The sequence below is a fragment of the Ursus americanus genome, chromosome 9 (assembly GCF_024610735.1).
Source record: "Ursus americanus isolate L20-20 chromosome 9, mUrsAme1.1.p, whole genome shotgun sequence".
Taxonomy (NCBI): domain Eukaryota; kingdom Metazoa; phylum Chordata; class Mammalia; order Carnivora; family Ursidae; genus Ursus; species Ursus americanus.
The window spans coordinates 80,114,901-80,186,989 of NC_142135.1; the positions used below are offsets into that span (position 1 = coordinate 80,114,901).

The following is a 72,089-nucleotide window of genomic DNA, read 5'->3' on the forward strand; positions in this document are numbered from 1 at the left end:
GTGCATTATCTGGAATGTAGTATCAGTTAATCAAACTATTTCTGAGAGTTGGCATAGTTATGCAAGGAGTCTGACAGTGGTCTTTTGGAGTATTCAAAAACAGTAAGATTTCCCTGAATAAAATGACAGAAGTGTCAGGGGAAAAGTCCTTGATGATAGTGCATTCTTGTGTTGATTTGAGAGGAAGATTTATGATCGGGGACCAGCAAACTGAGTAATAGTTTGGAACTTCTAAACTGTGTACAAAACTTCCCTCTCTGAGACAGATCTTTTCTGGATTTTGTATGATTTTCACGACATGGGGAACTCATGTGGCCAATATAATTTCCCAAGATCCTGCTAGTTTATGTCTTATACTACAGTGGGTCTTTGAGAGCCTCAGCTGTGGGAGGAAGAGGCTCTGGTTCTTGGACCATAGACTTACACTTTCTAGATGCCCTTGCCTCTCTGATTTTAAGAACGTGTGACTTGGGACTGTGGCTAAGTTTCAGATACCAAGTATTCATCAGTTGAAGGCAAACTTAAAGCAGACATAAAATATCTAATACACCTTTGCGTTACTTTACTCTATTCTCATTCAGGATGACTATTTTCAGAATGTGGTCTTTCCTGAAGCAACCGCATTTCCAAATGCCCTGTTCTTTGAATGGGGCAGTGAACAAACGTCGAAGCCATGACAATACATAACTGGTAATGAATGGAAAGAGGGACTCAGAATAAATTTGTTTTAATATGTGAAAGCCACATATGGACTCTAAGTTCCATAAAGTTAGAAAAGGTCCTTTTTAGGCCTAACAGTTTTACTACTGACTCTGAAATGTCATTCAGTTTTCAATAGGTCAAAATAATGTATTACTAATTGTGGTCGGGGCATTTTTCTTTTCTTTTCCTTTCCTTTCCTTTCCTTTCCTTTCCTTTCCTTTCCTTTCCTTTCCTTTCCTTTCCTTTCCTTTCCTTTCCTTTCCTTTCCCTTCCTTCCTTCCTAGGCTCCACGCCCAGCATGGGGCTTGACCTTAAGACCCTGAGGTCAAGACCTGAGCTGAGATCAAGAGTCAGATGCTTAACTAACTGAGCCAGTTAGGCACCCTGTGGTTGGCGCATTTTTAATCAAAGTGCTTTGCAGGATGCGTCTAAAGGTTATTTTTTGCAATAATCACTTCGTCCATCACCTCAAAATATTTTCAGCACTTTGAACGGCTTAATGTTCAAGAAGTTACTTTTCCTGGTTTAGTCTAAATTGCGTCTCTTCCTTTCTTTTACCCCTCACGTCCAGTTCACCAGCAAGATGTTGCTGCTTCTAAACTATGACTCGTGTCATACACTTCTCTTTGTCTTCGCTGTTGTCTCCCAAGTTCAAATGACCATCTTTTCTTCCTGGGACTTTGGCAGCAGCAACCTAAAAGAACTCCATGCTTCTACTTTTGTTCCTTTACCCTCTATTTTCCAAGCAGCAGCATATAACTTCTTAAAAACCGAAACACCAATCATGTTAGACTTTTGAGTGAAACCATTCCCTCTCAGAGCAGTTCTGTGTCAGGGGGTCTCACAGCGCTCTTCTAGAAAACAGGAACGGCCATCACCGTTTTACGCTCCAACTAATATATTTAACAGGACTGTATTGCTACTTACCTTTTACCACTTAGCTCCTCTGTACAGAAGAAACTATGATGTTTACTGGCCACAAGTCTGAGCAGGAGCTGTCAAAAAAACAAAACAAAACAAAACAACAACAACAACAAAAAAAAGGAAAAGGAAAAGAAACAAAATACTGGTGGATTCCTGCTGTATCGACTGCAGAGGGCGCTGTGAACATCAATGTGTTTATGACCCCAGGCTGAGTTAAGGGACTGAGTTAAGACAGCAGTCATCTTTTTTGGGTTTACTTGTTAAATTTGGGAAAGGTTGAGATGGACTGAGTGAGTGAGTGAGCCAGGTCCTGGGATACATAGCTGGAGGAAGACATTTCCTGATCATGGTGTGTGGACAGGTTTTGCCCTGTCTCCATAGCCAGTCTGGAGATGGCTCATGACCACTCAATTCCCTCCGTTAGCTAGCTTGTATAGTTTCCGCGAGGGTGCTGTCACATTTTTAATGTTGGGTAATCTGTAGAAAATACTGAAGAGTAAGGATCATTTTCCTGATTGGGGTGAGTGGTAGGCAGGTGCGCATGGAAAAAACATTGGATTTAGAGTCAACAGCTTTTTCTTATTAGTCATAGGAAATTGATACTCCATTTCTTTAGTGATAAAGTGGGCCTAATAATGCCCTTTCTAAAGGGCTGTTGTAAAGATTATCGAATGAGATAAATGCCTGCAGCAGTACTTGGACCACTGCCTGACCAGTAAAAGCTTGAGAAATAATTGGCTGAATGTGTACGGCTGTGGCAATTTCGAAGAGAGCTATGGACACAAGCTAGTCGATTATGACTTTTGCTCTTCCAAACCCTTCATAACCTTTTTATCTGGGTCAGCAAGGGAATTCCAAGCTGAAGCTTCTCAAAAGCTCTTTATTTTCTTAGATGGAGAGGAGAAAAGAAGTGGAAGTGGTTGTGATAAGGATCCTTGATTGTGTTTGTGGAAGTTGTTGAGGGGTTATAAACAGAGCCTGTCAGGAAGTCAGCCCTGTTGTTTTGATCCTTGAGGATCCATTTACTGCTTCTAAAAAGAAAACAGTGTCAAGAGACATCTCTATGCTTGTTATTCACTTCCCTTGGGGGCCTACCTTAATTTCTGTGTGTGTGTGTCTGTTTTTCCTATACAAGTTGAAATACTTTCCTTGCTTTATATCTCATACCGGTAGAATGATATATTGACAAATCAATTGATTGTTATATTAGTCAACCCACAATTCTATCTCTAACTTCCCTAAGTATACCCCTTTGCAATTCCTCCCTCCTTCCTCTCCCTGACATCACTCTCTACATAACCACTGCTATTTCTCTTACTGTAGATGTTTGCATTTTTCATAGCTATATATATGTGAGATATATATATATCTTATATATATGACATATATGTTATATGTGTATACTTCGGATCATACTTAATGTATTTTTTCTAGTTTCTTTCATTCAGCACAAGTGTTAGATACAACAACATGAATGAATATCAATCGATGCATTACTCCTTTTTATTTCTGAATCATATTCTTTTATATAGGTAGACATGAATTTTCTCATTTGTTCGCCTTTGATAGATGTTTGGGTTGTTTCCAGTGTTGTGTTATTATAAATAAAACTGCTAGGAACATTTGTGTATAAGACTTTGCACGTCCCATGCTTTTCTCTCTTAGGTAAATAGCTAGGGAGAAAATGGCTTTACGATATGGTGGATACATGTTTAACTTTTTAAGAAACTGCCAAACTGTTTGCTCACGTGCTTGTGCCATGGTACATTCACACTAGCAGTGTACGGGAGCTCTGGTGCCTTTGTGTCATCACCAACACTGGGACAGTTGGCCTTCTCCGTTTTAGTGATTCTGGAATGTATACAGTGGTAGCACATTGTGATTTTAATTTGCAATGCCCTAACGACTAGTGATGTTGAATATGTTTTCATTTGCTTATTTTCCATTTGTATATGTTCTGTTCAGTGTCTGCTCAAATATTTTTCCATATTTTTATTGGGTCATTTGTTTTCTTATCGATATTTTGAGTGTTTTTTAAAATATATTCTGGATGCAAGTCCTTCAGCAGAACCAAGCTTTGCCAATATTTTCTCCTAGGCTGTGGCTTGTCTTTTCACTCTTAATAGTGTCTTTCCAAGAGCAGATTTTTTGATTTTGGTGGAGTCTAGGTTATGAATTTGTTGTTTTAGGAATCATACCTTTGGTGTTGTATTTAAGAAATCTTTGCCTAAGCCAGGGTCACAAGGATTTTCCCGTCTTGTCTTTTAGATATTTTATAGTTGTAGGTTTTATAATCGATGGCCTATTTTGAGTTAATTTGTATTTTATGAGGTATTGAGATACTAAGTTTATTTTTTTTGATATGGGTATTCAATTATCCCAGCACCATGTATTAAAATTACTATCCTTTCTCCACTCGTTGTTTTTGTTTAAAATCGGGACTATTTCTGGATGCTGTTTCCTTCTATTGATCCGTTTGTTTAACTTAATGTCAATGCTGCGTTGTTTTGATCATTTGTAGTTTTATAATAAGTCTTAAACAGTGTTACTCCAACTTTATATTGTCTAGTGTAAGTCCTTTGCATTTCTAAATTTGAAAATTAGCTTTCTAATTTCTATCAAAAAACCCCCTGGGATTTTGATTGAGATTGCATTGAATCCATAGATCATTTTGGGAAGAAATGATATCTTAACACTACTGAATTTTCTAACCCATCGACAAGTTATATCTTTACAGGTATTTATCTCTTTAATTTCTCTCAACTATGTTTGTCGTTTGCATTCTGTAAATCTTTCATATCTTTTAACAGTTCTATCTGTATTCAGTATATTTTGATGCCATTGCAAATGGCATCATTTTTTTTTAAATCTCAATTTCTGATTGTTGCTAATGCTTACTTATAGAAATACAATTGGTTTTAATTATTTTATTTAGTTTTTTAAAGATGTGTTTATTTGACAGAGACAGAGTTGCAGAGAAGCAGGCAGAGCAGTAGGCAAGGGGGAGGGAGAAGCAGGCTCCCTGCTGAGCAGGGAGCCCAATTTGGGGCTCAATCCCAGGACCCTGGGATCATGATCTGAGCAAAAGGCAGATGCTTCACTGACTGAGCCACGCAGGGGCCCCATACAATTGATTTTTATATATAGTTCTTGTACCTTGAAATCTTGAAAGACTTGCTTATTAGTTATAGTAACCTCTTTTGTTGATTCCATCGGATTTTCTACATAGATGATCATGTCATGTCTAATTAACGACAGTACCCCTTCTTTCTTCAATCAGGATGCCTGTTGCTTTGCCTGATTGTACTACCATTTGCAATACAATGTTGAATAGAAGTGGTAAGAGCAGAATTCTTGTCTTGTTTCTGATTTTAGGAGAAAGCATTCACTTTCACATTTAAGTATGATGTTAGATGTAGGTGTTTGAAAACATTCTTTACAGATCAAAGATGTTTTGAGCTTTGCACAGTGGCAGTATCATAGCCAATGAGGTTCATCTGAGGTGCGATTATTGCTAATTGAAAGCTCTTCACAGATCGAAGAGGCTTCTGGCTACCCCCGTTTGCTAAGAACTTTTATCAGGCATGGGTGTTGGCTAGAATATAGTTCAGTAGGTGCAGGTGTATGATGTGCTACCTAGATTCTTATGGGCCACTTGGGCATTTACATCACCTAACAGGGTTAAATGGGAACACTAATGTCAAATTTCAAGCAACCCAGTTCTGAGAAACGTTTCGCCTGTCCATTCCAATTGTTAGTTGATAGTTCCCTGTATTAAAGTTTCATTTTTAAAGGAAATATCACATAAACATCAGCAATAACTAAGTCTTAAGAAGGGCCCGATAAAATAAAAACACATTCTCCACGTCTGGTGTTTTCATGGCAGCATACACTACTCATGCCAATGACATAGGAATATTTTCTTAGACAGAGGCTGCATCCATAAGCTATCACCAGTGCAGGTGTTAGCAGCCTATGGCCTGTGATCTCAAGTTGGTTCAGTTTGCCAAGGTGACTCTCACTATCACAGACATCTATTCATGTGTAGAGGTTACTCTCTGCTCTGGAAGGTGACTTGTTCCCATCAAACTGTGTGAGATGAAACCACAGTTGGGGAGTAGTTGGTCCTCGTGGCTGCTGAATATACTTTTTACTTTGTTTTAATTTCTCTCTCCCTGCTTCCAGGATCCTGAGGGCACCATGCTCTCACTGCCACTCACCTCAGTATCTGCCCTCTAGAGTCCTACAAATTCCAGTCACTATCCTATTTGGATCAAGTTATAGAAATGAAAAACCCTCTCTCCTTATTTCAGCCAGCATTTTATCTTGTACATTTCAGAGGAAAACTCTAAGGAAATAAAAAGAACAAAACCAAAGAAAATGCATTTCTTCAGAACATAATTCAGGTAATCAAGATAGTTACCTGAAAGTTTGTTTGAATAATAGAGTTTACTGGATTTATGTACTGCTTCTCATGACCAGCCCCTGCCCCTCATTTCAATCATGTCAGGAGGAACTCTTCCCCAAATATCCACTTCTTTTTCCATTCTCCGTCACCCTTTCCTTCAACCTCTCACTTTTCTTTGGATAGCAGGTATGACAGCGCTATGGTCAAAAATAAATCGCTCAGCTCATCTCTGGGATCAGTATATTTCATTTATTCATTCCATAAACATTTACTTATCTCTGTGATGCACCCTGAATTACAGCAATGTAGAAGATAAAGTCCCTGCCTTTGTGAAATTTACATTTTAGTGAGGGAGACCAATAATAATCAGGTAAACACATAAATCTACAATTCCAGTTAGTCGTAGTAGTATAAAAAAGAATAAGGGAGAAAAGAAAATTTGTAATTATGTGTGGTGATAGATTGTTAATTGGACTTACTGTGATGATGATTTTGCAATATATACATATACCAAATCTTTACATTTTATAGCTGAAACTGACATATCTTTGTATGTCAGCTATCTCTCAATAAAACAGAATATATGATATCGAAAATGTTAGGGTACGATAGGGAGTAATTTAGATGAGATGGTTAGAGAATGCCTTTGTTAGGAGGTGACCTTTCAAAGTCAGAAAATATGCCATGCAAAGTTTTAGGCGAACCAAGTCCCATGTAAGGACAGGTAAAAGTTTGGGATTTTCGAAGAATACAGAATAGTTTATTTGGCTGTCCAGAAGGTAAATGGTATATGAGGCTGATGAGGTAGGCAGGATCAGATCAACTAGAACCTTCTAGGACACAATAAATAATATTTGATCTGAACTCCTGGGAAAGCCTGCTCAGTAATATAGAGGAAGGCTTAATAAAAATATCTCATCTTAATAAAACCCTTACCACTTCATAAGCTCTTCTTGGAACTGTTTATTTATTTACAGCTTTATTTATATGTGCCTTTATTATATTATATTCCATCTTGTTCCATTAAGGATCTGACATACCAAAAGAAAAGTGCAATAAAAGAAAGAATAAGAGAAATATGAACTTGGAAAGAAAAAAATAGAATGATTATTTTTGGATGAGATCATATGCTGGTATTAAAGTGAAGCCTCTAAATGTGTTATGAGGAACGGGGAAACAAAGTGAAAATTGGGGAAACATTATCTGTTACATGATTCTCATTAAATGTATAAAGAAAACAAGTGGGTTCACAGGGAAAGCTGAATTAATGGCTCTTAGTCCTATAATAATTTCTTTAATGGGGATTCATACTAGCGAAACTTAAGAAATACAGTGAACATTGGTCCCCAAAGCATGTGATGCAGATAGATAGATGATAGATAGAGATATACAGAGATATATTCTGGTTCAATATAGCTGCTTTTTATAACAGTTCTCAACAAAGTATAAAGGCATTATATAGAAGTACAACTCAAGAGAAGCAATTCTTCGCAGATCTAATAATTTTGATCCACATATTAGCTTTCTGATGTCCTGCCTTAACCCAAAATTTGACCCAGAGTATCCTAAGAATAAAATTTAGAGCTAATTGCATGTTCACCCAAATCAAAGATTAATAACCCCTTATTTGGATACCAAAATTCTCTTCTGTGATATAGAAGTTGAGTTTCAAGGACTAGTCACAAGAATGGAAGGAACTGTTGATATCACAGCATTTCTTTTAAGAAGTTTATTAGATTCTTTCTGAACTGGAAGTAATTTCCCAGCTAATGCAGTATTTCATTTCTCTCTGCCACATATTTATTTAAAATAGTGGTTCTGGGGCGCCTGGGTGGCACAGCGGTTAGGTGTCTGCCTACGGCTCAGGGCGTGATCCCGGTGTTCTGGGATCGAGCCCCACATCAGGCTCCTCCGCTATGAGCCTGCTTCTTCCTCTCCCACTCCCCCTGCTTGTGTTCCCTCTCTCGCTGGCTGTCTCTATGTCTGTCAAATAAATAAATAAAATCTTTAAAAAAAATAAAAAATAAAAGAAAATAGTGGTTCTATAAGATCACTTGTGGATTTGTCCTGGTCAGGTGCACCAGAACCACCTAACATTAAAATAAGGATTTCCAGGGGCCTACTTCAAAGATTCTGATTTAGATTTGGAGAAAACTGAGAATCTGTTCTTTAAAAAAGCTCCCTAATTATGAAACAAGTTTGGGAGACAGTGCTTTAGGTCATTGTCAATCTTTTGGATGTCAATTAAATAAAAATTTTGGCTCAGTAATGATTTGATTGGCACTTGTTACTTTTTATCTGAGCTACAAAGGTATGAATAGTCTTCTAAGGAAGAAAAGCCAACTGTTAAATGGATGCACTTAATAGAGGTCAGAAAGGCATGAAGCCAGGGACTGTGTGTTTAATCACAGATAAATGGATATGCAGGTATTGGTAGTCAGACATCCAGGTCATTTAATTCAAATTACAATCTACAAAATCCTGATTTGAGGGCAATGTATGATTTAACTTGGCATACTGTTGTCTATTGTGTAACAAAGCAGGAATAGATGAATTTGAGTCTATGTTTCAAGGGTCAAATGAATAAACACCTACTTTGTAGGTGGGAATGGAAATGGGGAAAACAATTTGATTTTTGACCAACTCATGAGCTCTCATTTGCTTTGACTACTTTCTGTGCACATATGAAATTTTCCCAAGGCAGATTTCATGTCTTTGTTTCGGAGACTGTAGATCAGTGGGTTTATAAGTGGGGTCACCGATGAGTAGAACAAGGTTACAATCTTCTGTATCCCACCTGGATTTCCAGAGGTTGGGCTGATGTACATCACCATGATGGATCCATAGAAAAGAGACACCATAGCCAGATGGGAACCACAGGTGGAGAAGGCCTTACGTCGGCCAGCTGCTGAAGGGACACGCAGCACTGCTCTGAGAACCAGGGTGCAGGACCCAAGGATGAAGAAGAAGGTGCTGAAGATAATAAGAGAGCTCAATATAGAGCAGGAAAGCTCAAATCCAGGGGCAGGGATGCAGGACAGGGCCAGAAGAGGACCAGGGTCACAGACAAAGTGCTCAGTGGTGTTGGGGCCACAAAAGGGGAGTTGTGTGACAAAGTAGATAGGGATCGGATAGCAGAGGAAAGCTGTGATCCAGCACAGGGCCACCAGCTTCATGCAGAGATGGCTGTTCATGATGATAGGATAATGGAGAGGCTGGCAGATGGCCAAGTACCGATCAAAAGCCATGAGGGGCAGTAAGAGGGTCTCCGTGGTGCCCATGGAGAAGAAGAAGTAGAACTGGAAGAAGCAAGCTGTGAAAGAGGTGGTTTTGGTCTCAGATAGGAAGTTCTTTAACATACTGGGAACAGTCGTGTTGATGTAACAGATCTCCAGGAGTGAGAAGTTGGCCAGCAGAATGTACATGGGGGTGTGAAGCCTGCGATCCAGCTTCACTGCACAGACAATGGCCCCGTTCCCCATCAGTGTCAGGATGTAGGACAGAAAGAACAGCATGAAGAGGAGGACCTGAACCTCCCTGGAGCATGGAAAACTCAGGAGTAGGAATTCAGTCACTGTGCTGACTCCTGACTTATTCGTGGCTTCCTAAGGGATGGAGAAGAAAACTGACAATGACAAAGATGGCCTTAATCTATCATCCTCAGGATTATTTTCTTTTTGGAGATCCCTAACTCCCTCAGATTCTTTTATTCCATTAAGTAAATAATATAACTACAGTGCTGAAGACTATGACCTTTGGAGAGTGCTTGGTATGATCAGACTGTGAATCTTTGTATTCTCTCATTGCTCTTTCAGAATTTTCTCACAGTAAAAGACAATGTTATGCGATAAGCAGCGTGGAGTAGATTAATGACGGTACTCACAAACGTAAGTAGGTATGAAAATCATGTATTTATATCTGTAGATTAAGAGATATAGACCCTTGATATTGGACACATAATTTTAATTACTTACATCTTTGGAATTAGAGACACAAATAGTAGGCATCAGAAGAGGGAGAAAGGTAACAACACATTGAAACCTTTATGCATTTCACTGTTAACTATGAATCAGGGTTGAATTCTAAGTGTTGGTGTCTGATAACTGAGACAAAAAGCATCAAACGTGCCATCCATTCTTCAGTGTTCATCATGTTTTGTTAAGTCAATAAAAATTTGAACTCCCAGACACCTACATAATAGGTTTCATATCAGTTCCGTCTTCTACCTGTTAAATTAAAATACTTCTGTAAAACGTGGGTCTAGGTTACATCTCTACTAATAGGTAGAAAAACTGAGCAATATATCCAGTGTATTATTTAAGGATTTTTGAGGGTTTTGCCTGAAGTGTCACAAAGTGTCCTAGAAAGGCCTCTAATCTTCTGGCTTATGGATAGAGGCAGAGACTCCCAAATGTCAGATAGTGCCAAGCAGAGGCCTCTGGGAACCAAGAACGATGGTGACAGCCATAAACTTTCCCACTGGACAAGGATTCCCCGTCTACTTCCTCACCCCTCTGTCACCCTCATCCTACTCTAGGTGTGGAAGGTTGGCGGTGTTTTGGGCAGTTGAAGGAGAATCTTTGTGGAAACTTCCTTCTCTGAGTTAGACTTAGATGTGTGTGATTTCCAGGGTGAGAAAAGCAAAACAAAGCCTATGAAATTGCCCACAATTCTGTTGTTAGTCGTCTGGTCTTAACTTATTAATTTATTTTAGGATCCCTTCCATTACTGAGGGACAGTCATCATTTGGCCCAAGTGCCCCAAGCGACTTGATTGAGTGGTGATGGTTTTTCATAAAATATAAGTACAGAATAGAGATCCAGATGCTTTTAATAAAAGTATTCCAGCAAAGAATATTTATTGTATTAGTTATAAAATGCATTACTTTCCAGAGGATGATCTTGATGATTGGAATTAGTGACACAAGAGATCAGAGTAATTCAGGATTTTCTACTTCGCACTTCTCCGTAAGGCTCCTCTTGGGTCTGTGACTGGATCATGTTTGGGTAAAACAAGCTGTGAGCAATTCCTCTATGTCAGGAATTCAGAGAAACCCAGAAGCCAAAGAAACCCCGGGAAAGAGGTCTAAAGGGAGTATTTGGTGCTTAATGTATATGAGGTTGGCAAGGGCTTTGTAAGCCATGAGGGAGTGAACCCACCACCCAGCAGTGCTCGGTCAGGTTGTTCTCCCTCCTCACGATGCCTGCGCATCTGCTCTGTGGCAGAGCCACACTCTGCTAAAATCGGAGAGAGCTAAAGTTTTATCTGGCCTGCTCCTCAGAGCCGCTTTGTCAGTCATTTCCAGATGTCACTTCACTAACATGCTGTTGCCCCCAAAGACCTGGTTCTGACTGGATGCACCTCCTGGTTAATAAGGTCGGACTTTCCAAACTTCATCATCCTCATCTCTCTCATTTCCTGACTGCCAGCCCTTCAGTTGTAAAGACGAACCTCCTCACATTCTTCATGTAACGTGAGGTGCTATTGTTTCACAAACACATAAAAGAAGGCAGAGCTACAGGGCCCACCTAAGAGCTGTCCTATGCTTGCATGTCTTCTCAACCTACCTCCTTACAGACCTTCTGCTTTCACTGCTGCAGAAGGCAAGCACGATGGAGGGCACGACGTCCTTGGCAGAGAGCAGCCCAGAGAGGGTGCTTACGTTGCTGGAGGCACGATACTGCTTTGGAGAGAAATTGGCATATTTGTTGCACAACAGGAGACTTATCTATGTTTCTCTGGAATCTGTGTTCGATTCCTCCTTGGGGATATAGTCCCTTGTGAATTCCAGAAGTGAGAGTTCATGAGAGAAGATTGTCAGTTATGTGCCAATGTTCCCTTCCCTCAGGAGCCCCTTGATGGGCCTTTGGGGCTGAGGCTCCCTAGTGGTGATCAGATAGATACTCTCATGCTATTCTTAGAACAAATGTGTTTTGTTGTTTGGACAGATTACTCTTTTGATGGTGCAGTCACTATAGCAACACCAGCTGACCTGGGACATGAGCTTCTTATTTATTTTCTTGTTCTTTTACCTTCAGTTTTATTCATTATTTGAGTCTGTGGCAAGTTTTAGATTCTCCTATAGGTCAGTATCAGAGTCATGGCATCAGATTTCTCATGCTCATTCCTGTTGACTCGCTCCATGGGTTGAAAGGGGTTATTCGTTCTTTATAGTAACAAGTTTTCTCCCCGGTTCACTCTGTGCTTCTAATATGACACTGATAAGTAAATTCCATTTCACGGTGAACAACTCCAGGAGTAGAGAACATGGGGAATGTGATGGAATGCCACAGTTCTAGAAGACACCTCCCCATGTAGCCCTTTAGGTTATTTCAGACTGTATTAGCAAATGACCCTAAAGGTTGGCATGATTGTTGAAATTTTCTTTCTTCTTTGTCGTGAGTTATTACTGAGAGAGGCTACTCGAACTTTCGGACCCTTTCGTTTTTATTCCTTTTATGTCGATGTGTGCATGTGTACATGGGTATGAGTGTGCTTAGATATTTGCTAATGTTTTTCTTCTGTTATTGGTTTGGAGCCATCTGTAATGAGACTGCACTCTTGTTAACAATTTATTATTGGCTACACAGCATCCATGAGCAAAAAGTTTCACGAGGGTTTATGACTTGAAGTTTGCTCACTTTCCCAGCATCATTTCTGTAAGGTGGAGATGTGTTTTTGTCTTTTACGTGGTAACAGCACTTTTTGAGTCATGAAAATTGATATCCTAGTCGGCATAACAGCCAGTTTTTTGAGTGATTTATTCATTGAAAGCCTTTGATGTTTGAATGCACAAAGAATTTTCTTGACACTGAGGTCTGCCAGAATTATAATTTGGGAGCAAGAATTTATTCTACTTTCATTGGGTGGACGTTACCACCCCAGATAGTTGAACTGATGTGTTAAACTATAGAATTCAACTGGAGGGAGTTGAGGGGCACTTTTGATCTTTTAAAAAAATAGATCTAAAAATACACAGAGAGACAAACACAAGCATAGTATATATATTCCCATACATAGTAAAGTTCTCCCTTCTGATAAGAAAAGATATTTGTGAAATATTCCCTTATTCTATTTTATTTTTTCCAGTTTCATTGAGATATAATTAACTTATAACATTATACAAATTTATGTTGTAAAACATAATGATTTGATATATGTATATGTGGAAAATGATTACTACTAAATTTAATTTATAGCCATGACTACACATAGTTACAAAATTTTCTTTTTCTTGTGTTGGAAACTTTTAAGATCTATTTTCTTAGCAACTTTTGAATATGCAATTATAATATACGGTTGAGTATAGTCACCATGCTGTATTTTAGATCCCTAGAACTTCTTCATCTTATAACTTGGAAGTTTGCATATTTTGACCACCTTCACCCATTTTCTCCACTCTTTATCTCTGATAACCACCAATCTGTTTTGTGTTTTTATGGGTTGGGGTTTTTTGGATTCTACATGTAAGTGAGAACATACAATATTTATTGTTCTCTGTCTGACTTATTTCACTCAGCATAATGCTTTCAATATTCAAGGATGTCACAAATTTCCTTTTCAGTATTTCCTTTTTTATGGCTGAATAATATTCTATCATAAAATACATAAAACACGTAAAGTAGAATATAACTTGTATTTTAAATATATTTAAATATATATAATAAATATTAATGTATAATATATATTTTATATATTCTATTACTGTGTGTAACATAAATCCTACCTAACCTATTATATATATTATATACATTTATATAATATATATATATATATATTTCATATACATATATTGATTTGTATATGTTGAATCTTCCCAGCATCCTGGGGAAAATTCCCGTGATCATGGTGTATGATTCTTTTAATGTGCTGTTGAATTACATCTGTTAGTATTTTGTTGAGAAAATTTGCTTTTATAGTCATCAAAGATATTGGCCTATAGTTTCATAGCAGTTTAAATATTATTTTTCTGGGTTCACATGTATGGGTATTTATTATGCATTTTATTCCTCGAGATTCTTGGATCTGTCATTTGGTGACTGCTCCTAATTTTCAAAAATTTTTGAAATATTTTGAAAAGTCTTCAAATATTTTTTCTTCCTTGAGCAAACAGAATGAGATGTCATACATGGAATGATAACAGAATCAGCAGAAATAAATGGTTGGATGGGTGGTAGTGTACTAGTTCATATTTCTTTTCAGGTTTGAATAGTGACTATTGCACTTTCCTGTCTGCAACAGGGAGAAGAATAAAATAATTTTGAGTCTAAGTCTACTCTTACTATCTTCTGTATCATATTATTGTAAAAAATAATGTTCACCCACACAGGGAGAGGAGAGTGGCAGTGAGCTCTGCAATGTGAAGATGCAGGGCAGCTCACTTTGTCATTGCTAGCTCAAAGAGCAATTATAAGCAGAATGTGAATTCTGTCTTTTTTTTTTCCTTCTTGGGGAATCATTTTGTAGCTGAGAAGGAGACAGCTCTAGAGTAGTTGTTCGTCCCATTCGGCACCTGCCTCTTCAGGAGACTTGGTCTTAAGAATGATTACTGTGAACTGCCCTAGGAAGTCTGTAATTTTTAATGGATTTACTTTGCTCTCAGTTTCGTCATTTTTAAAGTTGGAATAGTAATATTATTTACTTAATATGGTTGAGATGAAGATTGAATGAGTTTATTTGTAAGGCAGATACATTTATATATAAAGCCTGACACATTTTTAATACAAAGTAAGCATTTCCTATTATTACTGAGAAAGAGAAAAATATAGTGCAGAGAACCAGTGCCTGAGTGCTATGCTGTAGTGTTCCCCACTAAGCCTGAGTATCTGCATAAAGTATCAGATAAGGTTACTCCGTGACTATGGTGGATTAAGACAAACCAACATCATTTTGTAATCAGATGTGAAGAGAGACAAAGACAAGGGCCCTCTAAAAACCACAAAAATAACTGAACGTCACCTTCTCCCCACTTGTGTGAGTGACTCCTGCTTCTTTACTGTTGACAACTCCAGTCTTGCTTAATTCCCCCCACCTTCTAGGTAAAAATACCTAAGATGCCAATCACTAAATTGCTCACTTTCTGACAGCAGCTTATCTAAAACAGATTCCCATTTTGGTGAACTTTCCCTCAAATCACATAAAGCTCAAATCTTATAAAACCTCTCCAGGTTCTTACTGAGATGTCCTGTGGTTCATTTGGGATATTCTCCCTTGCTGCAGCAAACTATAAAAATGATTACTACGGCTATCATTATTATCAGTAATATCTTCTTAAGATACACTCATCATCTTTACTGTAGCCTACAAGATCTACATATTCCAGGCTCTGGCTACCTTAATGATCTTATTCTCATTCACTCCAAGCCAGTCGCACGGGAAATGTACCTTGAACATGCTAGTTTTGCTCCACCTTGAGGGTCTATGTGCTAGAAAGCTTTTTCTGCCTGGAATATTCTTCTTCCAGGTATTCATATATCTTGGTTCCTTGCTTCATTCAATTCTAATCTCCGTCTCTTTCAAAAACACTTTATTGACCACCTTGTTTGAAATACACATCAACCGCTTCCCTTTCCTTATTCTATTTTGTTTGTATCACTTAACAGTAAATGGAATTCTGTACCTCTTTATTGTCATTCTCTTGTCCTCTCCAGAGCATAAGCTCTATGAGAACAAAGGTTTTGTCTTGTGCCTTTATTCACTTCTCTATTGCCCACACCTAGAATAATTCCTGGCAAAAAGGAAGAATGTAATAGAAAATTGTCGAAATGGTGAAAGAATTCATTCTTCATGTCTTAGGAGGCAAGAATAAGAATAAAGCATAGAATCTGTTCTCAGCAACAACATGATGAAAACTGTAGGTGACATTGGTGTAGGGTGACAGCAAAATTAAAGGGATCACCAAAGTAAAGGGATCACGAGAATGGGTATCTTCATAATTCTCTGGTCACTCTTCCTTAGTCGACACTCTGTTCTCTTATATTGTAGAACTCAAGTGCTTTACGTTTGCTTTCTGCCTATATTACTATGGGACTGATTCTATTTTTTTATGTCTTCCTTTGAGTTGTTTTCCTAGAATATATGTGCAAGTATCTTCTACTTTTTTTTCAATATCTAACTCAAATGCCATGACCTTTCTATTACATTTTATATTCACCCTTACAGGCAGAATTGGCTATGGCTTTGCTTCTATGATATTATTAAAACAGTTTCACTACGTAACATTCAAGTCATTATATAACTCATATTATTGTATTGTAAGAGGTTAGAAATTTAGAAAGGGACTTGCAGAATGGAAGAGTAAGGGCCTTCAAAAACCCACTCCTTCAAAAAAGCATCAAGCAAGAATTATCAAAACAAGTTTTGTCATAAATCTGGAAAGTAACCAAAGGCTTGCAACAATTCAAGAATATTTTTTCAATAAAAGAGACGAATTTTGGTAAGAAGAGTTAAATTTGTGGCATTTTAACTGGTGTTATTCTCACTCTGCCCGCTTTCCCAATAGCCTTAAAAGCCAGTAGCCTTAAACCATGGAATCTGTGAAAACCAACAGAGTAGCAGGCACTAGAGAAGGAAGACTAGGTTTGGAACTCCTCAAAAAGCCCCATCACCAAAGAACTCTCACTATTTGGCCCATCTTACAGCTCCCTGGAAAAACCCTATGTGTAGTACTCGTTATTTGGCTTGAAGCAGAGTTTGATCAGTGGGAAAAGCCCTATCTCAGGATATTTTTGAATATAGTGAAGGTAGTTATTCAACATTACAGCTGTTTGGAGCAGTGCTATTAGCTGGGACAAATGGGAAGCTGGAAAGGAAAAAAAAAACCTTATAAATTAGGTCTAGGGACTGAGATGTCTATAGTGATCTTTGAAATATCTCAGTGTATTCCTGGGGATCTAGAAGGTCACCCATATGTGAAGGGCTATGCACTTTTCCAAAGAAGACTTAAGAAGGCCACAATGTTTTACTTGAGGCTGCATATGAGGCCCCACACAAATAGGAAATGGGAGTTAAAGCAGTTATAAACTCCTGGAACACTGAAGTGTTGTCCTAACACGGAGTCCCTCTGCAAAGAGAGGATAACCTTTTGGTTAAAGGCATTAAAGGAAATCTCTGTGCAATTATGATCTGACCACTAAGCTAACCAAACAGAGACTTCAGGAGCTACATATAAGAGGTGATACAGACTTTATAGAATTATAAAAAAAAAGTCATTGAAGAAACAAACATCATCATCAGCTGCAAGAACAACCACATGAAACAAAAGCAACACCTGGAAGAGTGGGGGAAATTTGATTTTCAGAGTTGCCACATTATGTTATTTAAAATATCCAGTTTTAGATGGAAAAAAAAAAAAGACATGCAAAGAAACAGAAAAGTATGGCCCATAGATGTGATGAGCACTGGGTGTTATATGCAAATAATGAATCATTGAACATTATACCAAAAGCTAATGATGTACTATACTTTCAATAATTGAATTTAAATAATAATAATAGTAAGAGCAGTCAATAGAAACTATCCCACATGTGGGACTTACTAGGCAAAGAGTTTAAATAAGCTTTTATAAACAACTTCAAAGATTTGAAGAAAATTATATCTAAAGAATTAAAGGGGAGGCACCTGGGTGGCTCAGTCATTAAGCATCTGACTTGGGCTCAAGTCATGATCCTGGGTCCTGGGATCGAGCCCCGCATCGTCAGGAGGCCTGCTTCTCCCTCTCCCACTCCCTCTGCTGGTATTCCCTTTCTCGCTGTGTCTCTCTCTGTCAAATAAATAAAATCTTTAAAAAAAATTAAAAAAAATAAACAATTAAAGGAAATTATGAGAATGATATCTCACCAAGTAGAGAATATTAAAAAAGAGATGCAAATTATCAAAAAGAACCAGATGGAAACTCTTTGTTGAAAAGTACAGTGACAAAAATATTTAATAGATGGGTTCAATGGGATATTTGAGTATGCAGAAGAAGGAATCAGCAAATTTGAAAATAGATTGAGACAATCCAAACTAGGAATTAAAAGAAAGACAAATGAAGAAAAATGAACAGTTTCAGAGAACTGTAGGGTACTATTGGGCAACCAATATCTAATGGGAGTCCAAGAACAAGAAAAGAGATAAAAAGGGGGAGGAAAATACTTGAAGAAATAATATACGCCACATTTGATGAAAAATATGAATTAACACATAGAAGAAGCTTAATAAATTTCAGCTGGATAAATTCAAAAAGATCCATGTCTAAACACATCAGGGTCAATATCTTGAAAGAAGAAGACAGAAAATTTTGAAAACAGCAAAAGAAAAACAACTCATCACATAGAAGTGATCCTAAATAAGATTAACAGCTGACCTCTCATTCAAAACCATGGAAAGCAAAATGGAGTGAATTGACATTTTCAAATGGACTGAAAGAGAAAGATTGTCAACCAGTTATCTTATATCTAGTAAACCTATCTTTTACAGAATAAGGAAAAAATGAAGACATCCACAAACAAAAATGGAGATAATTTGTTGCTAGCAAACTTGCATTACAGCAATATTAGAAGAAGTCCTTCAGGTAGACAAGAAAAGACTAGACTTGAATCTGTTAAAAAGTAAAGATAAAGAAGATGTGGTCCATATATACAATGGAATATTACTCAGTCATCAGAAAAGATGAATACCCACCATTTGCATCAACATGGATGGAACTGGAGGGGATTATGCTAAGTGAAATAGGTCAAGCAGAGAGACAATGATCATATGGTTTCACTCCTATGTGAAACATAAGGAAAGATGGGGAGGACCTCAGGGAAGGGAGGGAAAACTGAAGGGGAAGAAATCAGAGAGGAAGACAAACCATGAGAGACTCTGGACTCCGGGAAACAAACTGAGGGTTACAGAAGGGAGAAGGGTGGGGGATGGGGGTTACCGTGATGGGTATTAAGGAGGAGATGTGTTGGGATGAGAGCTGAGTATTATACACAACTAATGAATCGTTGAACACTACAACAAGAACTTATGATGTACTATATGCTGGTTAACTGAACATAATAAAAAAAAAAGTAAAGAACACCAATAAAGATAACAATGAAGGTAAATATAAAATTCAGTATAAATGTATTTTTACTTGTAACTCTTTTTCTCTTCTGATTAAAAAAACAACTGCATAAAGCAATAATTATAAAACCGTGTCAGTGAGTTTATAATGTATAAACATGTCATCTGTATGACAACAAAAGCAGAAAGGAGGGAAAGGAGGTACACTGAAGCCAAGTTTTTTTATCCTATTGAAATTAAGTTGAAACTAATCCACATAGATTGTTTTAAGATGGAACCACTGAGAAAATATCTCTAAAAATACACCAAAAGAAACAAAAGGGGAATGAAAGTGGTATACTAAGAAATATATATTTAACACAAAAGGAGGTAATAATGGAGGAAGAGAATTTCAAAAATAAAGGAGAGGAAGTCATCTTTCTCACTCATTTTATGAGGCCAGTATTAGTCTGAGACTGAAACTAGACAAAGTTGTCAAGTAAAGAAGTAAATAGAACTACAGACCAATATCCCTTATGAGCTAGACAAAAAATATCTCAAAACAATACTAGCAAAACAAATCCAGTAATATATAAGAAGGTTAATACGCCATGACCCGTGGGATCTATCACAGGAATGCAAGGTTATTTCACTTTGAAAAGCATTTAGTGTTATTTACCGTATGAATAGAATAAGGACAAAAATATATGATCATTTCAATAGATACCAAAAAAGCATTTCACAAATTCCAACATTCTTTCATTATAAAAATCTGAAAGAAAGAAAGAAAGAAAGAAAGAAAGAAAGAAAGAAAGAAAGAAAGAAAGAAAAGAAAGAAAGAAAAAGAAAGACTGACCGACCTAGGAATAGGAGGGAACTTCCTGAACCTGATAAAGGGCATTTATAAAATACCCATGACTAACCTTACATTTAATGGTGAAATACTCAAGACTTACCCACTATCATGAGGAACAAGACAAGGATAAATGTTCTTGCTGCTTATATTTAACATTGTACTAAAAATTCTAAGCCTCAGCAAGAAAAAGAAATATAAGGCATCCTGATTCTATTTACAATAATATCAAAAAGAATAAAAATCTGACAGATTATTTTAGAAAAAAAAAGGCAAGACTTGAATACTGACTAGAACTACAAAACATTGTTGCAAGAAGTTACTATAGATAAATAAAGATCCTATAATTGGATTGGAAGATTTAATACTATTCAGTGGCAATACTCCCTGAGTTATCTTCAACAGAAATTAATGACTTGACCTCCATCTTTTTTCATGTTCTGATGGCTCATTTCTTTTTACTGAAAAATATTCCAGTGTATAGGTGTATCAGAGTTCGTTGTCCATGCCCCTGCAGAAGGCCTTCTTTGTTGCTTCCAGGTTTTGGTAATTACGAATAAAGCTACCGTAGGTATTTGTGTGCAGGTCTTCTTTGTGGGCGTATGTTTTTGAATCAGCCTGTGGTGAATGGCTGGGAGTGCAATTGCTGGATAGTATGGTATAATTAAGTTTAGTTTGGAGGAGACTGCCAGATTGTCTTCCAGGGTGGCTGGATCATTTTGCATTCCCAGCGAATGGCCAGTGAATGGCAGTTCTTGTTGCTGACATCTTTGTCAGCAGTTGTTATCCTCAGTTTTTGGCTTTTGGCCGTTCTTGTTAATGGCTTGTCATGGTATCTCATTATGTTGATTTATAATTCCTTAATGATGGGTGATGTGGAGCATCTTTTCATGTGCTTATTTTCCACCTGTACCTCTCCCTTTGTTGTAATGCCTTTATCTGGATTTGGGAATAGGATGATGGTATAATGGTGAGCCCATAGAATGAATTAGGAAATGTTCCCTCTGTTTGTATTTTCTGAAATATATTGAGGAAAGTTGGTATCATTTATTTGTTAATTCACGAGTAAAATCATTTGATCTTGTTGATAATGTTTTTTAAAGTTTATTGTACTTTTTAAATATATAGTAATAGGTACTAGATGTATACATATAGATATATTCAGATTATTTCTCCTTGTGTGAATTATAGTTTGTGTCTTTTGAGGAATTTGTTCATTTCATCTAAATTATTAAATTTGCGGACATAAACTTATAGTTTCTTTACTATTCTTTTAATGTCCATCTACATCTTCTTGCTCCATTTTTTTTAAACTTGCTTAGCCTGGCTAGAGGTTTACTAATTTTTAATAATATTTTCAAAGAACTAGTTTTTGTTTCATTGATTTTATCTATTTTTTTGTTTCCAATTCAATTGATTTCTGCTTTGAATTTTATTAATTTTTTCTGCTTGTCTTAGGCTTAAATTGTTCTTTCTCTAGATTTCCTAAGGTAGAATAGTATATAATTAATTTTATATATTTGTTCTTTTCTAATAGATGCATTTAATGCTATAAACCTCCCTCTAAATACTGATTTTGCTGCATCTCTCAAGTTTTGATGGGATATATTTTCATTTTCATTCAGTTTAAAATGGTTTCAAATCTCTTGAGACGGCTTTGTTGCCACATGTGTAGAACAGAAGTATGTTAAGTTCCAAATATTTGGGAATTTTCCAGTTATCTTTCTGTTATTGATTTCTACTTGAATTTCAATGTGGTCTGATAACATACTTTGTAATATTTCTATTCTTTTAAACTTTGTTAAGGTGTGTTTTGTGGCCCTGAATATGGTCTATCTTGGCGAATAATGTTCTATGCACATTCGGGAAGAATGTGTATTCTGTTGTTGGTTGGGATATTTTATAAATGTCATATAGATTTGGTTTATTGATAGTGCTATTCAGGTAAACGGTGTCTTTACCGATTTTCTGCCTGCCTAATCTATCAGTTACTGAAAAAGAGATGTTTAACTTAACCATAATAGTGGATTTCTTTCTTTCTCCCTCCTTGCAATTCTCTAAGTTTTTACTTCATGTGTTCTTAGGCCCAATCACATTAATATTGTTATTTTTAAGTTTGGGAAGGATAACTTTAGAAAATTATATAAAGTTATAAAATATTATGTGTGAAAAACTTAGTGAAAATACATAAAGTGTATCATTTGTTTTACCTAAAAAAAATAAATTAATGACTTGACTTTAAAATTCATATGGAAATGGTAAGTTGAAGGACTCTCACTTCCTGATTTCAAAGCTTACTACAAAGATACAATAATCTTGTACTAGCTGGTGGTACTAGCATGATAATAGACATATATATTTAGAATTGAGAATCCAGAAATAAATCCTTATATTTATTGTTTATTGTTCAACAAGAGTGCTGAGATAAGTCCCTAGGTGGTGGTGGTGGGGGATAGTCTCAACAGTGGTGCTGGGACAACTGGGTATGCATATGCAAAAGAATGAAGTTGGACTCCTATCTCTCACCACATACAAAAATTATTTCAAGATGGTCCATAGGCTTAAATGTAAGAGATAAAGCTGTAAAACTCTCTGAGAAAAAAGGCATAAATACTTGTGATGTTGGGTTAGGCATAGTTACATGAAAAGAGGTTTAATATAAGTGATTAGGAAAATGCAAATCAAAACCATAGTGAGATACTACTTCATAATGTCTAGGTCAGAAAAAAAAAGAAAAGAAAAAAAAGGACATGAGGAAGGGAGGGAATAACAAGTGTGGCTGAGATGTGGAGAATTTGAGACTCTTAATAATTGCTGGTGGCAATGGAAATTGGTAGCTCTGTGGATGTTTAAGGATAAGCTCATTCTGTATATGGTGGACAAGATCTTTAAACTGCCGTTTGGACAACAGGAATGGGAGACTCTTTCTAACAAAGCTTGAAAGTAATGTGCATATCATTTCAAAAAATTTTGTTAGCTAAAAAGTAATTTATTAAGTTTAGGAGAGGGAACTCTGGAGGGAATAATACTGTGATAGTTTAGAATGTGTGTATGCGTGTGTGCGTGTGTGTGTGTGTGTGTGCGTGTGTGTGTGTGTGTGATTGCACAGATGAGTGTGTGCACATTCATGTAGTTTTCATCTCCAATATGATAATCACTGAAGATGAAACATGCCCCGGGTTTGTATGATGCACAATAATTGCTTCCATTGCTCCTGGGGTTGAGGTCTCTGGAGATAGGCTTCACAGTCTGGAAGGGATAAGTAATGGGGGAGGGAGAGATTTGTGCCTTGCTCTATTCTCTGAGTAAAACCTGAAAGGGGTCTTTGTAAAAAAGGTACCAAAAAGTGTTCTACCAAGGAGCTGACACCCTGACTTCTGGGCTGCATTGGGATAAGTACGTCTGGGCACATGGAACAGTGACTTCTTTCCTGTCTCAGTGTCCATTTTGTTGTATATATTGCTATGAAAAAGGGCAAAAAAATTCATGATTATTTTCCTTTATAAATACCATTTCTATTATATAAACCACATTAGACATGGGATTAGGGAAATGTTTTTGTCAAGTTATCATCTTGTCTTTGCAGCTCATCTTCAAAAGAACTGTATTCTCAGCTGATAGGTAAATGGGATCATTTTTCTTTGACACTGTGGCAATAATTTAGACAACTCTCTTGTTTTCTATGCTCTTTCACACAGGTGACAACAGCAAATCAACACCCATTGTGTGTGGCTTGTAGGAGGAGAAAACTCTGTAAGTGGAAGCTAATTTAGTTAATGAAATACAATAGTCAAGGATAATCAGAAGAGAGCTGAAGAGTATGACGGGCAAATGGAATAGGCAGTCTCACTTTTCTGTGTCTTCTTGGCTCCTTGAGCAGCATTTAATTGCCTCTGCGGATTTTAAAGTCCACGAGCTTAGGTTTCTACCATTGCACGTCTCTTGAATCCATTCTTGCTATCTCTTTGCTTCTATAGTACCCTAGTTCAGACTCTTCACGCTTTTTCCCTGGTCTACTGAAATAGCTTTCTAATAGTTTCCTGCTAAATTCTTTACCTTCTAATTGAGAACTTATCTTACAAGTGTAGCTTCCATAAACCTTTGATCCTTTTACTCTTCTACTAGACTAGCTCCAGTTGTTTTCCACTGACTAGGAAATTAAGCCTGAACTAGACCTTGGCCGCATGGCCCCATCTTTGAAATTTTTATCTCACTATTCTTACAAGTATTCTAATTTCCACTGTCTTGGACTTTTCTTTAAACATAACGTCTTGTATCCAAATCTTTTCACATTATTATTATATGCTATTAAGCTTCTGCCTCCACTGCTGCTCTTTTGCTAAAGTCCATGTCTCTTTTCAAAAGCCTTTCCTTATTTTTTCTGAGTATAATCATGTCTTACATGACAAGAAATTATTTTGTTTTGATTTGTCATATGCTGTTGTTACTGTGTGAGTGGCAGCACCATGATATAGGTGGAGGGATGCTAACATCACTCCATGTTCTGTATCAGCTCTCCAAGAAGTTGCCACAAATGGACGTATAATCTAAATAAAAACAATTTCCTTTTTATGCAAATTAGGTTCCAAGGTAAATCTACTTAGCTCTCTTCCAATCAGATTGAAGCTCCTAAACTCCCTTTATGTAGAAATTCTGGAGCCACGCATGTATTGTTTGAAGTTGCTTTGAACAAAAGATATTTGACATAAGTTCCAAAGAACAGGTACTTTACGTTTCTATTTATCGTCTTCTTCCTATCTCTTAGAAGAATGCCTGGCAAGAATATATGCAAAATAAATTATTATTGAATAAATAAGGGAGGAAGGAAATGAAGAGGAAAGAACAACTCACACTTCCAAAGGGAAGATAGTAATATCACAAGCCTGAATTGAGGAAAATAAACATGTATCGCTTTACCAGGAAGAAGAAAAATAGTGTAAATATTTCTGTGGTTCCTACTGTCTCTGTCACTTCCACAGGTCAGACTAATGAGGACCTTGGAGACTACTAACATGTCTGAGTCTGGGAGTGAGTTCATCCTCTTGGGATTTCCCTGTCGCAGAGACATCCAGGTCCTCCTCTTTGTCATCTTCTCCCTCATCTACCTTCTGACTCTCATGGGGAACACATCCATCATCTGTGCTGTGTGGTCAAGCCAGAAACTCCACACACCCATGTACATCCTCCTGGCCAACTTCTCTTTCCTGGAGATCTGCTATGTCAGTTCTGATGTGCCCAAAATGTTGGCCAACATTATCTCCCAGACCAAGAGCATCTCCTATGCCCGCTGCCTGCTCCAGTTCTACTTCTTCTTCTCCATGTGTGCTGCTGAGGGCTTATTTCTGTCAGTGATGTCTTTTGATCGATTTCTTGCCATTTGTAGACCTTTGCACTATTCCACCATTATGACCTACCCCCTATGTGCTTGGTTAGTGGTCTTCTGCTGGGCGGGGGGCTTTCTCTGGTTACTGACTCCTTTGACTCTAATATCTCAGGTGCCTTTCTGTGGTCCAAACACCATCGACCATTTTCTCTGTGATCTTGCACCTTTGCTGGCATTGTCCTGTGCTTCAGTATCTGGAATTACTCTGATCTGTGGTATCATTAGCTCTCTCATCATCTTTCTCACCTTCCCATACATCCTTGGCACTTACATCTGTGTCCTGAGTGTGGTGCTGGAAATACCCCCAGGCTCAGGAAGGCATAAGGCTTTCTCTACTTGTGCCTCCCACCTTGCTGTGGTACGTCTGTTCTATGGCTCAGTCATGGTGATGTATGTTAGCCCAGGTTCTGTGGACTATCCTGGGATGCACAAGTTTGTGACCTTGTTCTATGCTTTGGCAACCCCATTCTTTAATCCCCCGATTTACAACTTCCGAAATAAAGATATGAAGGAGGCATTGAAGAAAATTATGAATGTGTTATTTTGGGAAATGTCTAAAGGATTCAAAAGTTGAATTTAATATACTGCATCATTAATGTTTTAGGAGAGTGGAACATAACAAAACAAATGAGATTATGCTTTTTTTCCCTTCATTTGATTTTATCTTCATATATTGGGAAGATGATTTTTAAAAATTCATCACACTTATGATTTGAATTGTAGGAAGTTGTTGCTGCTATGTTCCAGATATGTTTGTACTTTAGATAGACTTTATTTTGAAATACAACTTAGTAAGAGTTTCATGTATTTCTTTATGACTCAGTTTCTAGTTTATCTTTTGGTTTTCATTACAAACTACTTGATGCATTTCAAAATTTTCAAATTCTGCTTTCATCAGAGCCAGTTTTTTTGGTTTGTTTTTATTTTTTTGGAGCATAGCAAATGTTGAATGTGTTGCAAATACGTGCATAATTAACCAATAATTACACATAGTTTTTTTTTTAAAAAACCTTCAACATCAGTGACAATTTTAAAGCACTGCTTTGGTATATTCCATAATTCCAAGTATGGTTTTGGACACCAACTAGGGTACCTAGTAAGGTTATATTGACTTGATTGACTCTCACATTTTGCCAATGCTTTCACTTTAGGAGGTAGGTCTAATCCTCCATATGCAGATACACATAAGTTACTTAATACTCCACGTAGGCCAAAGAGCTATAGACTTTGTGAGATCACTACTGTCCAGGTCTAGGGTTCACTTACATTCATAGTTCTCTGTAAAATTCTGGATAAATATTATCCAGAGGTGATTTTTATTCTCCAATTTCTTTTTTTCTGGAGTAGTCATTTAACTTAAAGTATTGCACCTCATGAGGAGACCTTGGGCTAAAACTTTCTCCTAGGATAACGCCAATACTGGCTTTACTTCAATCCTAGTCAAATAACTGCAACCTTCTGCTGGATATTTTTTTCATGAAAATCTACTTCGATTCAAATGTTTGATCCTAAATTTGATGACCTCCTTTTAAATTAGCTCTAGCTGTACTTATTTGCCAATGGCTCCACTGATCTACAACCTGAACCTAAGATTTTAACAATCCTATTGTCATTAAATTCTGTGGCATCTTCCCTGTGATCCTTTGTCATCTTCACTGATCATTTTTGTCCAGGTCCTAGCACTCCGTACCTGTAAAGGGAAACCTAACCCTCCTTTCCATAAGTCCATCAATCCTAATCTCCTCTCTACTTACACAGATTTTTGGGGATATATCCCAATTTCTTTTTTATTTTGTTTTGTTTGGTGGATACATGTCATTATAGATTTGTTCAAACCCATAGAATGGACAACACCAAGAGTGAACCCTAATGTAAACTATGAACTCTGGGTGATTGTGTGTCAATGTGGGTTCATCACTTATAACAAATGTATCACTCTGGTGGGGGACGTTGATAATAGGAAAGGCAATGCATGTGTGGAGTTAGGGCGCATATGGGAAATTGCTGTGAACCTAAGACAACTGCTCTAAAAAATAAAGTTTCAAACACATATGTGTACACACACACACGCACACATTATTTATATACTGCTCTGTGTTGGATCAGTGCTTATAAATCCTCATTCTCATATTTGTTACTCATGGTTACAAGATGGCTGCTAAACATCCAGGCATTTCCCCATTCCAGGTTAGAGGAACTTGAAACTGCTATTTCAACTTCCAGGAAAGCAAAAGCCTCCCCAGAAACCCCAGTCCTCATTGGCAAGAACTATGTCATATGACCATACTAGCTGCAAGGAGGCTGAAGAAGTGAATGTTTTTAGCAGGACTCATTCTTACTCTGAACGAATCAGGTTTCCTGGACTAAGGAAAAGGTGGATACACTTTGGGTGGGCAACAGCAGTCCCTGCCATAAGAGGGATCTGGAGTGTTTCTCTAATCATCTTAGACTTAATGACACTCAACAACTGAAACCATTGACCTTTGAAAAGAATGAAAAAGCTAAGGAAGAAAAGCACACAAACTTTCCAGAAGCTACTACATTTATAAATCTGACGGGAGGTGAATAAGATAGAACTGTTCGTTGACTAAGCACTTGAAATCAATTTTTGTTGATTATAATGATTATTTTGGTAAACAAATTACAATTAAATTTGAATAATAATGAGCTTTTCTGATGATCATAATAATATTGAGCAAATAGCATTTGACCATAAGAAGACACTTATGAGTTCAATGGTGAGAAAAACATCGGAAGAGAAAAGACTAAAGAGAAAAAACTGTTTTGAGTCCTAGTTTTCTGTGAACACAGTTTTCCAAATGGCATCACTAACTAATTTAACCATCCTCCTGCAAAGAATATATAAATAATAATTTTCAGTCTGATTAGAAAGGTGTCTGTTGATCATAGAGACCACAGATACTGTCAGTCTATCTAGAGGCAATGAATCACCCCAGCAGTTATTCATTTTGAGGCTTTATGAAATGTGTCCGTAGAAATGGAATGGGATAAAGTAGGCTAGAAATGCATTATTTGTTAATCCAGTCATCTGTAGAAGGGCATCTTGGCTCCTTCCACAATTTGGCTATTGTGGACAATGCTGCTATGAACATTGGGGTGCGTATGGCCCCTCTCTTCACTATATCTGTATCTTTGGGGTAAATCCCCAGTAGTGCAATGGCTGGATCATAGGGTAGCTCAATTTTTAATTTTTTAAGGGACATCCACACTGTTTTCCAAAGTGGCTGTACCAACTTGGTCCATATATACAATGGAATATTACTCAGCCATCAAAAAGAACGGTTTCACAACATTTGCAGCAACATGGATGGGACTGGAGGAGATAATGCTAAGCGAAATAAGTCAAGCAGAGAAAGACAATTATCATATGGTTTCACTCATTTATGGAACATAATAAGTAGGAAGATCAGTAGGAGAAGAAAGGGAGGAAGGAAGGGGGAGGTAAAAAGAAGGGGGAATGAACCATGAGAGACTATGGACTCTGGGAAACAAACTGAGGGCTTCAGAGGGGAGGGGAGTGGGGGAATGGGATAGGTTGGTGATGGGTATTGAGGAGAGCACATATTGCATGGTGCACTGGATGTTATATGCAAGTAATGAATCATGGAACTTTACAGCAAAAACTTGGGATGTACTGTATGGTGACTAACATAACATAATAAAATTTTATTAAAAAATGCATTATTTGTGGGGCGCCTGGGTGGCACAGTCGTTAAGCGTCTGCCTTCGGCTCAGGGCGTGATCCCAGCATTATGGGATCGAGCCCCGCATCAGGCTCCTCCGCTATGAGCCTGCTTCTTCCTCTCCCACTCCCCCTGCTTGTGTTCCCTCTCTCACTGGCTGTCTCTATCTATCTTAAATAAATAAATAAAATCTTTTAAAAAATGCATTATTTGTGATAAGGATGGTGTTGTTTTAAGAAACTTCTGTTTCAGTTGTATATGAATGTGTGTACTGGTCACAATTTTGGATGAATTTATTCCCGTGGGTTGTGGTCAAAAAAGTTTGAAAAACCATTGTCTCAGCAGTTTTAGAACACCTAAAAGCAGCCATTAGCTTAGGTCACCAAAAAGAAAACTTGGCCTTAAAAACAGCATAAGAACTCAAAACAAGAAAAGCACCCAAGAAAATTAAAGTCAAATGGGGAATAATGAGCCTTCAGACCTGTGGAATGCATAGAAAATGGGAATAGTAATAACAGATGACTATAAAAAGAGTGCCAATTATTTATCCTGTTATAATGATCTTATTGCACGGTGAGTTGGAGACGATAAGACATTTGAGAACAAGAAACAAAAACCAAGTGGCACTGAAGAAGAGAACAATACCAATGTGAAAGGACTTCTGAAAAGTCTGAAGACAGTGATTTGAGCAGCCACCTGTGGGAGGTGGTACCCTAGAGAGAAAGGGTCAGCAGTTAGACAAGATTATGCTAGCAGAAGTTGCATGTGATTAGTCATGTCCAAATTCTTTAGTTTGTATGTAATTCAAGGTTCCTCTTAAGTTGTCCTCAAACTAGAACCTTATTAAAAATATGCCCAATTACTACGGTCAATTCACTTTCCCTGATTAATGTAGTACAATCTTAGTTTTACAATCTGAGCTTAAAACTGTTTTAATAATAACTTGCCCATTTTTAGGCACCATCATGCTGTCCTTGAAATTTTGTTGCCCACTATAACTCATCATAATACTCTTTTCTAAAGTCATAGCATTTTTGAATTTTGCCCGGTGTTTACTCATAATCAGACTGCCTTTTGGGTATTTGTTACAGCATCATTTGTGTTGTTTTTTTTCACTTTCCTATCAGCTATATTGTAAGTTTCCTGAAAGCAGGGAATATAAGTTATACTATCTTTTCACTGACCCGGAATGGCTTCTTCTATAGTAGGAAAACAAATAATTGTTTATTTCATTAACAAGTCCTTTCAACAAACATTTATTGAGCTCCTGCTGTGTGTTAGGCATTTCTCTGGGCATTGAGGATATAGTAATGATATCTAGCTCTCATGAAGTTCATGTTCTAGTATGAGGAGCCAGAAATAAAGATATAGAGAAAGAAGTATCTAGAATACAATATATTTCTTTTAATTAATTTATTTAAGTAATCTCTGCCCCCAACGTGGGGCTCAAACTCACAATCCTAAGATCAAGAGTTGCATGCTCCACTGGCTGAGGCAGCCAGGTGCCCCTAGAATACAATATAGTTCTGATGGTAATAAATACTTGGAAGAAAAACAAAGCAGGTGAAGGGAACAGATAATAATGGGAGTGGGGGGCTGCTCTTTTAAATAGTATAGTTTGGGAAGGCTTCTTTTAATCTGAATTTTGGGAAGAACCCCAAAGGAAGTAAAGGGTTTCTGTTTCAGCTATTTCACATTTTAGGTGAGCTAAAGAGCAAGACAATTGAGTGTGGGGACATTCTAATAAGCATGATTAGAGAACTAAATTAAAATAGTTGCATTAAGAAAGGCAAGAAGATTTTGGTTTAGAAGTATACCTCGAGATATACTATTGAAAAGTATGACAGGCTCAAGACTGATTCAAATCTCCATTGGCTGTTTGAATTGAAGATGTGTCAGACCGCACAATTCTCTTACATGGGTGTGATAAGAAGTAAGACATTACCTGGGTGAAGGACAAGCCAGTGTATTACTCTGATAACCTTGAAAAATATGTCCTTGGAGCACAAATGACCTTTACTGGCATTAAGAAGATGGTAGAAATGACAGGCTTTATAACTTATCTCAAGAAAGAGCTAACATTAATTACTTTCCACTGCCTTTTTTGTTAAAAGATGGAAATCTCTCTTATAATGTTTAAATTATGTGTCCCATATCTAAATTGATCTCATAGACAAAGTTAGATTTGCCTAGTAATACCCAAATTTTCAGTGAAGGCAGCTATTTCCATATGAAAACCTAGAAGGAATTAAAATATAAAAATGTATATATGTTGTTAGTAAATATACCAGGGAATCTACTTATTGTCTTGTAACAGAGTAAGACTAACCTGCATTTGAATTATGCACATTAGCCAGAATTTCTTATCCTATGTCAAGACAAGCACTGATATTGGTCCACTGAAATAAAAGATAGGAGTATACACTTAAAAATCAATGAGTAAGTGTCCAAGTGGAGGTGCAGGTAGGCCATTGGATATGCAATTCTGGAGGTCTGAGATGAGGTTGGGAGTGGAGATAAAAACCTGAGAATTATCAACATATTAATGGTATTTAAAGCTATTCTTTGAGATCAGTCTTAATCAGTATAATCTAATAAGATATAATATGAGCCACAAATGTGAGCCACATATATAATTTTAAATATTCTAGTAGCCATGTTAATAATGGTAAAAAGAAATAGGTGAAATTACTTTTAGTAATATATTTTATTTGACTCAGTTTATCTAAAATAGTATCATTTCAACATGTACTCAACATAAACATTATTAATGAGATATTTACATTCTTTTATTATACTAAGCCTTCAAAATCAGTATGTAATTTTAAACTTAGCACACTTCTCAATTAGAACTGGTCACATTTCTTTTTGTTTCTTCAAATTTTTATTTAAATTCTAGTTAGTTAATATATAGTGTAATATTGGTTTCAGGAGTAGAATTTAGTAATTCCTTGGTATGATTAAATTTGAATAATAATACTTATCCCCTCTAGGCAGAGAAACTATATTCTGAAAAAACAAAGACAGTTCAGTTATTTGTTTAACCTCAACATTTTTAAGTTCTATATTTAGTCCTCAGACTTCTCAAACTATACCTGCACTATCCAACACAATAGCTATGACGGTCATGTGGCTACTGATCACTTGAAATGTGACCAGTTGTTGTAGCCTTTCTGGAAAACAGTATGGAGGCTCCTCAAAAAGTTAAAAATAGAACAATTGCAATTGCCCTACTAGGTATTTACCCAAAGGATACAAAAATACAGATTCAAAGGGGCACCTGCACCCTGATATTCACAGGTTTTCCTCATTTTAATCCTGATTTGGTGGCAGAGGAATCTCCTGAGTACACTATGTCATGGAAGTAGTGTTCTCGCACATCCATGAACTACATCTTAGAAATGAGTCTTTCCTGGAGAATTGTATCTTCAGCTTCAGTGTCCTAATGTGTTCCAGACCAGTAGTCAGAAGCTCCCTCAGAAGCTGGATGAAATTTCCTTCTCAGACATTTAGATGAAAGTAGGGGGTGGTGTGAGGGCCAGGCGGTCATAGAGCAATCTTCAAGTATAATCCAATTTATATAGCCATTCAAAATACAGAATTTATATTTTTGTATATAAACACACAGAAAAAGGCCTAGAAATATACCCACCCAAACTGAACACATTGCTAAAGAGACAGGTATGTGGAAGTATGGAGATATGAGGATTTTCATTATTTTTTCCTATTTGGTCTTTTACAATGAAATTGTAAAATGTATTACTTGCATAATTAAAAAGAGTCTAGAGAATGTAGAATATTATTTATCTCAATGTAGTTAAGCAAGCCCTGGTTATTGAAAATTCTATGTATATAACATTTAGACCAAAACAAAAAAAATGTTTAATTTTAAAATGTGAATATCTTTTTCAGACACTGAGATAAAAATCTCATTTATTTGGTTAATTGTGGTTCATTTACTCCCAGGCCAAAAAAAAAAAAAATATGACTCAGAGTAAAAGAGTAAGTGAAGAATCTTTCTTATCCACTCTCCACCAGTTCTAAGAAGGGTGAGTGGGCAGCATTAAATTTGACTGCAGCTAATGAGTCTTTCCTAGAAGGTGGATGATTTTTTCCCCTTTAGTTGAACTTCTGATTCTCAGAATTGCAGATAATGCAGCAATAACTTATCAGAATCAGAGTATGTTCTACCAGCACTCATCATGAGATAGATAAGCCCTCAGCTACCCATAGGGAAGTCTATTTCCCCTTTCTCATCCTGCTTCTACTTCACTGTTATTAATATGGATCATTTAGTTAAGTCCTAGCTTGTGTAACTTCTAGAGGGAACATGGCCCAGGGATATGATAGGGAGTCCAAATAAATGGGTTGTTAGAGTTGGCGTTTTTCTTTTGTTTTGGCTGCCTAGGATCTCAGTCCTTTTTTATGGCTGGGAGAATCCCAATATTAGCAAGCTTGGAGCTTATCTTTGCATAATTGGATTTTTTTTTTATTGCCAGGTATTAACTCGTCTAGCTTTTCTCGTAGCTACAGCACAGGGATGTACTCTTGGTTCCACCAAGCAGATACAGCTACACCAGATTTTGATTCGGGGGCTAGTGATTCAAGAAGTGGAAATGGGGTGGAGGGCAGCAATGTTGAAACATTGGCATTAAAAATAGCAATGAAGCAGGTAGTGCAGCTATTGCAGGAAAGACAAGCTCCTAGCACAGAATTGACAGCGGTTGAAACTCTGGCATCTGCTGGCCCATGGCAGCAGGTGTGGCTCTAGTGATGGCGATTTTTCATCAGACCAGTTCTGCAGAATAATTTGTACATTGGTCATTGAATCTGAGCCTCAACTCTGGTTTTTTACCTTTCATTGATTCTGTGAAATTCCTGATATCCTATCAATAAATCTTTTCCATTGTCATGCTTAATCAGCCACAGTCAGCTTCTGTTGTATACAAGTAAGAACCCTGTTATGATTATGTAAGCGTAGAGTTACCCCTGGTAGGTGCAGTCCCAGTAATCTGCCGAGGACAAGGCGAAACTGATTCTTCAGTATTGTAGGTTGTCCTGAATTTTCCTCCTGTGGTCTAGGAAGCCTTGTCATTTAGCATATTCTATTACAGAAAATACCCCCAAAGCCAAAATAACTTGGAGGAAGACTTTAAGATATCTATTTTTACATAGAAAACTAAATTGAGGTCTGGTCCGGGTTGGATGTTGTCAGTCAAATCATTAGCTTTTTTTTTCCAACATGTAGGAGACGACTTCACAAACCAGCCCTTCCCCCAGAAAAGGAAATTTTGTGCCCCGGTCTAAAATATGAATATTTCCAAGTAGAGGCAGATTATCAGGCCAAGTCAAAAAATTTATAATAAATGCTGATTGCCTGTAAGTATCCCATCCTTTGTTTGACAGTTTATTCCCTGGTTTCTCATGCCTATTTTCTGCAACAGTAAATGTTCCTCTACTCAAAGCTTAGAAGGTGCTGAAACCCAGGTCTGGGTAAGGAATACTTAATGATTTGGCATATGTGAACGTGTGCATGCCTTTCTATGTATCCTCTTCAAAATTGGACTAAGAATTTTCTGTAAGAAGCATCCATATCATTTCCTGTTTTCGTTTGCTGCACACCCTGGACATTTTACCAATGCTTGGTAGTAAAGGAAACACAAGTGAAAAACACTACTGTTTCAGTGACAGATACTGGGTCCTTGATCTTATAAATAAAGCAATTGAATTTTTGTTAGTGCAATGAGTAGATAGTATATTTCATTATAGAAAAATCAATAGTTGGAAAAGAAAAAATAGTGATAAATTTGAAACACAAAAAATAGACAGGATGAGGGTTCTTCATGTGTAATGAGTCACACTTTCACGAGAGTAAGGAATTAAACACTCAGATGTGCCCAGAAGATATTTTTTTCCCCTCTAGTGAGAGAAATTCGGTATTCCTGAGAGAATGATAGGACAACTTATTTCTCTGTATTTTTAGAAATTTCTTTTGATGGTGCTCCCAGGACTTTCTTGAGTGCATCTTTCATATCTTTGTTCCGAAGGCTGTAAATCAGAGGATTAAAGAATGGGGTTGCCATGCAGTAAAACAAGGTCACAAATTTCTGTGTCCCAGGATGGCTCCTGGAGCCTGGACTCACATACATCACCATGACTGAGCCATAGAACAGGGAAACCACCAAGAAATGAGAGGCACATGTAGAAAAAGCTTTGTTCCTACCTGAGCCAGCTGGGACCCGAAGGACGGCACGCAAAACTAAGGTATAGGACCCAAGGATGTAAAGGAAGGTGATGAAGATAATAAGAGAGCTTACAGTAGCACAAGTTAGAGTAGTCTTGGGAACTGGAGTACAGGACAGAGCCAGCAGTGGTCCCAGGTCACAGAAAAAATGGTCAATGATGTTAGGGCCACAGAAGGGCACCTGGGTCATAAGAATTGCAGGTATCAGTATGGATAGAAAGCCACCTACCCAACAGGAAACTACTAATCGGGCACATAGATGGTGAGTCATGATGGTGGGGTAATGCAGAGGTCGACAGATAGCAAGGAACCGATCAAAGGACATTGCAGACAGAAAGTAGCCCTCAGCAGCACACATGGAGAAGAAGAAGTAGAACTGGAGCAGGCAGCCGGCATAGGAGATGCTCTTGGTCTGGGAGATAATGTTGGCCAACATTTTGGGCACATCAGAACTGACATAGCAGATCTCCAGGAAAGAGAAGTTGGCCAGGAGGATGTACATGGGTGTGTGGAGTTTCTGGCTTGACCACACAGCACAGATGATGGATGTGTTCCCCATGAGAGTCAGAAGGTAGATGAGGGAGAAGATGACAAAGAGGAGGATCCGGATCTCCCTGCGGCATGGGAAGCCCAGGAGAATGAACTCAGTCACAGAGCCAGAGATATTGTTGGTTTCCGAGATATTCATTCTCCTAATCTATGAAGGAATGAGCCATAAGGATCATTATCTTAATCATATTTTGTCTCTTTAAAAGTTATTTTTATTTCTTCTGACTCCTATATGCTCCTTTAATGCACTTTTGTAAAAAGGCTCTATATGGTTCTGAATTCAATAATTCCCTTCCCAGGATCTAGCTTAGCCCAATGAGGTCAGTGTTCTGGGAGAACGTGGTATGCTCCCACAGCCCCCACTCAGTCTTCATTTTCACAGTGTCAGTTTCACTGGCATCATGTAACCAAGTCCAAACCGTTTTTCTCCATTTGCATTTAAGTTAATTCTATTTTGATATATAGTTTCATAATACACACACTCATATATTTATATACCTGATTTCTTCTTGCTGAAAAGAAAATTTTGTATAGTATTTTGGAAAATATTAAGGCAAATCAAAGTTCAAATATAACCTGAAATGGAATGAGGTCAGTACAAAAAGAGCATCTTACTATGTTGTCAGTAACATAATATTGTCAGGAGATCTGTCCTGAGTAACTGCTGACTGAAGCAGGGTGCTGAAGTCACTGCCACAAATTCCACTCTAGCAAGTACCTATTAGCTTTTTTTAAAAAAGTTTTTATTTTAATTCTAGTTGTTTAACATACCTACTAGCTTCTTACACCTGTATTTAACTTCTACTTGCTCAGCAACAGCTAATTTGATACCAAAAGGACCCAAGTTGGCTTCACTCCTTTATTAGGAGATCCTGGTTCTCAAATAGAATCCGGAGGCCGATGAAAGAACACCAGCTTCTTAGTTCTGATGCCTCATTATCTTGTTACTACCTGGTGATGAATTGTCTTACGTAAAAAGACAATAAAAATGGAAGAAAAGCTCTTATTTAATTCTAAAACTGTGGGAGAAATACACCAGTATAGAATGTTAGTGTCAGAAGGATCTTTGAGATTATCAAGCTCAATTTCCTCATATCATAGAAACTGAAACCAGAGAGGTTAGACTAATCCAAGGTCGTGCTGATTTTTCGTGGAAGAAACACATCTAAAACTTAGGTGTTTGGACATCAGTTCAGACCTTTTCCCATAAACTTTGTTATTATGGACCCTATTTTTCTCAGATGGCTGCAAAACTATATTGTGTATGTATTATCGCTTTCTCTCCTTTGAACCAGATTCCTATTATTATAAATAATAAGGACTTTAATAAGACAGTTAGCCAAAGCTGGAAATCACTATCTTAAATCCTCCATTCCTCTTTGACCTGCACTGTGTCCTAATTCTTGGTACTGTTTATGACATGAACCCACTTTTGGACACTTTCTTTGAAGCACAGTTGACTTCTAAAATAAATGTAATAACAACCACTGTCATGCATTAAATATTTATTGTGACAGTCACTTAATGTTCATTATGCCATTAAATTCTGCTCTCTCCAGTTCTAGAGCCTTAAAACAAACAAGTACTTTCACATTTCTAAGTGTAGCATTGAATTTTATTGTCCCTCTGAGTATGTTGACTCTAAAACCTAACCTTTTTTTTTCTACATGACTGTCAGCTATGGATATATTTGCATTTCCTTATTGTTTTTGATGCAGTGTGTTCACATGCAACTTGCTTGTATCAAATTTACACTTGTGTCTGTGGAGGATTAGCCCCAGGAAGGCTGTGTGAAGAACAGAGGCCGTATACCACAGGGAAGATTATTTATGTCATTCTCATAGTCTCTCTCTCTCTAGTTCACATCAGGTATGTCAGGAACAGTGGTGAGGCAGGTATCTTCCAGGACAGCAGTTTCCACTAAATACCAAAGGGAGACCAAATATGAGATTATTGTGCTCCTGCAGAGAGCAAACATGGCCTACAAATAGACTGGTGAACTGAAATGGGAAAAAGTAACTCCCAAGATTGTGGGCTCACTGAAGGAGGCTGCGGGCTGGAAATTCAGTGATTGTAAGGGATGGTGTGATGCTTTAACCCAGAACTAGACAACCTAATTTTTCTGTATTTGAAATTTAACTGAAGTATATAATATGTGCCCTCACACTCTTTAGTGTGACCATAATTTTACTTATACAGTGAAACTGACAATGGTGGGTAAGACTGCATGTAAACGGGGCAAAGAAACATCATAAGAACAAGAGTGGAAGGAAGGTGTGTTTTGGGGTGGTTTTATTTGAATGAGTTAGAATTAGTGTAAACTCACCTCACAATTAAGGAAAGAATATGGAGCCCTTGAGGAGAAGCCTTAAATGTTTTTTGAAGGTTGCTCTTAAATTGCTAATCAAAGTTTGAAGGAAGAGGAAAGAAAATATCCAAAAAGAGAAAGAAAGTTTTCTTTTAAATTCTTATGTGTAATAAAACTTGGAGCTGTTGGGAGTGCTCTTCCTTTCTTTCTCAATTCAGGAGCAGACTTCTTCGTCTTTGAGAATCCCTCTATTCCTGCCTCACTATTCTAAGTCTGTCTCTCCCCCCGCCTTGGGTCATTATAGGATCTATCTGGGACTACCCGTTGATTTTTCTTTTCACTGCAAATATAAGCATTCTTAAATCTTCATTATACTTCATGAAAATAAATATCCACTACTTACAAATACTTTATCTCCTCTGAAGCGATGTGAAACCCACTGCCTTTTGTCATCTTTTTATCTGGATGATAATGCGAAACGGAAGTGGCAGCTCAGATTTTCCTGATGAGATTTTTAAATAAATATATTCTGGATAGACATTTGAGATGCCCTGCAGGAAGAATGAAGGCTTTGTAAAAAAAATTATATATTATTTTATATACTTTCTCTAAAATATAAAATACATTTATAGATAAAAATACAAAAGAAAATGCACAGCCCTTTTTTTCCTGTAGCAATATTACAGGTTTTTTTTTTCTATAGCAGTATTTTCTGTAGCAGTCAAGGGGTTCACACTTGTATCCTCTTAGAGGGCTGAGATGTGCAGCAGTTTGGATTCCTGATGGCACTTTCTCACAGTTTGAGCCTCACAAAGGATTCTCTTTATCTGTTACACAAAAAGGAGTAGACTGTCAGGAAACTCTCCATTTGTTTTATTATGCGTCTCTTTCTGGCCACATACTGTCCCAGGAGGCCTCCCCTCAGGAGCAGCAGGGACAATCACAGTGCTCAGTCAATCCCCAAGTGTGTTTTACTTCCAGCGATGAGCTCAAAGGTGGAAGGGCCTCACTGAACCCATCAGTGAGATTGTCACCTAATAATGGCCCTTCTGGTTTGCTGCTCACCTGACACCTCCAGACTGGTTCTGGATTTTAAAAACCAGCTTCAGATTGGATGTCACCAGTTGTCTCAAAGCTCCTGGAGTCCCTTTCCCTCAGAGGTGCTTCTTCAGATGACATTTAAGTTCACTTTAACAATCCCCAAATCCTGATTATCTCCCCAGTCATCCACTAGAAGAAACTTCCCTCCCCATCTTTATCACTGAGTGTAGTGCTGTGAGAATTGGTCTCTACTAGCCCTGCAGCCTCATGACCACATGAACTGAGGCCCACTGGAACCGTTCAGTGGCTTCCAGGCTTTGAGAGTAGGAAAACCTGGAGTTTCCCTTAACATTCAGAGCCTCCTCCTATGGCCTCAACCCCAAGGATTCTATGTCTCTTTAGAGTTTAAAATTATCTTCCTCCTGCCCCAACGGATATAAACATTCTACCTAGCTTTATAGCATGCCTAGATGATAGTTTTCAGTACCTGCTACGTGCTGATTACTGTGTCAACAGATTTCACATGCATTACCTAATATAAATACTCCTAAAATTATTTTGAAGATAGTCTTACTAGTTAAAATGATTAAACAGAAACCCACAGGGTGTAAGAGTTTATATTTGACTGTATTTCAACTTGGTTTATTCACTTTCCATGAATAGGATGCCTGTAGTGAAAAATTATATTTAATCTGCCTATAGCTTCAAACTGTTACTCTTTCTTAGTCATTGTTATGCTTTTTAGCCACCCTGGAAAACTGCTATTCACATTATTATTATTGGGACATCAAGGTGGCTCAGTCAGTTAAGTGTCCAACTCTTGGTTTCTTCTCAGGTCGTGATGTCATGTGTCATGGGATCAACAGGCTCTGTGCTCAGCAGGGGGTCTGCTTGAAGATTCTCTTCCTCTGCCCTTCCCCCCACTTGCTTGTGTGTGCATTCTCTCTCTCAAATAAATGTCTTTTTAAAAATTATTACTATTATTATTTGCTTCTTTTCTTTTACAAACCTTTTTACTTCAAACACTAACTTGACCAGGTTGTTCAGAAGCTGCTGTCTATGGTTTAACTTGCTGTTTATCTTGGTACAGGGAATTTCATTGAAAGACAAATGCCCATTGTGAATAAAGATTTATTCAAAATAATCATTGCCCACAAAGAGCTTTCAGGGTAATGAGCTAGTTTGGCAAAAGTTCCAGCAAGGAACCCTGTGCTAGGGGAACACTTTATATCCTTTTCATTTTTTGCTGCTTAAGCAGATACATGGTCGTCCCACACTGACAATGGGGTGCATTTGACTTCCTGGGCATGGTTCATAGGAAAGTGGGAGTCAGGCCAGTTTCAGACCTCACCTTATTCTGTTAGACACTCTGTAGCTTGTGTTAGGCAACTTCTCTCTTCTCTAAGCTTTCGTCATTTTAGCACACAGGTATGAGGTGGCAGAAACTGGCCAGAATGTCTGTAATCCAAGCTGAGAAAGGCAGCAAGAGTGGAAATATCCCACTCAACTCTGTTCAGTGTTCAACAGTCCCTGCAGAAAGTAACTTGGGGCAAATATTTCTGAGTAGAATTAATTGTTGGCCTTACTTCCTCTTTCTTCTCCTGGTGCTAACTTAAGGATACTCTAATTTTTCCATTTTGGAAGTACCACTGATGTATCTGGAAGTCTTCAACCCACAAATGCTTTCATATTGCACTTGGAGACTCCTTTTTAACCTCCTCCCTCAATGACCTGGCTTTTCTTTTGAGTCTTTGTCACTTTGATGATGGATCTCTAAACTCTTTGGTGTAATCTTTATTTTTCATTTATTTTGTTATTTTTGTGCGTGTGCAATAAGTTTTTATTAAAGAACTAATGACGTAAAGGGAAAACGGGAGGAGAGAAATGTTTTACTGACACATGGGGCCAGCCTGACCCACAATCAGTTCATTATACCTGTATAATGATCTGAAAACCCCCCCCCCAATTTTTTTCAAGTTTTTATTTAAATTCCAATTAGTTAACATATGGTGTAAAATTAGTTTCAGGAGTAGAATTTAGTGATTCATCACTTACACACAACACCCAGTGCTCATCACAAGTGCCCTCACCCATTTAACCCATCCCCCTGCTCACCTTGCCTCCAGCAATCATCAGTGTGTTCTCTATAGTTAAGAGTCTGTTTTATCGTTTGCCTCCTTTCCCCCATGTTCATCTGTTTTATTTTTTTTAATTAAACTTTTTATTTGGAGATAATTGTAAACTTACATGCAGTTGTAAGAGATAACACAGAGAGACCCATGTACCTTTTACTTGGTTTTCCCCAGTAAACATCTTACAAAACTACAGTATTAGATCATAGACAAGATACTTACATCAATAAGAGGAAAGATACAAAACATTTCCGTCACTACCAGGATCCTTGGTGTTTTCCTTGTATTGCCACACTTACTTCCCTCTGGCCCCATCTCTTTAACCCCTGGGCAATCACTAAGCTTTTCTCCATTTCTAGAATTTTGTCATTTCAAGGAAATAGAATGGAATAATACAGTATGCAATTTTTGGTACAATCTCTTAGAAATATTTTGATATTAGTAATATTTATGTTGTATCCCATTAGCATGTGACCTTCCAAATCAGCTCTTTCCCTTTTTAATTTCAGAAGTACCTCAGAAATCAGTCTTCTCTGACATTTCACTTCCCTAGTGGAGACAACAATTCTGAAAAAAATTGAAATTTTCTTTTTTTAAAGGTTTTATTTATTTATTTGAGAGAGAGATAGCGAGAGAGAGTACAAGCAAAGGGGGGAGAGCAGGGAGAGGGAAAAGCAGGCTCCCCGCTGAGCAGGGAGGCTTATGTGGGGCTTGATATCACTACTCTGGGATCATGACCTGAGCCAAAGGCAGATGCTTAACTGACTGAGCCACCCATGTGTCCCCAAAATTGAAATTTTCTGGATGTTTCAGCTTCAGATAAATTACTCAAATGTAAGCTTGAACCCTATGTTTTTCTATCATTCTTCATTGTGATTACGATTATGATTATTATGTTTTTCTCTCTTTTCTTTCCATTTTCTGATTCCATTTCTTTGTGTTTTCTTCCTGAAGTTGGTGCCATTAACAATGGAGGCTCTGTGATATTGCCGGTAACCTCATTGCCTCATTTGTCTTATTCAATTTGTTAGTATGTAGTTGAGCTCATACAGTAAAGTCCTGGGTTTGGATATCTCAGAGCTTTAATGCCAGTTTGGATATCCCAGGATAAAGCTAAACTAAAGCCAAATAGGACATTTTGCTGCTGAAGAGGAAATATCCTTTGGGCCTGGAAGTCATTGCTTATGTTAGGAGTACCTAAGGGAAACTAGGCCTGATGAGGTGTTTGGATTCAAACTCTGGGAAGAAATCAGCTTTGAGCCTGAAAGGCATTGGCAGGAAGTGGTGCACCTGGGGTAAATCTCATCATCTCAGGCCCTCTTTTTGTCAAGTGAGATGTTGCTGAAGCTATGGCAGCTAAGCCTCAAGGGCTCTGGGGCCAAGCTTTGCTTTAGTCAGTACAGCCCAGGATATTTAGGTTCCCATCTGTGTATAGCCTTCTGAAGGCCATATATAAAAAGTCCAAGGGTTGTCTTCTGTGGAATTTGGGTGAAAGAGAGCGAAGTGGCCAAATATGCATCCTTGGTCATTTCCTAATTGAATTTATAGGGTTTTTTGGGGGGATTTGTTTTCTTTTTTAAAATTTGAATATAGTTGACACACAACATTACATTAGTTTCAGCTGTACTACAGTGTGATTCGATAACTTTATATATTATGTTGTCTTCACCAGAAATGTAGCTACTATCTGTCACCATGCAACACTATTTCAATATCATTGACTATATTTCTCATGCTGTGTTTTTTATTCCCATGACTTACTCATTCCATAACTGGAATCCTGTATCTCCCACTCCCCTTCACCCATTTTGCCCATTTTCTCACTCTCTCCCTTCTGGAAACCATCAGATTATTCCCTATATTTATAAGTCTGATTCTGTGTTTTGTTTTTTTGCTTATTCATTTGTTTTGTTTTGTTTTTTTTAAATTCCATGTATAAATGAAGTCATATGGTATTTGTCTTTTTCATTCTGACTTATTTTAGTATAATACCCTCTAGGTCCATCCACATTGTCAGAAATGGTGTGATCTCGCTCTTTTTATATGGCTGCATAATACTCCATTGTTTATACATACCACATCTTCCTTATCCATTTGTCTATCGATGGACACTTAAGTTGCTTCCATATCTTGGCTATTATAAATAATGCTGCAGTTAACATAGGAGTGCATATATCTTTTTGAATTAGCATTTTTCATTTCTTTGTGTAAATACCCAGTAGTAGAATTACTGGATAGTATGGTATTTCTCTTATTAACTTTCCGAAGAAACTACACACAATTTTTCACAGTGCCTGTACTAATGTACATCTCTACCAACAGTGTAGGAGGGTTCTTTGCTCCATATCCTTACCAACACTTGTTATTTTATCTGTTTTTGATTTTAGCCATTCTGACAGGTATAAGGTGAAATCTAATTTTGTTTTTTTTTATTATAATAATATTTTTTATTATATTATGTTAGTCACCGTACAGTACACCCCTGGTTTTTGATGTAAAGTTCAATGATTCATTAGTTGCGTATAACACCCAGTGCACCATGCAATACGTGCCCTCCTTACTACCCATCACCAGCCTATCTCATTCCCCCACCCCCTCCCCTCTGAAGCCCTCAGTTTGTTTCTCAAAGTCCATAATCTCTCATGCTTCATTCCCCCTCTGGCTACCCCCCTTTCTTTATCCCTTTCTTCTCTAATTTTGGTTTTGATTTGCATTTCCCTAATGATGACTGATGCTGAGCATCTTTTCATGTGTCTATTGGACATCTGTATGTCTTCCTTGGAAAAATGTCTGCTCAGGTCTTATGTCCATTTTTAAATTGGATTTTTTTGGGGTGTTGAGTTGTATGAGTTCTTTATATATTTTGTTTATTAACTCCTTATTGAACTATCATTTGCAAATATCTTCTTCAGTTGACTAGGTTGCCTTTCTGCTTTGCTGAGGGTTTCCTTTGCAGTCCATGAGCTTTTTATTTTAGTCCAGTACCATAGTTTATTTTTGCTTTTGTTTTCCTTGCCTCAGGAGATACATCCTTAAATATGTTGCTAAGGCTGATTCCAATAAATTAATGCTTATGTTTTCCTTTAGGAGTTTTATGGTTTTAGGTCACACTTTAGGTCTTTAATCCATTTTGAGTTTATTTTGGATATGGTATAAGAAAGTGGTCCAGTTTTGTTCTTTTGCATGTAGTTGTCCAGTTTCTCCAACACCATTCTTTTCCTCACTGTATATTCATGCCTCCTTTGTCGTAGATTAATTGACCACATAAGTATGGGCTTTATTTCTGGACTATTTATTTTGTTCCATTCATCTAGTGTCAGGTTTTGTGCCAGTATTATACTATAGCTTTGTAGTATATTTTGAAATCTGGGGTTGGGATACCACTTTTTCAAGATTGCTTTGGCTATCCAAGGTCTTTTGTGATTCCATACAAATTTTAGGATTATTTCTTCAAGTGTTGTGAAAAATGCTGCTGATATTTTGATAGGAATTATACTGAATTTGTAGATTGCTTTGGATAGTATGGATATTTTAACAATATTAATTCTTCTTTTCCTTGAGCATGATATATCTTTTCATTTGCAGTTTTCCAATTTTTAAAAACATGTCATGGATAATAACAAGTCCATAGGGTTGTTGTATATAATAGATAAGGTGACTATTCCCAAAATATATTCAGTGGAATAGTCTTAATAAGGTGATTTTGGGGAAAAGGAAGTTATCCTGTCAAAATTGGATAAAGCTCCATCCAAAAATATTTATTTTGGTGATTCATAATGCTTATAATGTTCTTGAAGTCTTCATGAATAGGCTTAATTTGGTGTAACCTATTACTTGCTTTATTTAATTATAGGACTTTTTTGGGGGGCGGGGCAGAAGGAGAGAGAGTATAATTTTTTTCTTTTACAGATTTTATTTATTTCAGAGAGACAGAGCACACATGCAAGCATGAGTAGGGGGAGGGGCAGAGGGAGAAGCAGGCTCCCCACCGAGCAGGAAGCTAGATGCAGGGCTCTATCCAGGACCCTGGGCTTGATCCCAGAACCCTGGAATCGTGACCTGAGTGGAAGGCAGATGCTTAACCAGCTGAGCCACCCAGGCGCCCCATGGAGAGAGAGAATCTTAAGGCTCCATGCCCAGCACAGAGCCCAACACAGGGCTTGAACTCATACCCTGATATCATGACCTGAGCTGAAATCAGGAGTTGGATGCTTAACTGACTGAGCCACCCAGGTGCCCCTAGGACTTTTTTTTTTTAATTGAGCAGACCCCTCCCCACCCTTTTCTATTAACTGCACATGGATTATTCCTTGAAAAATATTTTGGAAAATTTGGAGATAATATTTACAAGTGATTTATCTCTGTGACTAACAGCTGACAAATGGTCAAATAGTGAGTATTATTGAAATAAATGAAGTGGGCTGAAAGGCTATCCTCAGTATTTGAAGAGGTAAGAATTTATTATGTGGTTTGAAAAATATGTAATTTTTTGATAGTGGTTGAGGGGAGTGAGGGGAAATTATGAAGACCAGAAATCACCTGTTGAGTAGGATAGACTTTTATTTGTATCCTTATAAATAGTTCATCTCTTAAACTAGATAAATCTGGAAAAAAAATAAATTTTGTTATCAAAGTATTCTTAATTTATAAAATCCTGAATTCAGCAAAAGTTACTAATTAAGTTGGATTTCATTCCATAAGTGGCAGCAACCTGAAATATCAGGTGAAAGTTTTCCTGGGATATGGGAAGTCTGATATGTAAAGAGCCTTGTTAATTGTTACCTGAAAGATGGTTACAAACGCAGAAACCACACACCTTTAGAAAGAATCAACAGCACATTTTATTCATTACCACACAGTTTCATTTCTTTTCCCAACCTACTAAGAAATATTGATGACCATAGAATGAATAAACTATGAGCACCCAGAGGGAATCATAATTAAAATAATCAGAACAATATTAGCATCTTATACCTACATTAAAGATATTTTAGAGTAAGTTCTATTAAGGGTTTTTTTTTTCTTTTTTATCAGTAATTTGTCCAGGCATCTGCTCAGCCACTCAGTTCACTTTGCTTCTGTGAAATAGAACAAACAAAACCTCTCTTTTGTTATGAAACCCACAGAAATCCTGCCCCTCTAAGTCCAGATAACCTCAAATCCTTGGTTCTTTCCTGAAGGATGTCCAGTTACAGTCACACTTCACTTTGTGAAAAGGATGACTCTGAAGGCTATAAATGTAGCTCCGTAAGTTGCGTCTTATTTCCCTATTGCCTTTTATTACATTTTAGGGAGTTAGACTTGAAAAAAATAGATGGCTAATGGTTAAAATAAAATGTATATTCAAATCAAAAGTTGCGATTATGTATTTTTAAAGAAGATATGATCTTGAGGGGCATTTTGGATAATACTTAAATACACCACACAACAAAAATACTGAAATAGGATATGGTTCTAAAAACAGTCAATTAATGATGAATGGATAAAGATGTGGTATATATATACAATGGACTATTACTCAGCCATCAAAAAAAATGAAATCTTGCCATTTGCAGTGACATGGATGTAGCTAGAAGGTATTCTGCTAAGCGAAATAAGTCAGTCAGAGAAAGACTAATATCATTATTGCACTCATGTGGAATTTAAGAAACAAAACAGATGAACATAGGGGAAGGGATGGAAAAATAAGAGGAAAACAGAGGAAACCATAAGATACTCTGAACTGTAGGAAACAAACAGAGTTGCTAGAGGGGGGATAGGGTAATTGTGTGATAGGCATTAAGGAGGGTGCTGGATGTAATGAGAACTGAGTATTATATGCAACTGATGAATCACTAAATTCTACCCCTGAAACTAATACACTGTATGTTAACTAAATTGAATTTAAATAAAAATTTTAAAAAATTATCTGCTTAATGTAAAAAAAAAAAACTTTTAAGAAAACTGAGCTCCTCTTACATAACCGAATTTCTTAAGAAGTGTAAATCCACTATGTATTTCAGAATTGGAGCAATCTGTAAGGGTGTAACATAGGTCATAAACTTGTTTAGGGATTAACACTATCAACAAATTCTCCTCCACTGATAGTTACTGACTAAAAGGAAGGATTTCTGTAGGAGAAAGTCCAACCTTGCTGGTGTGATCTTATCACTCTAACTCCAAAGAATGATGCATGCTTTCACTCTAAGGATTTTAACAAAATAAACTAATAGCCTTAGGTGAGTGTTAAGTAGTAGATCAGAGAAAACTCAAAATAAGAATTAGGAATTTTGTGACAGGGAGTCAAAAAAAATGGCAGAGGATTAGGGGACCTTTATTCAGCAGGTCCCCTGAATCGAGCTGGATATCTACCAGACCATCCTGAACACCCACAAAATCAGCCAGAGATATAGGAAGATATATCTGGATCTCTGCAAACAAACATCACCAGTGCTGAGTATTGAGGTACGAACAGGGGCTGTGAATCTGTGCACAGATATCGGAAGATAAACGGAAGGCAGAGGGAGCCGCTGCGCTCGGCTGTCCGGAAGCAGTAGCCACCTGCACTGGGGAGCAGGCCAGACTTGTGGACCAGCACCCAGGAGAAAGCTAGACTGAGACCGGGAGCTCAGGAGCACGTGTGCAACAAGACTGAAAACCGGCGCTCCAGAGCACGCTTGAACCATACTGAAACAGGGAGCTTGGGAGCATGCACGGGAATCGGGAGTGGCTGGCGGTGTTAGAAGCATGAAGGACAGAGACGTGCCAGCCCTGGAAGCGAGGCTGGGAGAGTGGCTGTGGAGTGCACAACCCAGGACGCTGTAGGGTTTTTAGCAGCACTGACAGAAACAGAGTTAAAGTGGCCATGAGAGCTCAGTGGAGAGTGGACTGCGATCTCTCTGTCCTGAGACAGAAGCTAGGATATGGCCACTGCTGCTCTCTCAGAAGAGTCACAGAAAACCACCAGGGAAAGCCACTGGAGAACAAAAGCCCATATATACCGGTTCCCATTGTGCCCATCCCCACCCCCCCTCACAGGGGACCAGGCAACTCTACCCAAACAGGGTTGCCTGAGTATCAGTGTGGCAGGCCCCTCCCCCAGAAGGCAGTCTGAAAAACCAAGAAGCTGACACCCCTAAGGTCCCTATAAAAAAAGTGCAGACTGCCTGGGTCCTGGTCAATAATTTGGGCTCTGTGCATCCCTGCAACCTCTCTTCATCAGAATGACGAGTAGGAGGAATCTTCAGCAAAGAAAGGAGACAGAGACTGTGGCCTCTGCCAAAGAACTGATGGATGTGGATATAACCATATTGTCAGAAATGGAGTTCAGAGTAACAATGGTCAAGATGATGTGTAGGCTTGGTGGACTCTGGGAAACAAACTGAGGGCTTCAGAGGGGAGGGGGTGGGGGAATGGGACAGGCTGGTGATGGGTAGTAAGGAGGGCACGTATTGCATGGTGCACTGGGTGTTATACACAACTAATGAATCATGGAACTTTACATCAAAAACCAGGGATGTACTGTATAGTGACTAACATAATATAATACAGAAATATTATTATTTAAAAAAAGACACAAAAGCCAAAAAAAAAAAAAAAGAAGACTGATGAATCACTGACCTCTACCTCTGAAACTAGTAATACACTCTATGTTAATTAACTGAATTTAAATTTTTAAATATAAAATACATTTTGGAGAAAAGAAAAAGATGATGTGTAGGCTTGAAAAAAATATTAACGTTGGGGTGCCTGGGTGGTGCAGTCATTAAGCGTCTGCACTTGGCTCTGGAATGATCTTGGCATTCCGGAATCGAGCCCCACATCAGGCTCCTCTGTTAGGAGCCTGCTTCTTCCTCTCCTACTCCCCCTGCTTGTGTTCCCTCTCTCACTGGCTGTCTCTCTCTGTCAAATAAATAAATAAATCTTAAAAAAAGAAAATATTAACGAAAATATTAACGAGAATATAGAATCACTAAGGGCAGAAATGAGAGTGAATCAGGCAGAAATTAAAAATGCTATGAATCAAACGCCATCTAAACTGGATGCTCTGATGGCCAGGGTAAATGAGGCAGAAGAACAAATCAGTGAATTGGAAGATGGGATGATAGAAAAGAAGGAAAAAACAGAAACTTGGAACAAAAAATCCAACTGCAAGAATATAGATTACAGGAGATTACTGACTCATAGAAACGTTCCAATGTCAGAATCATCAGCATCCCAGAGGGGGTGGAGAAAAAGAGAGGTCTAGAAGAGATATTTGAATGAATTGTAGCTGAGAACTTCTCTAATCTGGCAAGGAAGCAAGCATTCGTGTCCAAGAGGCAGTGAGGACCCCTCCCAAGATCAATGACGACAGACCTACACCACATCACATGATAGTGCAATTTGCAAATATTAGATCCAAGGATACAATCTTGAAAGCAACCAGGGGAAAGAGAATCCTAACCTACAGAGGGAGGAACATCAGAATAATGTCAGACCTGTCTACAGAGACCTGGCAAGCCAGGAAAGGTTAGCAAGGCATATTCAGAGCTCTAACTGAGAAAAACATGCAGCCAAGGATCCTTTATCCAGCAAGGCTGTCATTCAGAATTGAGGGAGAGACAAGGACCTTCCAAGACTGGCAGAAACTGAAAGAATATGTGACAAGCCAGCCCTACAAGAAATATTAAGGGGGGTTCTATAAAAGTAAAAAGGCCCCAAGAGTGATATAGAACAGAAATTTACAATCTATAGAAACAAAGATTTCACAGGCAACATGACATTAAAATCATCTCTCTCAATAATCACTCTCAATGTGAATGGCCTAAATGTTCCTATAAAACGCCACAGGGTTACAAGTTGGAAAAAAAGACATGACCCATCCATATGCTGTCTACAGGAGACTCATTTTGAACCTAAAGATACATCCAAACTGAAAGTGAAGAGATGGAAAACCATTTTTCATGCCAATGGACCTCAAAAGAAAGCTGGGGTAGCAATTCTCATACCAGACAGATTAGATTTTAAACTAAAGACTGTAGTTAGAGAAACAAAAGGAAACTGTATTATTCTTAAAGGATGTATCCAACAAGTAGATATGACAATTATAAATATCTATGCCTCCAACAGAGGAGCAGCTAGATACACAAGCCAACTCTTAACCAGAATAAAGAGACATATAGATAATAATACATTAATAGTAGGGGACCTCAACACTCCACTCTCAGCAATAGACAGATCACCTAAGCAGAGAATCAACAAAAAAACAAGAGCTTTGAATGATATACCTCATAGATATATACAGAACACTACACCCCAGAACAACAGAATACTCATTCTTTTCAAATGCACATGGAACTTTCTCCAGAATAGACCATATACTGGGTTACAAAACAGGTCTCAACCAATACCAAAAGACTGAGATTATTCCCTGCATATCCTCAGACCACTATGCTTTGAAATTGGAACTCAATCACAAGGAAAATTTTGGAAGGATCTCCAACACTTGGAAACTAAGAACCATCCTGCTCAAGAATGATTGGGTAAACCAGGGAATTAAAAATGAGATTAAGCAATTTTTGGAAACCAATGAGAATGATAACACATTGGTCCAAAACCCATGGGACACTGCAAAGGCAGTCTTAAGGGGAAAATACATAGCCATCCAAGCCTCACTCAAAAGAATAGAAAAATCTAAAATGCAGTTTTTATATTCTCACCTTAAGAAGCTGGAGCTAAAACAGAAGAACAGGACTAACTCATGCACGAGAAGGCAGGTGATCAAGTTTAGAACAGAGATCAGTGAATTAGAAATCAGGAGCACAGTAGAGCAGATCAAGAAACCTAGAAGTTAGTTCATTGAAAGAATAAATAAGATTGATAAGCCACTGGCCAGGCTTACTCAAAAGAATAAAGAAAAGACTCAAATTAATAAAATTATGAATGAAAGGGGAGAGATCACAACCAACACCAATGAAATAGGAAGGATCATTAGAAACTTTTATCAACAGCTTTATGCCAATAAATTCAACAACCTGGAAGAAATGGATGCTTTCCTGGAAACCTATAAACTATCAAGTCTGAAACAGGAAGAAATTTATTATTTAAACAGACCAATTAATCATGAAGAGATTCATCCAGTGATCAAAAACCTCCCCAAAAACAAGAGTACAGGGCCTGATGGATTCCCTGGGGAATTCTACCTGACATTCAAAGAAGAAATAATACTTATTCTCCCTGAAGCTATTTCAAAAAATAGAAACAGAAGGAAAACTACCAAACTCATTCTATGAGGCCAGTATTACCTTGATCCCCAAACCAAGCAAAGACCCCATCAAAAAGGAGAATTATAGACCTATATCCCTGATGAATATGGATGCCGAAATTCTCAACAAGATCCTTGCTAATAGAATCCAACAGTACATTAAAAGAATTATCCATCATGACCAAGTGGGATTCATCCCTGGGATGCAAGGGTGGTGCAATATTTGCAAATCGATCAGTGTGATAGATCACATCAATAAGAAAAGACACAAGAACCATATGATCCTCTCAATTGATACAGAAAAAGCATTTGACAAAATACAGCATTCTATCCTGATTAAAACCCTTCAGAGTGTAGGGATAGAGGGTAAATTCCTCAATTTCATAAAAACCATCTATGAAAAGCCTACAGCAAATATCTGTCTCAATGGGGAAAAGCTGAGAGCCTTTCCCTTAAGATCAGGAACACCACAAGTATGCCCGTTCTTGCCAATATTATTCAACATAGTATTAGAAGTCCTTGCAACAGCAATGAGACAACAAAAAGGGATAAAAGTTATTCAAATGGACAAAGAAGTCAAGCTGTCCCTCTTTGCAGATGACATGATACTCTATATTGAAAACCCAAAAGACTCCACCCCCAAATTACTAGAACTTATAGAGCAATTCAGTGATGTGGCAGGATACAAAATCAATGCACAGAAATCAGTTTCATTTCTGTACATGAACAATGAGACTGAAGAAAGAGAAATTAGTGAATCTATTCCATTTACAATAGCAGCAAAAATCTTACGATATCTCAGAATTAACTTAACCAGAGAGGTAAAGGATCTGTACTCTGGAAACTACAGATCACTCTTGAAAGACATTGAAGAAGACACATAAAGATGGAAAAATATTCCATGCTCATGGATAGGAAGAATAAACATAGTTAAAATTTCTATGCTACCCAGAGCAATGTACACTTTCAATGCTATCCCGATCAAAATACCAATGACATTTTTCAAAGAGCTGGAACAAACAGCCCTTAAATTTGTGTGGAACCAGAAAAGGCCCTGAATCACCAAGGAATTGTTGAAAAGGTAAAACAAAGCTGGGGACATCACGTTGCCGGATTTCAAGCTATACTATAAAGCTGTGATCACAAACACAACATGGTATTGGCACAAAAACAGACACCTAGACCAATGGAACAGAATAGAGAACCCAGAAATGGACCCTCGGCTCTATGAGCAACTAATCTTTGACAAAGCAGGAAAAACCATCCAGTGGAAAAAAGACAGTCTCTTCAATAAATGATGCTGGGAAAATTGGATAGCTATATGCAAAAGAATGAAACTTGACCACTCTCTCACACCATACACAAAGAAAAACTCCAAATGGATGAAGGACCTTGATGTGAGACAGGAATCCATCAAAATCTTATAGGAGAACATAGGCTGTGACCTCTTTGACATCGGTCACAGCAACTTTTTTCATAACACATCTTCACAGGCAAGAGAATCAAAAGAAAAAATGAACTTGTGGGACTTCGTCAAAATAAAAAGCTTCTGCACAGCCAAGGAAACAGTCAAAAAATCTAAGAGGCAGCCCACAGAATGTGAGAAGATATTTGCAAGTGACACTATAGATAAAAGACTGGTATCCAAGATCTACAAAGAACTTCTCAGACTCAATACATGAGAAACAAATAATCAAATCAGAAAATGGGCAGAAGATATGAACAGGCACTTTTCCAATGAAGACATACAAATGACTAACAGACTCATGAAAAAATGTTCAACATCATTAGCCATCAGGGAAATTCAAATCAAAACCACATTGAGATACCACCTTACACCAGTTAGAATGGCCAAAATGGACAAGGCTAGAAACAACAAATGTTGTAGAGGATGTGGAGAAAGGGGATCCCTCTTACAGTGTTGGTGGGAATGTGAGTTGGTACAGCCACTTTGGAAAACAGTGTGGAGGTCCCTTAAAAAGTTAAAAATAGAGCTACTCTATGATCCAGGAATTGCACTACTGGGCATTTACCCCAAAGATACAGATGTAGTGAAGAGAAGGGCCATATGCACCCCAATGTTCATAGAAGCATTGTCCACAATAGCTAAATTGTGGAAGGAGCCAAGATACCCTTCAACAGATGAATGGATTAAGAAGATGTGGTCCATATATACAATGAAATATTACTCAGCCATAAGAAAGAACAATTACCCAACATTTGCAGCAACATGGACGGGACTGGAGGAGATTATGCTAAGTGAAATATGTCAAGCAGAGAAATACAATTATCATATGGTTTTACTCATTTATAGGACATAAGGAATAGCAGGGGGATCAGTAGGAGAAGGAAGGGAAGAACGAAGGAGGGTAAAGAGAAGGTGGAATGAACCACGAGAGACAATGGACTCTGGGAAACAAACCGAGGGCTTCAGAGGGGACGGGGGTGGGGGATTGGTATAGGCCAATGAAGGGTATTAAGGATGGCATGTATTTCATGGAGCACTGGGTATTATATGCAAATAATGAATCATGGAACACTATATCAAAAACTAAGGGTGTACTGTATGGTGACTAACATAACATAATAAAAAATTTATAAAAAATTAGCTCATAAAAATAAAAAAGGAATTTTGTGACTATTGTCTATCTCCAATAGGATTAAGATAGATGCTAAATATAAAGGGCCAAACATTAGCCAGGATTTAACTCCTTTTGTTGCAAGTCTAGTGTTGGTTAGACTTTTTTATTTTTATTTATTTATTTTTTTAAAGATTATATTTATTTGTCAGAGACAGAAAGAGAAAGCACAAGCAGAGGGAGAAGCAGGCAGAGGAAGAAGCAGTCTCCCCACTGAAAAAGGAACCTGATGCAGGACTTGATCCTAGGACCCTGGGAAACAGACCTGAATGAAAGGCAGGTGCTTAACTTACTGATCCAAACAGGTGTCCCTTATTTTATTTTTATTTATTTTTGTTCTTTTTTAATTTAAATTTTGTGAGTTAAAATATATGAAAATTGGTTTCTGGAGTAGAATGTAATGATTCATTACTTACATATAACACTTAGTGCTCATCACAAGTGTCTTCTTTTTGGCGAACTCCCATCCTGTCTTCCAGAGTGGCTGTACCAGTTTGCATTCCCACCAACAGTGTAGGAGGGTTCCCCTTTCTCTGCAACCTCACCAACATCTGTTGTTTCCTGAGTTGTTAATTTTAGACATTCTGACTGGTATGAGGTGGTATCTCAGTGTGGTTTTGATTTGTATTTCCATGATGACAAGTGATGTGGAGCATATTTTCATGTGTCTATTGGACATTTGGATGTCTTCTTTGCAGAAATGTCTGTTCATGTCTTCTGCCCATTTCTTGATTGGATTATTTGTTCTTCAGGTGTTGAGTTTGGTTAAGTTCTTTATAGATTTTGGATTCTAGCCCTTTATCTGATATGGTCCTTCATCCATTTTGAGTTTATGTTTGTGTATGTTGTAAGAAAGTGGTCGATTCCATTCTTCTGCATGTGGTTGTCCAGTTTTCCCAACACCATTTGTTGAAGAGACTAAGACAGTTTTATTCATTAAAGAAAACTAACCCGTCATGCAGTGAGGGATATTTAAGATGATGGTGGGCTTTATTGTAACAGTTCCCTAACAAAAATTATTGAATTCTATAGAAAATTATCTTGCCTCATATCTTATTAAGATAGGTTGTGGTGGATCTTGGCTCTCTCTGACTTCTGATTTATATTTTATAGGCAGGTATTTCAGTCCCAAAGACTTTCCTTAAGGCAGTCTTCATCTCCTTGTTCCTGAGGCTATATATTAAAGGACTGCAGAGGGGTGTTATCACAGAATAAAATAAGATAATGAATTTTTGAATTTTCACTGGGTGTCCTGATCCAGGACAAATATACATCACCATAATGGAGCCATAAAACAGGACAACTGCCAAATGAGAAGCACAAGTAGAGAAAACCTTGTGCTTGCCAGCCCGTGAGGGCATCCACAGCACAGTCAGAATCACCAGAGCATAGGAGCAAAGAATAAAGAGGAAGGTGCCAATCATGAAAAAAGCATTGAAAGTAGAGTAAATGAGCTGAGTGATAGTGTCTTCAGAACAAGACAGCATCATCAGAGGGACAGGATCACACAAAAAATGGTTGATGGTATTTGGGCTGCAGAAGGGCAACTGTGAAATGAGAACAACTGGAGTTAGGAAGAGGATGAGCCCACCTGACCATCCAAAGATGACAAGGCCGGTGTACAACTGTTTAGTCATGATGCGTGGGTAATGTAGAGGACGACGGATGGCAAGGTACCTGTCAAAGGCCATGATGCAAAGGAAGAAGCCCTCATCACACCCAAAAGAGAAGAAGTAGAACTGTGTGAAACAGCTCACAAAGGAGATAGTCTTGCTTGTGGACAGGAAATTGGCCAACATATTAGGGACGGTCGTGGTGACATAACATATTTCTAGGAGAGAGAAATTGCCCAAGAATATGTACATGGGGGTGTGAAGATGCTGGTCCTACAGCACAGCATAGACAATGGCCGTATTCCCCATCAGAGTCAAGATGTGGACTACTGAGAAGAGCCCAAAGTAGAGGAGCTGCATTTCTGGGCTTGAGGGAAAGCCCATGAGGATGAAGTGGCTAACGGAGTTGGTGGTTTCTGTGCTGGGCGCATTCATTGGTTTGGAAGACATGATGACTTGGTTCCTGCACTTTAACGGAGTATGCTGGTTCTTCCTGAAAACACGAAATTCTTTTTTTTTTTTTTTGATAAAGTAACAAACAGTGAGGTTTCTGTTAAAGCAACAAAGCTGTCATCATCATAACTTGTTTTCCAAGAGTATGATTTCATTTTGATAAGATGTAAATAATAATATAAATAAAAACATGGTGTGGGGCAATCATTAAACTAGGTCAAGATACTGGATTACAGATTAGGAGTAGAAAATTGAAATTTCTTTCTAAAGTATAATGTAAAATTAATTTGTCATAATTAGTAATATTGATAAGAACATCAAATGAAGTACTACTTATATAAAGACATTTCAAAAAGTTCTGTCTCACTGAGATACAGTGGAAGGGCACAGGGAATACTCCTTTTTGTGCTTGTTTATGGTATTATAAAGTGATGACTAAAATAGTTCTCTGGTTCATTAGATAGTTCATTATATGACCAGACATGTTTGCTGTGTAAAAAATGCTTTCTCTTTATCCAGCCTGTTGGATTCATCCCCACAGCATGGGGAAGAGCCTTACGCTTTGGCACCTAAAATTACCCCTAGTTTTTTGTTATTGAATCACAGTTAAAATCTGTATGTCTTATTTCCTTAGAAACCTACTCTTGGCTATCACATTTGGCATCTAAGGTGGAAGGACCACTGTTTATGTATACTCATTGCCCATGGCACTATGTAGACTGTATCAAGTCTGAATGCAACCTGGCAGTTCAGTCAGTTTGTTTCCCATAGCAGTCGTATCATATCAGGTGGCAGTGGAAACCATGTACTAGCATTTCTCCAGATACAAGAGTTTTTGTTTTTCCTCTGTCCTGGCAGACAAAGATTCTCCCTTGATCTGTTTTTATTGTATAGTAAGATTAAAAAAAAATTATTTATGATTTTTATCCTGAATGATTTTTTTATGTTCTCAGCTGAGGTTGTTGTATCTGAGAAAGAATTAAATGTCATCTTACATAGAGACAGCAAGGTGTGGAACTACTGAATCTTGGCCATTCACTAGAAGTAAAAAGTAGAGTGGCTTTAAGTTAACTACATTTAAATTGTACTTAATTATGTATAGTGAGGACAAAATATACAGAAACAAAGAGAGAAAAGCATAATATTAATATTAATGTAAGAGACAATTGATATTCTTAAGTTTCTAAAATACTCTAATCTATGGAATGCCCACAAATTATTCTGCTGCATTCTTTTATGGAAGAAAAGGCTCACTTACATGCCTAACAGGTCTTAGTGGTTTTCTTCATAACTCTTTCGACTGAATTTTTAAAACCATTTATTTTTGTCCTTTTTATTCTGGACTGTGACCTAACATATTGGTATCCTTTTCTAAGCTATCTTAATTAATTTTTTGACTGACAGTGGTATACAGTAACAGTGGTATATCAAATCAGCATCAGTAATCACCCTGTTTGTGTCTCCTGTTACAGTATTTCTTGGGAATACTAATTGTATTAAGTCATAATCCAAAGAAGATCCTACAAATGCAAGAAACAGCATACAGATGCTGAATGGTTTTGTCATTAAAGGAAGTTGTTTCACATAAAACCAAGGCATATTAAATTAGTAAAACTGAGAGCAATGTATGAGTTACATATAATATCAGTGGAATTGGAGGTTTGTTATATTTTCTCTGTTAAACAAGCAACAAAATTCATCATTTAACCATCTCTAGTAAATTTTTAGTTACATACATTTACACAAAATCCCCAGGCTTCTTGCTGTAAACAATACTTATCTGTATTTTAAAGGGATAAGGAGGCCAGATAAATATATTTCCCTGGAGTTGGGCAAACAAGAGAAAAATTAATATTTTCGAACTTTTCTGTCTGAATTTTATTCTACTCAGATATTTACATTTTCAGAGCAAGAAGAAAGCACTTGCCAGTAAATCCATTTATGGAGAAAATCAGCATTTGTAATAGGGCATGCAAAGTTTTAACTCGCTCCTTGGATATGTGTCAAGAAGAAAGGTCAGAGAGGGGGAATAAAATATTACCCCCCAGAGTGAAAAGCATGTGAGGGACTTCTGAAGAATTGGAGAATCCAGTTTGTAATCTGCCATGAATTGTGCAGAGTGAATTTTAGATTTTTTCCCCCCTAGGTGCAAAGCTCATACTTATGGTTAAGATTAAGCCTAGGTGAAGAAGGTATTGTCTGTATTTATTTCTTTGCATCGTAGTCTTTTGAGATTTGGAACCCTCTCCCATGACATTTTTAAAGTATTTGTTCAATAGATAAGAGTGTTTTTTAACTTTATTTATTTACAGTGAAATTCCAAGCCCTGCTATTCCCTGAGGATTAGTGCATTGCAGAACTGGGTTCTTACCTTCTCTTAACACATTTTCTCACCAGGCATTGCAAAAGGTTCCTGGGGAATAATTAAATAGTAATAGAGCTTGTTGTAATAGCTACAATATGAAGATACACCACTGGATTCCCTATTTCTATATTGAAGAAAGAGAAAATTCTTTCCCCATCAATATTAGTTCTTAAATTTGTTGTTTAGGGACATTTCAGTCACAATTTTATCATATTAGTTAGAAAAATGACATTTTAAGTGCTAACACTAGTATGGAGTTATTTAACAACTATTTGTCAAGTACTTAACATGCATTGGGAATATATCCAGGCAAACAAAATAGAGTAAGTTCTTACTACATAGAACAATACAGTGGGGTAGGGAAAGCAACAAAAGATCAAATCAGTAAGTGCATTATAATTTTTTGTTGTTGTTTGAGAATAATGAAGTGTGAAAGTGGAGTGGACCAGAAATAGGGCAGGAATTGTAATTTTAAATAGAGTTTTAAGGAAAGCCCAACAGAGATAGCAACATTTGAGCATGTGCTTGGAAAAGTGAGGGAACAAACCAAGAGGATATCAAGAGATTTCAGGCAGAAGGAACAGCTAATACTAGGAATATGTGCAGTGGTGTATCAGGAGAAAAGCAAGGTGGCTGGTGTGCTGGAGTAGTGTCAGCTAGGGAGATGGCCTCTTTCTTTGTCCACTCCTGCTATCCCCATTTCTTCTTTGTATAGCATCTGTACTTCTTTGTAGTCTTCTTTCTTTAAATATTTCCCCCTGCATTTATTGAGCTATAGTTGGCGTATAATATATAGCAACAATATGTAAGTTTAAGGTATAAAATGTACTGATTCGATACACTCACGTATTGTGAAGTGATTACCACCATAACATGAGCTAACAACTGCCTCGGCTCATATAATTATTCCTTATCTCTTTGATGAGAACATTGAAGAGTTACTCTCTTAGCAACTTTAATTATGTAATACAGTGTTGTTGAGAATAATTATCATGATGTACATTAGATCCCCAAAATGTTTTCATCTTATAACTCGAAGTTTGTATCCTTAGACAAACGTCTTCCCATTTCCCCTACCTCACAGCCCCTGGCAACCACCAATCTGTTTTCTGTTTCTATGAATTCAGATTTTTGAGATTCTACATATAAGTGATATAGTATTTGTTTGACTTGTTTCACTTAGAGTAACACCCTCAAGGTCCACTTGTGTTGTCATTAATGGCAGGATTTCCTTCTTTCTGATGGCTGAATAATATTCCATCGTATATATGACTGCATCTTTATCCATTCATTTGTAGATGGACATTTAGGTTGTTTCCATATCTTGGCTAGTGAATAATGCTGCATTAAACATGGGGGTACACGTATCTCTTCTACATGGTGATTTCGTTTTCTTGAGATTTATACCCAGAAGTGAAATTGCCAGATTGTATTATATTTCTATTTTTTTATTTTTTGAGGAATCTTTATACTGTTTTTTTACAGCGGCTGTATTAGTTTGCATTGCCACCAACAACGAACCAGGGCTCCCTTTTCTTTTACATACACACCAACACTTTTTTTGTCTTTTTGATGCTAGCCATTTTTTCAAGTGCAAAGTATCTTTTGTGATTTTGATTTGCATTTCCCTGATGATTAGTGATGTGGAGTACCTTTTTATGTACCTATTGGTCATTTGCATATCTCTTTTAGAACTAAGTCTATACAAATCCGTAGTGCTTTTTAAAATTTATATATATTTATACTTTGCTTTAGTTGTATGAGTTCCTTATATATTTTGGCTATTAACCCCTTATCAGATACACAGTTTGTAAACATTTTCTCCCATTCTGTAGGTTGTCTTTTATCTTGTTAATTGTTTCATTGCTGTACAAAAGCTGTTACTTTGATACAGGTCCACTTGTTAATTTTTGCTTTTGTTGCCTGTGCTTTTTGCATCAAACCCAAACCCCCAAAATCATTGCTAAGACTATAAGGAAACTTTCCGCTATGTTATCTTCTGAGAGTTTTATGGTTTCAGGTCTTATGTTTAAATCTGTCATCTATTTCAAGTTGATTTTGGTGTATGGTGTAAGAGAAGGGTCCATTCAGTCTTTTGCATGTGAATATCTAATTTTTCCAACACCATTTATTGAAAAGACTATCTTTTCCCCATTATGTATTCTTAGTTGATCATATATGTATGATTTTATTTCTGGGCCCTGTATTCTGTTCCAATGTTCTATCTGTCTGTTTTTATGTCAGTACCATACTGTTTGGGTTCCTATAATTTTGTAATATAATTTGGAATCAGAATGTGTGATAACTCCAGTTTTGTTTTTCATTCTCAAGATTGCTTTGGTTATTTGGGGTCCTTTGTGGTTCCATACAAATTTTAGGATTATTTTTTCTATTTATGTGAAAAGTGTCACTAGAATTTTGATAGGGATTGCCTTGGACTAGATTGCTTTGAGTAGTATGGACATTTTAACAGTATTCTTAGAACTCATGAATATGGTATATCTTTTCATTTTATTGTGCCCTTTTCAGTTTCTCTCATCAGTGTCTTAAAGTTCTCAGTGTAGAGATCTTTTATCTCTTGGTTAAATTTATTCCTATGTATTTTATTCTTTTTGATGCTATTGTAAATGGGATTGTTAATTTCTTAATTTCTTTTTTTGGATATTTTATTGTTAGTGTATAGAAACACAACTGATTTTTTGTGTATTGATTTTATATCTTGCAACTTTACTGAATTAATTTATTAGTTCTGCAATTCTACAGTTTTGTAGGATTGTAGTTGTATGGGATTTGAGCTGGGTCATGTTGCTGCTGCTGACTCTGCAGTGAAGTCTGGTGTTGGGACTGTCTGCAGGATTTTGGGCAGGTGTGGATCCTCTCTGATCCTTGGATGGGGAAAGTGCTTTTAGAACCATGGTGTATATGGTTGGTGCTGAGACAAGCTTCTGCGTTAGGTTCTGCAGCGGGTCCACAGATGGCATGCTCGTTACCAGATGCAGACACAGGGTTGCTCTCACAGGGTCCCTGTAAGAGCCCTGCCAAGTCTGTGGGTGGGTACCTAGGCAGACAGGATTAATCTCAAACCACTGAGAGCAGCTATACCCAAATCACAGGGCTAATTCAGTCTTTGCAGTTGGACTGAGATAAGCCAGCAGGACTGGGAATACTGATGGGCATGTCTCCTGCCTGTTTCCTGAGCTGCCAGAATTGCTTTCACACTAGGTGGGCAGAGCTGGAGCCAAATCACAGATGGCTTCAGTGGCCATATTCAGGACCATGGCTAAATTCATTTTCTGTACCATATGTATTTTTGAAGAGCAGTTTAACATAGTCTAAGTACATGATATGTAGACATTAATCGGGCAGTTGTGCTCTTTCCCATGTAATCAGAAAAAAGAATCAGAAATAATTCCTACTCACTTGGAATAGGCAACAAGGCTGTGTTAATGCAGCCAACCGCTTTGATAGTACAGTCCAATAAGACCTTGAGTGGTAGACGTTCTGCAGAACTCACACTAGCCCACTGTATCAATGACACGCTAATTGGATTGGATAAACAAGAAGTGGATAGTTTATTGGAAGCTACATGGGGTGGAAGAAAACCCTATGTGGATACAGAGTTCCACCATATTAGTAGAATTGATGTTTTTTCTAACATATTGGCTTACATAGCATCAATGCTCTCCCTTAGCGATATCAGCACAGCATCAGGTGGGTGGTATCCTTTGCTGAGAATCTGATTTTTCAGCTTCGTAGGGCCTGATCTCGAAGCTTTTAGGTTTTTAATAATTCCAACTTTTTTCCTTTGTTGCCCCAGAACCAAAAGTGGCATCTGGCTCATTTGATTTTGAGCTTAGTCTTCCCTGTTTCCTTTTTTCCTTTTTCTTTTGTTTTGCTTGACATTTCTTTATTACCTTTGTAATCTCTTTTTTACATTAAGTTCTCTATGTTACAATACTTTATATCTGTTGACTGGACTTTTCTGATACAGAAGTTGCTGCCAGCAATGGTTCTGGAAAACTAATCTTCAAAAATGGCAGTTTGGGGCTACTTTGATTTTTCTTTGTGGCTTCAACACAATGCTTACTAACTTGTCTGTTCTAGTGGAATTCTAGTAATCCTTAGTATTTAATGACTTAATAATTAATTAAGTTATTTTCAATAAATTGTCCTGGGAAGACTGGATATTGACATGTAAAGGAATGAAGTTCATTTACACAATCTCACACCACATACAAAAATTATCTCAAAATGGATCACACCTAAAAGCAAAAGTTAGTACTACAAAACTCATAGAAAAATTCATAAATGTAAATATCTGTTTAGGCATAATTTGATTAGACAGTGGTTTCTTATAACACCAAAAGCACAAGAGGCAAACAAAAAAATAGACTGTACTTACTCAAAATGGAAATTCTTTATGTTTCAAAGGATACCATGAAGAAAGTGAAAATACATGGGGCGCCTGGGCGGCTCAGTCGTTAAGTGTCTGCTTTTGGCTCAGGGCGTGATTCCAGACTCCTGGGATCGAGCCCCACATCAGGCTTCTCCACTGGGAGTCTGCTTCTTCCTCCCTGACTCCCCCTGATAGTGTTCTCTCTCTCGCTGACTGTCTCTCTCTCTCTGTCAAATAAATAAATAAAATCTTTTTAAAAAAAGTGAAAATACAGGTCATAAGGAGAAAATATTTGCAAATCATGTATCTGATAAGGGACTTATATTCAGAACATACAGAGAACTTTAATAAATCAACAATAAAAAGACAAATAACTGAATTTAAAAGTGGTCAAAGAATTTAAGTGTACAGTTTTCTAATGAAGATATGCAAATAGTCAATAAGCACATTTTCATGTGCTTTGTGGTAAGCCAGTGTGGAAAAAAGTTTGTCAGTTTCTCAAAATATTAAACAGACTTGGCATATAACCCAGAAATTCTACCCCTAATATATATCCAAGAGAACTGAAACAGTTTGAGAAGAATAGGTATTAACTCTTCTTTAAATGTCTGGTAGAATTCCTCCAGGAAGCCGTCTGGTCCAGGACTTTTGTTTCTTGGGAGATTTTTGATTACTGATTCAATTTATTTCCTATTTCTGGGTCTGTTCAAATTTTCTGTTTCTCCCTGTTTCAGTTCTGGTAGTTTGTAAGTTTCTAGGAATTTCTCCATTTCTTCTAGATTGCCTACCTTGTTGACATATCATTTTTCATAGTATTCTCTAATTGTATTTCTGTGGGGTTGGTTATGATCTCTCCTCTTTCATTCCTGATTTTATCTATTTGGGTCCTTTTTCTTTTCTTTTCTTTTTGATAAGTCTGGCTAGGGGTTTATTGATCTTATTAATTCTTTCAAAGAACTAGCTCTTATTTCATTAATCTGTTCTGTTTCTTTTGTTTGTTTCTGTATCCTTTATTTCTGTTCTAATCTTTATTATTTCCCTTCTTCTGCTGGCTTTAGGTTTTATTTGCTCTCCTTTTCTAGCTCCTTTAGGTGTAAGCTTGGGTTGTGTATTTGAGACTTTTCTTGCTTCTTGAGGTAGGCCTGTATTGCAATGTATTTCTCTCTCAGAATAGCCTTTGCTGCATCCCAAAGGTTTCGGATTGTTGTGTTTTCATTTTCATTTGCTTCCATGTACTTTTTTAGTTTCTTCTTAATTTCCTGGTTAACTCACTCATTCTTTAGTAGGATGTTCTTTAACCTCCATGTATGTGAAGTCTTGCCAATTTTTTTCTTGTGGTTGACTTCACGTTTCATAGTGTTGTGGTTTGAAAATATGCATGGTATGATCTTGATCTTTTTTTTAAGATTTTATTTATTTATTTGACAGAGAGACAGCAAGAGAGGGAACACAAGGAGGGGGAGTGGGAGAGGGAGAAGCAGGCTTCCCCCTGAGCAGGGAAGGGGGGCTTGATCCCAGGACCCTGGGATCATGACCTGAGCCGAAGGCGGACGTTTAATGACTCAGCCACCCAGGCGCCCCTGATCTTGATCTTTCTGTACTTGTTGAGGGCTCATTTGTGACCCAGGATGTGATCTATTCTGGAGAATGTTCCATGTGTACTCAAAAAGAATACGTATTCTGTTCTTTAAGATGGAATGTTCTGAATATATCTGTTAAATCCATGTGGTCCAGTGTGTCATTCAAAGCCATTATTTCCTTGTTGATTTTCTGCTTAGATGATCTGTACCTTACTGTAAGTAGGATGTTAAAGTCCTCTACTATTATTGTATTATCATTAGTGAGTTTCTTTATATTTATTATTAATTGATTTATATACTTGGGTGCTCCCAAATTGGGGGCATAAATATTTGCAATTGTCAGATCTTCTTGATAGATGCCTTAGTTATGATATAATGCCCTTTTTCATCTCCTGTTACAGTCTTTGTTTTAAAATCTAGTTTGTCTGAGAAAAGTAGGGCTACTCTGGCTTTCTTTTGACATCCATTACTATGATAGATGATTCTCCATCACCTCACTTTCAAGCTGCAGGTGTCTTTAGGTCTAAAATGAGTCTCTTGTAGACAGCCTATAGATAGATTTTTTTTTTTATCCATTCTGATATCCTATGTCTTTTGGTGGGAGCATTTAGTCCATTTACATTCAGAGTCATTATTGAGAGATATGAATCTAGTGCCATTGTGTTACATGAAGAGTTGTGTTTCTGGTGATGTTTTCTGGTTCTTTCTAGTCTTTGTGGCTTTTGGTTTCTTTTCTTCACTGAAAGAGTCCCCCTTAAAATTTTTTGCAGGGCTGGTTTAGTAGTCATGAACTTGTTTAGTTTTTGTTTGTCCGGGAAACTCTTTATCTCTCCTTCTATTCCGAATGACTGTCTTACTGGATAAAGAATTCTTGGCTGCATGTTTTTCCCACTCAGCATGTTGAATATATCCTGCCAATCCTTCCTGGCCTGCCACATTTCTGTGGACCGATCTGTGAACATGATCTGTCTTCCCTTGTAGGTTAAGGACTTTTTAAAATTATTATTATGTTACAATAGTCACCAAACAGTACATTGCTAGTTTTTGATGTAGTGTTCCATGATTCATTGTTTGCGTATAACACCCAGTGCTCCATGCGATATGTGTAAGGACTTTTTTTCTTTGTTGCTTTCAGGATTCTTTCCTTGTCCGTGTATTTTGTGAATTTGACTATGATATGCCTTGGTGATGGTCTACTTTTGTTCAATTTAATGGGAGTTCTCTGTGCTTCTTGGATTTTGATTTCTGTGTCCTTCCCCAGATTAAGGAAGTTTTCAGCTATAATTTGTTTGACTAAACCTTCTGCTCCTTTTTCTCTCCCTTCCTCTTCCAGGACTCCTATGATAGGAATGTTATTACATTTTAATAAGTTGCTGAGTTCCCTAAGTCTACCTTTTGATCCATTACCTTTGTTTCCCTCTTCTATTCAGCTTCATTATTTTCCATAATTTTATTTTCTATATCACTGATACCTCCTCTGCTTCATCCGTCCTCATTTTTATGGCATCCACTTGTGTTTGCATCTCAGTTATAACATTTTTAATTCTGGCTTTTTAATTTTGGGCTGACTTGATTTGAGTTCTTTTGTCTTTGCAGTAAGTGTCTCCTATGTTTTTTTCAAGTCCAGCTAGTATCCTTTTAAACGTTGTTTTAAATTCTAGTTCAGACATCATACTCCTATCTGTATTGATTAAATCCGTGGCCATGAGTTCTACGTTCTGTTCTTTCTTTTCGGATGAATTTCTCCATCTCATCATTTTGTCCAGAAAAGAAAAAAAGAAAGAAAAAAAAAGCCCCCCAAAAAAACAAAAACAAAGGAAACCTCCTCCGAAAAAAACAAACAAACAAACAAACAAAACCTTGGATCCTGAGTGTGTTTTGGTCTGTTTGTTGAAAGAGTCTCGATTCAGGTGCCTGGGTGGCTCAGTTGGTTAAGTGTCTGTCTGTGACTCAGGTTATGATCCCAGGGTCCTGGGGTCTGAGCCCTGCATAGGGTTCCCTACTTAGTGGGGAGCCTGTTTCTCCCTCTCCCGCTCCCTGCTTGTGCTCTCTCTCAAATAAATGAATAAAATCTTTTAAAAAAAGGTATCTAGGTCCAAAAATAAAAAAAATAAACAAAATACATTGAAAATAAACAACAAAATAAAAAAATATAAAAAATATATATGCAAAAATTTTAAAAATAATAAGGAATTGAATTTAAAAAAGGAATTGAAAAAAATACATGAAAAATAATAATAAAAAATTAAGAATTAAAGTTCAAAGGAGGCTAGATACTATTTTCCCCTAGAGCTGAAACTTTGTAGCCCTCTAAGATCAGTAAACTTGGTATGAGCGAGTTTTTCTGCTGGTCCTCTGGAGGAGGGGCCTTTTGTGCTGATTTTCTAGCTGGCCCTAATGGAAATGTGCCCCCAGGATGCAGGGGGTGTCAGGGTTTGGTGTAAGGGGCTTCAGCCTCCATTAGGTGGCACTGTTTTGCTCCCTGAAGGTTTTCAGCGCTGATGGATGGGATAAATCTCTGCGGGCTAGCCTGGGGACTGAAAGTTGGTGCCCGCCATTCTTCAGTGAGCTCTCACAGAAGAGCAACCAATCACTCCTCTTGTTTCCCTGGTTTCTGTCAGAACTCTGCCCTCATCCTGCCTGTGTCTGAGGCTTTTTATTTAAGGTGTGCAACTGAATTTCAAAACTTCAAATTTTAGGGACTCCCACAGTATGTACCCACACTGTTCTTCCAGGAGAGGGTCTTGCTTTGCCTTTCCTGCAGGCCAGCTGTCCAGGAAACTGGTGGCACAATTGCAGGGCAGTTCACAGTTTATGGAAATACGGAGCAGAAAGCTGGCCCCAAGAGGCGCTGTTCTCAGCCGGCTTCTGCACTCCTCTGCCTGGAACAGCACAGCCCTTAGGGGCACCTGTTCTTCTTGTGACCCAAGGGATCCTCAGACCACCCTGTCACTCCTGGGATTCTGCCCCACGTCACCACCTGAGCACCTTGAAGCCAGGCATGTCACCCACGGTAGCAAACCTCTAAAAGCTCAGATTTTGTGCTCTGCTGCTTATAATACTTTGTGGTAGCCTCTTTACGCAGGCTCCCTCCCTGCCCCGTATCCACAGTTCTATCTCCACCAATTCAAGTCTCCACACCTCCCCACCAATTCAAGTCTCCACACCTCCTACCTTCCAAAAGGGCGGTCACCTTTCTACTTGTAGACCTGCAGTTTTTTTCTCTCTGAACTCCAATTGATTTTTTCTCTCTGACCTCAGAATAATTTGATAACTATCTAGCTGTGTTTGGGGGGTCCTCCTCCTCTACCATATTAACTCATCCTCCCTATCCAAGATAATTGAAAATATGTGTCCAAAACAAGTTTAAAAAAAAGAAAGAAAATATGCATCTGCACAAAATCTTGTACGAGAGTTTTCATGGCAGCATTACTCATAATAGCCAAAAAGTGAAACTGACACATGGATACACAAAATGTTGTGACATGTCCATACAATGGAGTGTTTGGCTATAGAAAGGAATGCAGTACTGATAATGTAAAACATGGATGAGTCTTGAAAATATTATACTAACTTCGACAATATCATACTAATCTTGAAAATACACTAAGTTAAAGCAGCCAGTTAGAAAGACAGAGTAGATTAGTGATTGCCAGAAGATAGAGGAAGAGGGGAAGGGAGAGTAACTGCTGGAGGGTTACAGGGTTTACTACTGCGGTGGTGAAAATGTTCTAAAATTAGTGATGATGGTTTCCACGACTCTGTGAATATACTAAAACCACTGAATTGTGCACTTCAAAAGGGTAATTTTTTTGGTATATGAATTATATTTTAATAAAGCTTTTATAAAAAATAAAAAGGTCAGAAATCTATAAAAAATAAGTTGTTACTGATTGTAAGTAAGTGCCTTGGTCAACGAAGCGGCTGCTGAACTTGACTGTTATGGCAGCAGTGATGACCATAAGAACTGTGGCATGGGGTGGCTTTCTCTGAGCGTCCTGGTGCATTGGCGAGGTCAGATCTTTAAAATCTCTGTTGAGGTCATGGTCAGTGAAACGGAGAGGTGCCATGGCAGCCATTATTTATTTCTGACAGCCACAGTGCTGATCTTGCTGTAAAGTAGACGTCACATTTAATGGTGTCAATTTCCGGATTGTAAAATGAGTTCAAGGTATCACCAGTCTCTCACAAGCAAGTTAGGATGTTGGTTGGCAGAAATACTACCAGTTTGGACTAAAACAGGGACAATTCAAATTTAAAAGAGACCCCTGTGCCTCCAAACTTTTATGAGAGGGAAAGAGGCTAAGAAAGCGACTCCAGTACAAACCCAAATACTTTCTAATGGAAACAGAAAGCCGACTCAGAGGGTGGAGCCTGGAGCCAATAGCCATAGAGAAGCATTCCTGAAAAGCAAACTTGAGGGGCACCTGGGTGGTGCAGGCAGTTAAGAGTCTGACTGTTGGTTTCAGCTCAGCCTGTGATCTCAGGGTTGTGAGATCAAGCCCCATGTCAGGCTCTGTGCTCAATGCAGAGTCTGCTTGGAGTTTCTATCTCCCTCTGTCCCTCTGCGTGCTTTCTCTCTCTCTCTCTCTCTCTTTCCCTCAAATGAATAAATAAATCTTTAAAAAAAACAAAAAATAAAAAGCAAACGTGTGAACCAAATCACTGAACATTCCTTTCCCCGCTCTGTTGTCAGCTGCGGCTGACATAACAAATACCACAGACAGGGTGGCTTAAACAACAGAAATTTATTTTCTCATAGTTTTGGAGCCTAGCAACTCAATACTGAGGTGTTGGCAAGTTTGCTGCCTCCCGAGGTCTCTCTCCTCGGCTGCCTTCTCACTTTCTCTTCACATGGCCTTTTCTCTGTGTGTGCACATTCCTGGTGTCTCTTCCTCTTCCATTGAATTCTAGCCCCTCCCTAATGGTCTCATTTAACCTTAATTTCATCGTTATAAGCCACATTTCAAATATAGTCACATTGGGGGTCAGGGCTTGAACATATAAATCTTGGGGAATGCAATTCAGTTTTTAATACCCTGGAAAAGAAGAAATTGATGCCATGTTCTCATTTGGATTTCAGAATTACTATGGTCTAATGAACTTCTTCTTGTCTTCTGATTCCATTTTTTGAAACAAACACAAAGTTACAGAAAACTTGAGAGTACAGTACAAAAAAAGTGGGTTTTTCCCCCCAAGACATCATCCCCAAATACTGTCATGTGCCTTTCTAAGAGTATTTTCCTATGTGACTCAACACAACCGTTAAATCAGGAAATTAACATGGATACATCATTACCATTTAATCTTCAGAACCTCATTATAGTTTTGTCAGTGTGTGTGTGTGTGTGTGTGTGTGTGTGTGTATCTGTGTATATGCAAAAATAATCCGATTCAGAATTACTCAGTGCATTTAGTTGTAGTGTCATTTGGGTCCTTTGGGGAGTAGATACCTCTAACAGAGTTAGAGGTATACAAAATTTATTGAGGGAACGTCTGAAAAATAAAGGGGAGGGGCAACAGGCACAGTCAGGAAAGCTTTTAAACCGAGATGCTGGACTGACACGTAAGAAAGGAAGAGGGAAGGAAGGGGATTGGTGAAGAGGAGCCTCAGACTGTGAAGCAGCTCTGAGAAAGTCTTAGCTAGCTCAATGGGGAACCCTGGCTCAAAGGTTTCCTTCACTGGGTCAGGCCTGCACCTTCACCCCATGTTAACTAGGGACTGGTTGTGGGAAGAACATGGCCTTGATTTAAATGCTGTGGTGAGGGGCACCAGGATGGCTCAGTCAGTTGAGCATCTGCCTTCAGCTCAGGTCATGATCTCAGGGTCCTAGGATTGAGCCCCATGTCCAGCTCTGTGCTCAGCGTGGAGTCTATTTGTCCCTCTGCCCCTCCCCACACTCATGCTCTCTCGCTCGCTCTCTCAAATAAATAAAAACATCTTAAAAAAATAAATGTCATGGTGAATCATAAATGTATGGAAGCTAGAGACTGTCAGCTAACTACTTTCCTCATAGCTGATCAACATTTTTTTTTCTTGGAGATCTGTATGGCATACCTCCATGGTGGCCACACTTGTCATGTGTCTAGTTTCTCTACAGTAGGGAGGGATAGGTTTTGGAGTCTTTTCCTGACCTTGACATTTGTGAAAATTTATAGGCCAATTATTTTGTACAGTGTTCTTCAAACTGGGTTTGTTTTCTATACTTTAGGTTTAAGTTCAGGTTAGATATCCTTGACAGCAATAGACACCATTTTCCTCTATTGCATTCTATCATCCCATTTATGGCAATTTTTATTTTGATTAAGGTGTTGTCTGCCAGCCTACTCCACTCACTGTAAAGTAAGTTTCCCCCCCTTTTTTTATTAGTAAGCAAATTGTGAGGAGAGGCGACTTGAAACTTAGAAAATACCTCATAAGACTCAGTTTGTTGATTTATTTATTTGTATGGACTGATAGTTCCCTATTTCATTGAATAGTTACAGATCTGTTGTGAAATTGTCTCTGATTTGTTTGTTGATAACTCACTCAAGTTCACTTTTGTGTCCTTTTGGTATGTTTACACAAATCGTTAAATACTGCCTTGGTTTTTGGCACAGAAAAGATGTTCCAGGCTCATCTTGTGCTTTCTATATCTTAGCTCTGGAATTGGCCGTTTTCTCAAAGAGTTCCGGTTCCTTTTAATGGAACATGGTGGGTATGCTTATTGGTGTTGGCACTTCTCTGTGCTAGGACCTCTCAGTGGCAGATTTATTTCTAGATTTATCTGTATTTATCGAAAACCATGAATTTACTCTGGTACTTTTAATTACAATTAACACTACAGGGTTCGTTTCTAGATTTCATTCTTTCTGTATTGTTACCCCTTTTCTGACAGTGAGAAGCCTAATTTATTATACCTGATTTTTAATGTATTTGATAATCCCACTGTATGCTACCAGTCTTCCTTGTGCAGATGGACCTGTCATCCTGCTTGAGCATAGACACCTCACACCAGGATTTTCCCATACCTGGAGACTCTTCTAACTTTATCACTTTCTAAAATTGCATGCCCAGTTGCCCCACCTCTCCCCACTCTCTTTAACCCGCTTGGGCCTCGATATTCCTTCTCGATTATGCAGGTTAATTCTCTACCATGAACACCCACTACTCTCTGCCAGACCTGATGGCTTGATGGCTGAATTATTCACAAAGGGAGGGAAAAAAGAAGGGAATTTCTTTCTTTTAAACAGAAGTGAATATTGAAGTTATCTTGTCAGGTCACTGTACCCGGGAACTTCATGCATCATTTTAAATGATGAGATTTTGTACTAATGCCTGCTACCATAATGGGGCAAGCCTTTTGGAGGAGAAGTTGAATATATTTTACATGTGGGAGGGATGTGATTGGTCAGGATCAGAGAGTGGACGATGTGGTTGATTGTGTTTCCAAAGATGTCCCAAAGAATATCACTATCTTACATCCTCTTTAGAATGTGACCTTGCCGTTTCCCTATCAAGAGGTGGTATCTTCTCCTCCCCTTATGTATAAACTGGTCCTGTGATCTGTATTGAT

The 72,089-nt window shown here is 37.7% G+C and overlaps 4 protein-coding genes and 1 non-coding gene across 5 annotated transcripts; 2 read left to right on the plus strand and 3 right to left on the minus strand.

Moving 5' to 3' along the window:
* Nucleotides 1-5,083: 5,083 nt before the first annotated feature.
* Nucleotides 5,084-5,218, plus strand: LOC123786846 (U4 spliceosomal RNA). The gene has a single exon (XR_006778067.1). It is a non-coding gene; the product is annotated as a U4 spliceosomal RNA (small nuclear RNA).
* Nucleotides 5,219-8,688: 3,470 nt separating this feature from the next.
* LOC123786772 (olfactory receptor 11H6-like) lies at nt 8,689-9,633 on the minus strand. The gene has a single exon (XM_045789135.2). The coding sequence runs from the start codon at nt 9,547-9,549 to the stop codon at nt 8,689-8,691; it is 861 nt and encodes a 286-aa protein (XP_045645091.2). The 5' UTR covers nt 9,550-9,633.
* A 15,256-nt stretch (nt 9,634-24,889) lies between these two features.
* On the plus strand, nt 24,890-25,858 carry LOC123786773 (olfactory receptor 11G2-like). The gene has a single exon (XM_045789136.1). The coding sequence runs from the start codon at nt 24,890-24,892 to the stop codon at nt 25,856-25,858; it is 969 nt and encodes a 322-aa protein (XP_045645092.1).
* A 9,093-nt stretch (nt 25,859-34,951) lies between these two features.
* On the minus strand, nt 34,952-35,920 carry LOC123786818 (olfactory receptor 11G2-like). The gene has a single exon (XM_045789171.1). It carries the CDS (start codon nt 35,918-35,920, stop codon nt 34,952-34,954), a length of 969 nt encoding a protein of 322 aa, XP_045645127.1.
* Nucleotides 35,921-55,226: 19,306 nt separating this feature from the next.
* LOC123786774 (olfactory receptor 11G2-like) lies at nt 55,227-56,189 on the minus strand. Its single transcript, XM_045789138.2, is given in 1 exon segment — nt 55,227-56,189. A coding segment is annotated over 1 exon segment (963 nt).
* Nucleotides 56,190-72,089: the final 15,900 nt, after the last annotated feature.

Coding starts and splice junctions, on each gene's coding strand:
- LOC123786772 (XM_045789135.2), bottom strand. CDS start 9,549: ATGCTGTTCTTTCTGTCCTACATCCTGACACTGATGGGGAACGGGGCC.
- LOC123786773 (XM_045789136.1), top strand. CDS start 24,890: ATGAGGACCTTGGAGACTACTAACATGTCTGAGTCTGGGAGTGAGTTC.
- LOC123786818 (XM_045789171.1), bottom strand. CDS start 35,920: ATGAATATCTCGGAAACCAACAATATCTCTGGCTCTGTGACTGAGTTC.